The sequence below is a fragment of the Coptis chinensis genome, chromosome 6 (genome assembly GCF_015680905.1).
Source record: "Coptis chinensis isolate HL-2020 chromosome 6, ASM1568090v1, whole genome shotgun sequence".
Classification (NCBI taxonomy): Eukaryota; Viridiplantae; Streptophyta; class Magnoliopsida; order Ranunculales; family Ranunculaceae; genus Coptis; species Coptis chinensis.
In genome coordinates, this window is record NC_141461.1 from 48,054,153 (window position 1) to 48,126,241 (window position 72,089).

The following is a 72,089-nucleotide window of genomic DNA, read 5'->3' on the forward strand; positions in this document are numbered from 1 at the left end:
ATATTATACTACGATACTTACTTAAGATGATTACTAGAAATTAACTACAAATGCTATGGAAATACTATTGTTTGACTCTAGATAAAGGAATTAGAGGGAATCGAATCCACCCTCGAATCCAACTTAATGACCTAGTACAGATTGTGGTATCTCGATTCTTACGTTTTTCCGGCAAGAATTCGAGTCTAATCCCTAGTGTTCATGGCATTTCTACCAAGTACTAACTAGCATGTGAGGTTAAGCCCACCCATTCTCATGGCTAAACGCGACCTTCTTGAGTGGAATAGATGCTACAACGTTTCTATACTAAACAACTAAGGTTTCATCAAGGCTTCATCAACCCCCTCTAATGGAGGTTTAGCCTTGAGTCATCAATCTAACATTTACCATTGAATCTAAACTAAACATAATGTGAGAAATTGAGACTTACTTAATTTAGCAATAATGAATCTAATTTAATGGCTGGAATAAAACAATGACAAGAATTGAATTTAGATCTAAAATGGAAATGACAAATTCGAACTTGATAAAAATACTACTTTATTTATCTAATCTATCAAGAACAATGATTCAAGGATTTAATCTAAAACAAGAATTTAAATGGAACTAAAACTTAATTTAATTAATAAAACTAGATCTATAATTCTATATCTTAATTTAGGTCTAACTAGCTACCATTAACAAAGAGCTAAGCTTTTGTTTTTATACATCCAGATCCAAAATTCGTGCATGGGCTTGGAGCCATGGGTTGGGCCAGAGAATCAGGCCCAAAACCCAATTCTTTCAGTCCAAAAAGGCCTCTTCAGCTGCAGTTAGCTTCCACAGACTTTTCGTCCACTTCTGCTCCTCTGATTGGGTCAAGGCTTAGACCATTGCAAAGCTCTTTCCGAGCCGGTCGTTTTGACATAAGGTAGGCCTCAATCCGAGGTCTGAGTCCAAAGATATGGCATTTGGAAGTTCTCACGACTTTTGCTCCTTTATCTCGCTAAAAAGTGGCACATTTTCAAGATAATGGACTTTGAAGCCCGAAATGCATAAAAACACGTAATCAGTATTAACTCTTACTTATTATTCACATAATTGGTCTAACAGTATGATTATTAAGGGGTTAAAACTACAGTTTTGGGCTCTTATCACTAGTGTATAAATCCATTAGGTACCCATACAATTTACATTTTATCTTTAATAGTCTATATGCACATATTGTTACAAATAATATACAGAAAAGTTTTACAGCATCATAGAGAAAGACCCATTATAGATAAATAGGTATTAAATACGAAATCAAAAATTGTTGTAAATAACTAACAGCGGAAACAATGCTATCCACTACAAATAGATCAACCCTACACAAGGATTGATCCTTCTTATTAGACAAGACTTCAACACCCTCCAAGTACTATCCCAACATTTCTCAATATCAAATAACAAGCATATAAAGTAAAGAAATTAATGTAAAAGAGAGCAAACCAAAAGACACGGATATATCGTGGTTCAGCAATGTGCCTAATTCAGCTGGCGAGTTCCAAACTTTACTAGATGTACAGAGTAATAGGTTACAAGAGCTCTCAATTCACTCACAAAAAATAAACACCCACTCTCAATCTTTCTCTCTATTCTAGTATTGGTTAGTATAAGTTTTTAGAAAAAAAAATTATATTTATACTGTTTCTAAAAAAGATCGAAGTCTGAGTGAAAACGGTGGAACGCGGGCGCGCCTTGAGCTAGGCATAGTTCGTGTGCGTGAGCGCCTGACAACCTGTTTGCCAAAGAGAGAAAAAAACTCCTTTTTCTCTACATTCTCCACCTTGGTGAGGTTTTAACACATAAAACCAAGCTGAACACATTCAGCAAGAACCACTAGTTTTCAAAACATATTCGAAAACTCGCCGTCTACCCCGAAGGGCCATGCCCACAAAGGGCTCTAATCAAACATTTTGGATTTGGAGCAAGTCCAAACAGTGTTGGAACTTAACTCCTGTGACAACTTTCGTCAGCATGTCAGCAATAATGTCATGGGTGTCCACCTTCTCAAGTGCTACATCACCGTCCTCAATGACATCCCATACAAAGTGATAACGGACATCAATATCCTTGGTCCGAGCATGATGAACCTGGTTCTTTGCCAAATGAATAACACTCTGACTATCACAATACAAAGCAACATTATTCTGCTCAATACCCATATCATCTAGAAGACCTTAAAGTCATAATGCCTCTTTCACTGCCTCTGCCACTGCCATATACTCTGCCTCTGTAGTAGATAGAGCAACTGTAGCTTGTAGCATAGACCTCCAACTAACTGGTACACCATGCATCATAAACACATAACCAGTAGTTGATCGTCTTCTATCTAGATCACCAGCATAATCTGAATCCACATAACCACTGACATAACAAGTACCTCCACCATAAACTAATCCCACATCCAAGGTACCCTTCAAGTACCTCAATACCCATTTCATTGCCTCCCAATGCTGCTTCCCAGGATTTGCCATATACCTGCTTACAACACTGACTGCTAGTGAAATGTTTGGGCATGTGCACACCATAGCATATATCAAACTGCCCATTGCACTAGCATAAGGAACATGAGCCATATGCTTTGTTACTCCACCGAACTAGGAGAAAACTTAGCTGAAAGCCTAAAATGCCCAGCTAAAGGAGTAGAAACTGACTTTGCATTCTCCATACCAAATCGAGAAATTACTTTCTGAAGGTATTTCTTCTGAGATACAACTAGTCGTTGCTTCTTCCTATCTCTATCAATCTCTATGCCCAATATCTTCTTGGCTCTACCTAAGTCTTTCATTTCAAACTCAGAGCTAAGTTGAGATTTCAACTTGTTTATCTCCACCATGCTTTTGGAAGCAATAAGCATGTCATCCACATAAAGCAGGAGATGGGTGAAGTCATTACCACAAAGCCTACGAAAGTAAACACAACAGTCATACTTACTTTGGGTATACTCATGTTGCATCATGAATGTGTCAAAGTGCTTGTACCATTGCCTTGGCGATTACCATACAATGATCGATTCAACTTGCACACATGATCTTCTTTCTTAGCAATAACAAAACCTTCAGGTTGTCTCATATAAATCTTTTCCTCCAAGTCTCCATGCAGGAAAGTAGTTTTCATATCAAGTTTCTCTAACTCCAAGTCGAAGTAAGCAACTAAACTTAATAATACATGAATGGAAGTATGTTTGACCACCAGGGAAAATACCTCATTGTAGTCTACTCCTTCCTTCTCTGAGAAACCCTTTGCTACCACTTTTGTCTTGTACCCAATACTGTCAGACTCAGGAAGGACCTCTTTCTTTCTGAACACCCATTTACTACCGATAGTCATTTTGCCCTTTAGCAATAAAACAAGGTCCCATGTGTGATTTTTATCAAGAGATCTCATCTCTTCTTATATAGCAACCAACCAATCTCTGTAATGAGCATCTCTAACAGCTTCCTTGAAGCTATTTGGCTCATCCTCTTCAATATTCAATGCATATGCCACTAAATCCACCTGACCATAGTGTTTCACCGGCTTATCGTGCCCATACTTGTGCACTTCCTTAACTTGTCTCTTTGGCCTAGGGTCAGCCATTACAAGTTGCGGATACTCATGCTTTTCTTCTTGTTGTTGCGTGGTTCCATAATTAGACAACTTAAGCTCAGTAGCTTGAACTTCTATAGACTCACCATTCTGCCCAGCTTTTTCTGGTTTACTGAAAGATAACACGGAAGTCTCATCAAAGGTAACATCTCTGCTGACCAAGAACTTGTGGTTGTTTAGACACCACAATCTATATCCCTTTACCCCATTTGTGAAGCCCAAGAATAGTGCCTTCTTAGCTCTAGGATCTAGCTTGATTTCCCTCACATGGTAGTAAGTAGTCGATCCAAACACTCGCAAAATACTATAATCAGCTGGGTTATCTGACCACACCTCATAAGGCGTCTAGCAATTTATAGCTGGAACTGGTGACCTATTATACAGGTAACATGCCATGGACACTGCATCTGCCCAATACTCTTTGCCTAGACTGGTATTAGACAACAAACATCTCGCTCTTTCAAGTAAGGTTTTATTCATCCCACTATACCATAACAGGCTATTTGCAACGGCAAAAAAGCGTTGCTAATAATTTTCGCAATGCTTTTTAAGCGTTGCAAATATGGCGTCGGTAAAGTGTTGGAAATATTTGCAACGCTTTAAAAGCGTTGCAAACAGAAATTTCAAGCGGCTTAAAAGCGTTAAAACGAGAACTTTCCAACGCTTATTATAACTATTTCATTTACACATATTTAAAACCTTTGCAACGGTTTTTTATTTCACAAACGCTTTTTAAAGCGTTGGTAATTTGTTTAAAATTTTTACCAACGGGTTTGTAACCGTTACCAAAGTTGTTAGTTAATTTAAAAAAAAATAATTTAAAATTAGTTTGTAGCGGTTATAAACCGTTCTTTGCGATGGGTTGCTAATAAAAATAATAATTTCTCATATTTTGTAGCGAGACTAGCTAAACCAATTTGGTGGTATAACTAAGACTTTTATGACCGACAACACGACGACATATATCATCATACCCTATACATTTACAACTACACTTCTAGACTAACATATTACAGTAGAGTAATCGCAACTCGAGAGTAGAACAAAAGAAGGATTCAAACGGTTGTACTACTACCACAATAATCCTAAATGAACATTTTGTATGATAAAGCTAACTATCCATCCAAATTGAATTAACCATAAAGCCGGAAACACAATTATTCCTAGCATAAGGAATAGTATACTACTGGCCTATCCTACCCGAATAACACGTATTTCAAGATGACCTTTGCTAAGATACTTTATACTAACAACTAGAGTATCCCATGCAATTTTTCACTCATTCTGAAATATTCACTACATAATGTAAGAAATTTAACAGTTGTTCAAAAACAATAAAACAAAACATCCCCAAACACCAAAACCGATAACTTCACTTTACTTGCACTAAAAAAACATATTTTACCATTTAAACCAATAAAAACTCTTCATATTTCATCAAAAGACATCAAATTTCTCAAGCCCACTTGATAAAACAATCTAAAAAACAATAAAGAGTACAAAAAAAAAAAGGGTTTACCAAAGTGTGAGTAGGAATCGAAGTAGTAATCAGCACTAGTCTTATCACTACCAATAAGAGTCGATCTTTGCTCCTTCATCTGTATTAGAAGCTTCTTCAAATTCTTCATCTTCAATACTCATGTTTGTTACTTATTGTAAACCAGTGAGCATAACAAGCACGTAGTATAGACAAACAACGTGGTATTGCATGGATTTATTGTAAACGATCAATTCTAAAGCACACAGATCGTTGCTAATATTCTCATTTTAATAATATATAACAAGTTTGAAATGCTAAAACCACAAACTAATATTGGGGGAACCCTATGTACAGATAGAAATATTTTCCCAATCAATTAAAATATTTAGGATGTCATCTTTGTCGACTTTACCTAGATAAGTATTTCCTTTCCATCCCGTAGCATTGTACCTGCATATGATTACAAATGCATAGTGTAGTCAGCATCGGCGAGGACAATAATCCACTATATTACTAGAAATATTTTACTAGAAAATTGTTTTCCTCTACAAGAGCAAACAAAGTGGACTTGCATTAAATAAATTCTTGGAACAAATTACAGAAACACAAAAAAGTTTCCTTTTCCTGCAACTTCTGGCAAACCAAACACTTGTAATAGGATAACTTAGACCATGTCAAGGATTCTAACGCACCAAGAACTAGGCTCCAGCAGTTTCCAAGTTGAAATATTAACAGAACTAAAGCTGATTGGATACACTATGATTCAACAAAATGACCAAAACAGAAACTAATCTGGTCTAGCCATGTAGTTGCTAAACCTTCCCCTTGTAACAGCCACTGTCAAGGACTTAGACACAACCTAGAAACTAATCGAAAAAACTTCATGTCTATCGCCAAAAACACCCAAGTCACAAAATAATCAAAACTATTGCATCAAAAAAAAAAAATTACCGAATCGATAGTTGGAACCACCACAAGCAAGTGTAATACAATCCCAGTTTGAACAACATGAGTCAAAGCCTAAACCAAAGCAGGTTCTCGAATCTCCTTCATAGAGGCCTTAACAGCAACAACCACCTTCTCCGCCGTGACATCCGACCCCTTCTCCGCCTTCCCTCTCTCCTGTTGTATACTCATCTAAAAAAATTATGAATTACTTCTAATCATGACTTTTCCTAGAGACTGAACCAAGAATGCCCAAGATATATGTAGAATATATGAATATAACCAGTGTATTTTGAGCTCAGGAATGATGATAACTGGGATTTGATATAATTTGCTTACCGTTCCAACTCCACATCTCACATAGATGACACTCTTGTCTTGGATCTTGCCCACACGAAAACGACAGCCTGTCACAACCAAATTTATATCATGTATAATGACCAAACTGTATCTCAAATGTTTGGAATTGGCTGATACACAGAATAGTGCCTACAAGACTAGATTGAAATCTCTAATATAATACCAAAATGAAAAGTCATGGTCATAGCAAAGAGTCCTACCAGATAAATCAATGAATGGATAACTTGGGTGTGGTTGAAATGCCTTGGTAGCAAAGAATGCCTTTTCTTCAGGTGGATAAACTGTGATGAGACCAATGTATGGCCCTTCACAGTTCACCTCTCGCACCTTCCTCAATGATACCTACCTGGATACAGGAATAGCCAAGACATAACCATCAATAGTCTGACAAATCTGCCCAGTTTGATGGTCACGCTTTAACTATATATAACAGGCAAACTCACTGAGATATGAAGCAGAAAGAAAGATATGAAAAGTATATCAAGTGGAGTTCATGTAGTTGCAATAAAGGAAGTACATACTCGAGATCCTTAGAGTCGATAACTCGGGTGTTGGGACTCTTGTTTATTTCACGATGGAGTTCTTAAGAGCCCGCCGACTATCATAATCACATCATGCAAACTTCGCCGGCCTCCTTAATAAATTGAAATGAAAACAGAGGATGTTCATTAATGAGTAATCGTTAACACACAAGATTTATTTAGATCACACAATTCAGGTGTTGGATACGATCAGCTCCACCACGAAGAACAATTGTTGTTGTCCTACCGATGGACATCAACCAACGAGCATAACCGCTAACTGTCCACCACTCTCCCTCCTCCTTTATCGGGCTTGGGATTTGGCAAAGGCAAAGATTTTCATTATTTTTGCATCGGGCGGAGTTAAAAACGGGTTGTTATCTCTTCAACCTGCAAAACAAAAAACTTTCATAATATAACATTCTTATAAGCCATCTAGCCATCATACCATCATAACAAGCTATAGTGCACAAGTTCGTTATGTCATTCTTACATCTTGCAAAAGGCTCGTACCATTACTTACAAAAAACATACTCAAAAAACCAAAATAGAAAAAAGTTTGCATATCCCACACAATAGATTACTCATACTGCAACCTTGATTCAAGCCAAATCAAAGGCCCCCCTTCAACAAAATCACTAAGGTCCGAGCAGCCAAATTGAGGTCCATCATAAATAGGAGCATTGGGAACCAAGACTTCCTGGATGTAGATCTTTTTCTCCCCTCCAAGGATGACTCTGCCATGGTAAATATTAGAGGTGGTAGTCATAACATATCCCCTAGCAACCGGAACACCATCTCTACCTAATAGGATAACCTTAAGAGGTGGACTCAACGTTTCAGCAGGAGGGTTTGTCGGAGGGTTCGCTGGAGGGTTTGCAGGAGGGTTCACAGGAGGGTTCACAGGAGGGTTCCCAGATTCAAACATATTCATTAAATTCTGTTGAGATGAACGGCGAACTGAGTTGGAACCAACATCGGTTCCGGGTGTTGTATCCCCACGCGGCGGTTGACTATTCGACATTCCATTGTTGGTTACAAGCTTAAGCATATCCTGACAAAATGAAAAACAAAACTAAGATTTATATATATGATGAAAGCAATAAGTTTTATATTTAAGGGAAACTCACCATCAACACACCCTCAACTCTAGCTATGGAGGACTTCATCTCACTCATTTCACCCTTAAATTCAAAATTTGATGAAGACCTTGCTTGTGCTAACATCACCTTTGCAATACTTGTATGTTTTAATTGCTTCGTAGAGAGGTTAGAGCTGATTCCACGAGTCCTATTCCTTTTGTCCGCTCCTAAAACTTCGGTCAATTCGGCATTATCAAAATCAAGATGAGTTGCACTGCCCTCTCCACTTGAAGTTGCATTTTTTCTTTTCTTTTCTTTTGAGCAGCCTCCACCAATTGCTATAGTGTTTTCCATGGAAATTGGTTCAAAACTAACAAGTTACTACAAACTTAAGGTAAATCAGTCGAGAAAATATTGTCTATAATAACAAAGTAACGAACTAACAACATCCTGCACACTAGTCCGTGCATCATTTACAAAGGGAAATACTATGCCAAAGACTTAACAAAATTATAGTTGGAACTCAAGTGAAATGCAAACTCACATAACGGGCTTGAGCACTCTCCAAAACAGTTCCATTACGACGTTCATGTCTTGCTTTCCAACTGTCTACCCGTCCATGTATCTTGTCAGGATTTTGTTTATTCTACATGTACATTGGTAAATAATTGTTAGCATATCGTGATCAAAATTTAAAAGTTTATGGAAAGACACCTACCATTTTATGCAACATGTTGGCATCACATTATCCCCCAAGTGTATGTCGAGAATCATTCAGTTTTATATTCTCACCATTCTTCGCTTTTCTTGCCATCACTTCAGGAGTGTTCTCATATAGTACAAACTGTTCCCAATGATTTGGATCAATGCCATCTGGGCATGCGGCGATTTGTTCTTCCAAGGTCTCACCACTGAACATAAGAAAACTTCAAACAACAGTAGCTATCAATACTCAGTCAACGTCAAATTGTGTACCGATGAAAAACTTAAAGAGTCCGTAAACCTAGCATGCTTCATTTTCTAACAACAATGCTACATATATAATTACTTCACCTGTTTCTAACTTGTTATGTAGATAATCTGAAAATAAATTTTCTTCCCCTACATGACTACATGACACTTTTATTGAAAAAAGAGACCCTGATGCATCAAATAGCTTTCAATGAAAATATATACTCTCTACACAAACCATATACACATTTCCCAGTATGTAAATTCCAAACAAAGTAATCACGGCATACTGCAGTCAGTACTATTTAACTTAACCATCCTAATCAAGCTCTATGAAATGCAATTTTATCTTATCAATTTCAATGAAAAGTTTATCAAATCAAACAATAACCCATATGCATATATAATATTTATAAATCGAGGACATAATAACCCTTAAACAACAAAACATACCGCTTGGATTCTCTTTCTAGTAACAGGGCACTAGGCTAGTAGGCTAGTAGGTAGATATAGTGGCGAGGCTGAGACATACTATACACATGCTAAATGGAGCAAGCCTCGTATTATAAATAAATTGAAAGGTCTTGTAATAAATGCAGTAGCCTGGAACAGGCAACAAATAACAGAAGGTAGCAATGGATTATTATTCTTCACCGCTTCACTTGTTACGCGTTCTCTTAGAGTGTACATTGATATCTTCTTTCTCTTATTTGAACCAACTCTAGCTGCTACACGGGAAATTATTCTTGGCACTGATAGTGGCCAACTCTATGAGATTGCTGTTGACGAGAAGGATAAGAAAGAGAAGTATGTCAAGTTTTTATTTGAGCTAACTGAACTCCCGGAAGCATTCATGGATTTGCAGGTATATTCAAGTATTCAAAATGTTTTTATTTTCATCCATATGGTTCATTAATCTTCTATTTTTTCAGATGGAAACAGCAGCTATTGGTAATTCGACGCGGTATTATGTCATGGTTGTTACTCCTACTCGCCTTTATTCCTTCACTGGCATTGGGGCGTTAGATGTATGTACATATCTTATCTTGAATGTTCTTAGTCTCTTTAGGCATAAAAAAAGATTATGCCTTATCTAGTAGGCTAGTAGAGATTTATTGAAGAAGAATGGGTATTGAAAGCCTTATCATTTGTGGTTCAAGTGTGATACTTGCTCAGTCTTATATAGAGTGAAATATCGAAGATAATATTCATTTAAGTGAGCGGACCACATTGTAATTCAAGTAAAGCAATGTAATGCCAACACCGACTGATCAAATCCTTTCTTCTTGGCAGATTCTAGAAAAGTGAGCGTAAACTGTTAAGAGAGACAGGTTATCGGGGAGAGAAGCCTAGCAAGTCAAAGGTATATACTGATTTCCGCTAGTATTCTAAATAACATACTAGAATAAATGCCAACAAATCAAACCTAATCTACATATTCGAAAGCACCACGAGAGAAATTATCATATCAAAACCGGAAGGCCACAACTAGTAGCCGGGATAACCTTTGAAAAACTCTTAACTAGTTTACTATTTTTCACAATCGCATTTCGATCCATCGATTGAATTTTCAGATTTAGATTTAGATTTAGAATTTTCAAATTACTATCGGCCATAGTTTGCCTCAAAATTCTCAAAATTTTGATATAGTGATATAGTAAAGTTTGAATATAATTCTCAAAATTAGAATATCTCGTGAAATAGCATAAGAGAAACTCAAACCTTGGATTTTGATAGTGTCTTAATATGCTTGATTGTTTGTCCTAATTAATGGCCAGATGATCCAACAAATCGGACTCGAAGGTGTGGCCTCAACATAACAACACATTACATAAGTCATTAAGACAAAAATGCATTCAATTTGTAAACAAACTAAATTTTAAAATGAAATTCTAACCTAAAAGCTTTCCGCTAGTTCCTCCTGCATGCGGACTTTCCCTCTATCTCTCGGATTCTTCTTTACAAAATGGAGACAAAGCAAGGTAATAAAGATTGTCCCGGACGGCTTGTTTGTAAGCAGACCTAAAGAAGCCTAAAGATATTTGGTATCAAAATTTAGTATATGTTTTTGATAATACTGATATTTGGTATTATCAAAGATTATTACCTCAAACTGCAAGAAATGGATTGTGTCAAAACGGACTTCCAAACTCCTTGTTTTCTTCTTCTTCTTCTTCTTTTTCTTCTTTCTTTGATTGACTGTTTACTGAATCTGAAAATTAGGTTTTGAGGAGTGCGAAAATAATGCGGTGGTGAGAGAGAGAGAGGAGAGAAAAAAAAAGTTATGTTTTACATTTCGATTTTTTTCGTTTCGCAAAATTTTTAAGTTTGTAACACTTCTCCAATGCTTTTTAAACGTTAGCAATTAATTCCAGAAATTCACCCAAATAAAGCAACGCTTTACAACATTGCCAACGCTTATTTAACGTTGGAAACTTACTAACGCTAAATAAGCGTTGCAAATCAAAAAAGGTGCGTGTTGCAAATATCCTATTATGGTGTAGTGCGATCCTCTCTGCCATTCCATTCTGCTGAGGCGTGCCTCAAACTGTCTAGTGTCTGGCAATTCCATGTTACGTACAAAACTCTTGGAAAGGCCCATAGGTATACTGAGTACCATTGTCAGACCTGAGTGTCTTTACCTTCCTATCTGTGTAATTTTCAACCATTGCCTTCCACTTCTTAAATATCTCAAATACTTTATCTTTCATTTTTATCATATACACCCACATATAGCGAGTATGATCATCAATGAATGAGACATAGTAACGATTACCTCCTTTTGAAGCCACTCTGGAGGGTCCCCAAACATCCGTATGCACATAATCAAGGATGCATGTTATCGTGTGCTTGCTTGAACTGAACTTGACTCTGCACTGCTTCCCATAGACACAATGCTCACAGAACCCCATACTTGGCTTTTTCAAGTCTTTTAAGAACCCTCGCTTGCACTACTCAGACAAACTATTTTCACTCATATGCCCTAAATGCATATGCCACATTTTAGTGCACTCAGAATCATCACTACATGCACCCATTGCTACCTCGCCTAGCACCGTACTACCCATCAAAGTATACAAGGTTCCATATCTTTGACCCTTCATAACAACTAAAAAGCCACTAACAATCTTTAGGACTCCACCTTCCCCCACACACTTGTGGCCTTTGGAATCCAAGGTACCAAGAGAAATAAGGTTCTTCTTTAGCTCAGGAACATGCCTCACATCGGTTAAAATCCTCACTACACCATCATGCATCTTGACCCGTATAGTTCCAATTCCTACCGTCTTACAAGCAACGTCATTACCCATCAAAATGGAACCACCATCAATGCTCTTATAAAAAGTAAACCACTTTCTATTCGGGCATATATGGTAGGAACACCCAGTATCAAGAATCCACCTTTCGGCCATATAGTCTTGTGTGGACACACAGAGACTTACATCGTCCCTTTCAGAGCCTGAAGCAAAACTTGCCTCAACTTTAGTCTTACATTTCTTCTTACCATTGTTCTTGTTATCTTTCTTCGGGTGAGGACAATTACTTGCATAATGTCCCTTTTCTTCATAATGGTAGCACTTCACATATTTTAATGACTTCTTTGATTTGAACCTAGACCTCTCATTACTTGTAGAGGCCCTTTCATACGACCTTCCTCTTGCCACTAGCCCCTAACCTGCATCAATATTATTTTCAACTTGTGTCTTCTTCATCAACTCATAAGAAAGAAGAACACTTTGAACTTCGTCAAGATCAACATCTTCTCTGTTCATAAAAGTAGTCATTAGGTGTTCATAGCTCTCGGGCAAAGAGAATATTAAACATGCCGCTTGATCCTCATCATCCATCTCCATGCCAACATTCAAATAATCCACTAAGCGTCGATGGAACTCACTAACATGCTCTTGCATTGTTGAACCATCCACCATCATGTACCAATAAAGACACTTATTAAGGTACATCTTGTTCGTCATGCTCTTGGTCATATACATAGATTCTAGCTTGAGCCAAATACCGGCAGCGGTATTTTCTCCCATCACATTATATATAACCTCATTTGCAAGACACAACTAGATTGATGAACAAGCATGTAGATCGAACTCTGCCCAATCATCATCACTTACATTCGCCGCCTTTGATTTAATCCCCTTTAAAGCCTTGTACAAACCTTGTTGGATGAGGATGTCCTTTACTTGGACTTGCCAAATCCCAAAGTTATTCTTCCCATTAAATTTTTCTACTTCAAACCTAGCAGTTGATATCTTGGGAGCCAATTTTCAAGTAACACACAACAACCCAAAAAAAAAAAAAATCACTTGGGAATTTTATCAAACACCTTGTCTACACAAATTTTGAGCACTATGGTTCTTCACCAAAACTCAAAATCCTAGGTTGTAAACCTGGCTCTGATACCAATCGTTGTAAATAACTAACAGCCAATACAATGTTATCCACTACAAATAGATCAACCCTACACAATGATTGATCTTTCTTACTAGACAAGACTTCAACGCCCTCCAACTACTATCCCAACACTTCTCAATATCAAATAACAAGCATATAAAGTAAAGAAATTAATATAAAAGAGAACAAACCACAAGACATGTATATAACGTGGTTCGACAATGTGCCTAATCCACACGGTGAGTTCCAAGTTTTACTAGATGTACAGAGTAATAGGTTACAAGAGCTCTCAATTCACTCACAAAGAATAAACACTCACTCTCAATCTTTCTCTCTATTCTAGTATTGGTTCGGTTAAGTTTTTAGAAAAAAAAATGTCAATTGTTGTGAATAACTAACAGCGGAAACAATGCTATCCACTACAAATAGATCAACCCTACACAACGATTGATCCTTCTTACTAGACAAGACTTCAACACCCTCTAAGTACTATCCCAACATTTCTCAATATCAAATAACAAACATATAAAGTAAAGAAATTAATGTAAAAGAGAATAAACCACAAGACATGGATATAACGTGGTTCGATAATGTGCCTAATCCACACGGCGAGTTCCAAACTTTACTAGATGCATAGAGTAACAGATTACAAAAGCTCTCAATTCACTCACAAAGAATAAACACATACTCTCAATCTTTCTCTCTATTCTAGTATTGGTTAGGTTAAGTTTTTAGAAAAAAAAACTTATATTTATACTATTTTCGAAAAAGATGGAAGTCTAAGTGAAAACGGTGGAGCGCGGGCGCGCAGCCAGGCATAGTTCAAGCGTGTGCGCGCCTAACAACCTGTTTGCCAAAGTGAGAAAAAAAAACTTCTTTTTCTCTACAAAAATTAAATTTTGGAACTAGATCTACTCAACAATATCACAAAACTAGAGATCGTATCTATTAAAGAAAACTGAAAAATGATGTCGCGCCGATACTCCTTAGCTTCTTCATTCTTCCTCCAACCTTTATCTATGTCTCTCTTACTCAAGCACTTTCAAGCAGTAAACACTCCTTCTCTTTTCCCTATTTTTGTTTCTTTCTATTTCATTTTGGTTATCCCCCACCCATTTTTTTAAAGTAAATAATAGGGTTCGACAAAATCCAAAACACCTGAAACCCACCCATCCCTTATTTCTAGCAACTACTCATCCCACTTCCCACATTTTTATGTTTCTATCTTTATCTTTATCTTTATCATTTCTTTTTATTATTATTTAACTTTATATATATTTAAAAAAAAAAAATGAGAATAAAAAATAGGGTTGTTATAGGAAACGTGTGCCCACTGCACACTGGAGTGAGCTAACTTGAGTGGAAAATCAAAGTATTTTTGTCTTAACAAATTTTGAGGACCTACTCAAGGGCGATATTCCAGAAGTTTCAGAAACGGACATGCCATTGCATTTCATAACATAGTTCATAGCATGCATGTATATTTTTAGATGATTTGATTATTATGCGTGTATTAGCTTAGATTTCAAAAACATTGTTCTTATTATATTGTTATAAAGATGTATAGATATCTGAGATTAATTAGGAAATTTTATTTTTATCTCTTAGTCTGTTGTATAAATGAAGTTTGTGAATACCTTATCTAGACAACTCTCACGAGGCTATAACTCGTCCGCTAGGAAATTCCTAGTGGTTTAAGGCCTTATTACATATGGTCAATGCAATCGCGTGTTTCTATATATAATATGCACTTGTTTTCTAGTAAAAAATTAAACAATATAAAAAAAAATAAGTATTTATACTATTCACTTAGGAATATTGGTATTATTTATTTCTCCATGACGATATTAGTCTAAAAGTTTCACGTTAGCTCTTAAACTAGAATAGTTTTTAGAAATTTAGGCTAATATGTAGGTAATACTCATTGCATATTTCCATAAATATATTGCATGAGCATCTATATTTGTATTGGAAGTAAGTTTCTGAAATCTAGGCTAGAGTACTTATTCTACAAATCCTGTGAGAATATAGCCTAAAAGCCTTATGAGTGAAATATTTGAGTAATAACACAAGGGAGAAGTAAATTCCGAATAGAGAAATCACGCATCCACTTGCTTGATCACTATATCATATCCTAAGCGAGAATTTAGGCCCTTTTTGGATCGATATAGCCAGAAATTCAAACATATATGAAATTATTTTCCACTAGTCGCCCCTCTGCGCCTTTCTTTAGCCTTTTCATAAACCACAAATCCTTGACCCTTTTATAAAAAACAAAACAAAAATAAAAATCAGCCTACCCATTTTTGAATGAGTCTGAGAAGTAGGATGAAATGAAGAAAAGAAAAGAGAAATACATGTGGAAAACCAAGAATTTGTTAGTTGCTTCAAATAAGAAAAGAAAAGAAAATTTCCATCCAAAGAAAAGAAAAAAAACAAATAAATAAAATAAAAAGTTAGAACTCCAAAAAAAAAAACATAATCAAATGAGTCAAAAGCCAAAAGAAAAAGAAAAAGAAAAAATGGCTAAGGATGGAAACAAAGTGTAGAAGCAAAGTAAGAACAAGGTTTTCTCTAGTTACATATTTTGAAGACTCTATTATCTCAGACTTGTTCTTTTTTAATATCCATTTTCTTCATTCTTAAACCATCACCTAATCCCCGCAACACCTAATAAAGACCTCTAGCTCAATTAGGAATATGTTAGTGTGATAGTAAGTGGCAGATGTGTTTGATCGACTTTGGCTTCCTTGTACGTCATTGAGTTTGTAAGGTAAAGTGTGCCCACTGCGCACTGGAGCGAGCAAAACTTGAGTGGAAAAATCAGAGTGTTTTTGTCTTGACATATTTGTGAGGACCTACTTAAGGACGTTATTCCAAAGTTTTAGAAATAGACCTGTTATTGCATTTCATAGTATAGTTCATTATATATATGTTTATCCGTAGATGATTGATTATTATGCACGTATTAGCTTAGATTTCGAATTGATTATTCTGTATTCATTGCTAATGAGATGTATAGATATCTGAGAATAAATAAGGAAATAGTAATTTTATTTCTCAAGTCGTTATAGTATAAATGAAGTTTGTGAGTACCTTCTCTAGAAAACTCTCACGAGGCTATAACTTGTCAAATAGGGATTTCTTAGTGGTTTTAAGCCTTATTGCATATGGTCAATGCAATCGCACTCAGCGAAACGAGATTAGTTGAAACTCTATTTTTGGTCACTTATTTTAATTTTTCATATTTGCTTGAGGACAAGCAAAATGCTGTTTGGGGGTGGTTTGATAAGAGCCCAAAACTGTAGTTTTAACCCCTTAATAATATTACATTTAGACCAATTATGTGTATAATAATTAAGAGTTAGTACTATTTACTTGCTTTTGTATATTTCAGGTATTGGAGTTAAATATGTGAAGAAATATGTCACTTTTGCAAGAGAAAGGAGCAAAGGTTGGTAGCTAAGAAGTTCTATGATTAAAGCCCAAGTTTCAAGGACAAAAAGCCATTTTAAAGCCTAGTCAAAGCTGAAAAGTCAAAGTCAACGCGGGCAGAAATAGAGTATAAAAGTCAACAGAATTTTCAGGCTGTATCTTTGGACTCAGACCTTGGAATTGGGCCTACTATATGTCAAAACGACCGGCTCAGAAAGCGCTTCCTAATGGTCTAGGCTTTGATCTAATAAGAGGAGTGAAGTGAACAAAAATGTTGTTGGAGTAATTTCCAACAGTGAAACCCTTTTTGGACTTAAGTAATTAAGATTTGGGCTTGATTTAATGGCCCAAAATATAGCTCCAAAACTCATGCACAAAATTGTAAACCTATCCCTCTCATATATAAAGAGTACTAAGGCAAAACTCTAAACTCTCTCCCTATTACTTAGAATAAGAACCCCTTAGTTAATTAAGCTTTCTATCATTAGTTTTCTTTAGTTTTAAACCATAGTTATTGTTTTATTAGCCTAGCCACCATTAATTCAATTCAAGTTATCTTTAATAAAGTAGTTCTTCACTATGTCTTATTCTTATTCTTTTAATTATGATAGTCTAATGAATCATAGCTAAACCTCCATTAGAGGGGTTTGATTGAAGCTTTGATGAAGACTTGATGTGTTAGTGTAGAATAGTTATAGTAATCTAGTCCACTTTAGAAGGTAGTTAATTCACTATGAGAATGGGTTTAAATTGCCTCACATGCTAATTATTAGTTGGTAGAGATTATCATGAATAATTAGGGATTAAAAATACCTAACCTTTATGTGAAAACATAAAGATTAGGATTACAACAAATCTATGCTAGCATATTAAGAAATAATCAAGGTTGAATCAAATCCCCTTAATTTATTCTTATTCACAACTTAGTATTAAATTATCATAGTATAAGTTAGAATATCTAAATTAGTAAATTTAATCATATTAGTATAATTAAATTATTGCTCTCATTGATATTGTAGGATTGTTTAATTTAGAGAAATTATTACGTCTAAGAAATTAGGAGTGGAACAAATTCTGACTCCTGTTATTGCATGATAATTGAGAGTAGAACTTTGATAAACAACTAGAGCAAATTCATGATTTTACTTATTCCTAGCATAATTAGTTAAGATTAGGTAAAAATCTTGTTTTTACTATTATCAGCTTGTACGCCCTAATCCATTCCTATAAAAACAAGGAAGACAAAGGAAGAAAGGGGCCCTCCATAATGTATAACATAAAAGTAAGAAAGAGAAAAAGAGAGAAACAGTAGAGAGAGCTCGAGAGTGAGAGAAGGAGAGAACTGGAGAGAGACCGCATGCTTGAACAGGTTATATCTTAGGGGGTTGAAATAGTGGAACAACGCAGGAGCAAAAGAAGAAGACAGAAACTAGAAGAAAGGAAGAACCGAACCCACTATTTACATGAGTCCATCTATCCCTTCTTCTAGTTTATGTTTACTTAGGATTATGTTTAGCTAAGTTCCAAGCTAGGGCTTAGATGAAGCCCTAGACTCGCATAGGCTTTTACTGTTTAAAGAGTTTATTGTTCTCCAACTTAATGAATAATTGATTGATTTCTCTAATATTAGTATAATACTTTAATTGATTATATCTTGCATGTTAAAATTTCATGACTTGACTAGTTAATCGTTAGATAAATATTCCATTCTTATCAAAGCATTAATTTTATCGTTTACGTAAACTTGTGAGCAGTCGTGTTGTAAGAAGACGATTTTTGCTAGGAGTTTATATTCTCGTTTGCTGAAATTCAATCAAATCAATATCTAGATTTATTTAAGAGCTCAACGTTCACATCTTTGAGAAAGCTAGGGTTACATTTCCCTCGTGCTACTCGTAATTAAAAGAGAACTTTAAATTAGTTGAACTAAGATAATCTACAATGGTCTAGGGTGGATCCGAGTGCCTTAGTATTTTGTCCATTAATAGTTTTAATATAAGTTTTATTATTTCCATAGTTTAACTAGCTTTAGTTAATAATTACTATTTCTACAAACTAATAAAGTTCGGATTAGGTTAAGTAGCATTTTAATAATCAATTTTACCCAACACGCATTCTCTGTGGGATCGACATCATATTTGCACACCTACTACAATAGACCTCGTGTGCTTGCGAGTATTAGTATTATAAAATAGGATTAAATTAGCCTATTAATTTAGGTTGGTTAAATCTCTATCAAGTTTTTGGCGCCGCTGCAGGGGATTGCAGTGGTATAATTGAGTTTTAAAGTCTTACTTTACGTAATTCGTTATTTTTCGTTTTTTATTTAGCCGTAGTTTTTGTTAATTTATAGTTCAAGTGTCTATTTAATTTTTTTCTACATACGACCACATTAATAAGTTCATGACATTTGTAGGAACCTCTCTAAAAAAATTAGGTCTACCTGTGAGAAACTTAGAGCGCGCTTGCGCCCTATTTTGCCTTGCAAAGAGCGCACACACGCTCTATTCCAGTGTTTTATGAGTGCGCCCTCGCCTTGACTTTTATAATGAGGAATCTAATTGTTTGTAAGCTACTTCCAATTGCTGTGTAGAACCCAGAAATTTTCTCGTACATTGTTCCAGTGCTACAGGCCATAGTGAAAAAGGGAGGTACACTTCAGACTTGTGAGGTTGAATTGGTTTGCATCTTGTGTTTTGTTTTCGTTTTGTTTTTCTTGTATTTAGGAAGGATAGTTCACCTTGACCAGCCCTAAGCATTTTGCATTAGGACAGGTTAAGCCCGCTCATTAGGAAAACCTTTTTAACACGTGGATCGAGTGACGGTGCTTTTGCACAAGAACTGGGAATCTTGTTATTTGGGTTTAGGAACAACAATATTAAAACATATTATTTTTAAATTGGAATTGATATATTTGTTTGATATTTTTTGTGTGGATTGTCGTATTTAGATTCTTTAAAAAAAAATTTAAAAAAAAACATATGGAGTTATAACACATACAGTCCTTCTACACAACCATCTTCTTTAGCACACTTTCTTGCTCAAATGTAGCAAAATACATTGAGCATGCAAAGTTTATTGAAAATGCAAGAGGACCAGAGAGAGGCACTAGCTACCTATGAGGCAACCCAACTACTTACTCATGTCGATCAGTTAGTAAAATCTATAGAGGAAAATAATAAGAGAGAACTCCAAAACCAGGTAGAGCCCAATGTTTTTAACATAAGCGACCAACCTGGGAGTCGGACAATTTACATGAGCTTAATTTGGTTAAGACTAATAATCAACTCTTAAGTAATAGTGATGACGCTGATGATGGTTTTTGGTCTGATTCTGCTGCGTATTTAAATGTTCGTCCAAACCACTTTAATGATAGTGATGATGAGGAACTAAGAGAGGTAGTGAATCCAATATCTCAGGACTTTTTTTTAGGGATACTCTTGATGTTATTTCTTCATGTCCTATTTCTAATGATCATCTTTCTAATAATTGCACTCTTAGTCTAAGTAATAGCAATAATAGTTTGTTGAGTGATTCAAATGATAATTTTCAAGAGATGTATCTTGTACTTTTAAGGAAAAATCAAGAATTACTTGAGGAAAATGACAAGTTGTATGATAGGATAATCACTCTTGAAAGTGAAAATATTGTTTTGAGTTCTCACGCTAATGAGACTATGTGTATTGCTAACAAGTTACATGCAAAGAATGAATCTCTTTGGGATAAGAATTATTCTTTGAAATGTGAGTTTGGTATTATTAAGGAAACTCAAAATGATATTGAAACTGTGAGTATTGAGGAGTGTCTAAGTGTTTGTGATAATCTTGTTATGTGCTCTAAGTCAGTTTCATCTTCTTTAGAACAGGGTGCATACCAACTAATACCCCTTCCACCTCCTATGTTGACCACCCTAGACAACCTATTATTTGTAATTATTGTGGAGGTGTAGGTCATATTAAGCATCATTGTCATGTTCGGAAAAACAATGTTCAGGTTTGGCGTAAATCTACTAGTCATGACATCCCGGTATCATTTTAAAACCAGGTTCCATAATCATGTGCTCCATCTTATAACCATGCTAATGATGTTGTTATATCTAGTCTATCTAATAGATCTATGAGATATGATTATAATTTGCCTAGAAATCATGATAAGAAAATGGGAGTTAAATATAAACATACACAACCTAGATACCATTTAGCTAAGGTCCATGCTGTTTAGGGGTAAGAAAAGATGATTTGAAAGTGTTATCTAAATTGCAAAAATCTGATGACATTATAACCATTTGTTAGATGCATTGTCTCATGTTCACTTACTGTTTATTGCATTTGCATATCTTTTTAGGTGATACATGGTATGTGTAAGTGTTGTTTTGCGTAAGTTTAGGGGTGACAATGTTTAGATTGAACTTCATATGATCTTTTGCTTAAGATTGGAATATTTGATTATCTACAAGGCATTGCATGCATTCATATGATAATGCTAATTCACAAATTGGATATATGACGCATTCGTCTGCTAGAGACATTAACTATAGCGCTTGTGGGAGGCAACCCATGTTTTTATTTTTGTTGAGTCTTATGTACACATATCTCATGCATTCCACTTTAGCACATTTTCTCTGTCTTTTTGAAGACGTGTAACTCTATGGAATGAGATATGTGACACATATTAGTCGTTGTAGTAATTTGGTTCCTTATATATATTATCATTGTTATATCTTTGGTAAGGTACTAATTTCTACAGGTGACTTGAGCTTTATTTTTCGTTCATAGAGCTATTCGTAATCTCTTTCCTTTATCTTTACTTGTCCATGTTGTTATCTTTTTCATTTGCACATCTATGTCAACATTGAGGACAATGTCTAAAATAAGTTTGGGGATGGGAACAAAATATTTTGTTTAGCGAAAAATAATAAATGTGTATACTATACACTTAGGGATAGTGGTATTGTTTCCTTTTGGGTGATGATTATAGTCTAGAAGTCTCAATTTAGCATTAGAATTAAGAGTAGTTATTAGAAACTTACGTTAATATGTAGATAGTAGTCATTGCATCTTTTCATAAATGTCTTGCATGAACATCATGATTGTATTTTGGCAGTATTTTTTTGAGACCTAGGCTAGAGTGCTTAATTTTACATATCTAGTGAGAATCTAACCTAAGAGCCTCATATGAGTTGATATCTAAGTGCTGACACAAAGGAGTAGTAAATTCCGAGTAGAGAAATCACACGTTCACTTGCTTGATCACCATACTATATCCTAAGTGAGAATTTAGGCCCTCTTTGGATCGATATAACCAGAAATTCTAACCTAAAGAATATTTTTTCCGCTAGTCGCTCTACTGAGTCTTTCTTTAACCTTTTCATAAACCACAAATTCCTTACCCTATATAAATAAATAAATAAATAAAAGAACAAAAATTAGCCTACCCATCTTGAATGAGTCTGAGAAATAGGATGAAATGAAGAAAGAAAAGAGAAAGACCTGTGGAAAATTAAGAATTTGTTAGTTGCTTCAAAAGAAAAATAAGAAAAAGAAAAGAAAGTTTCCATCCAAATAAAAGAAAAAAAAATAAATAGAAAAAAAAAAGTTTATAACTCTAAAAACATAATCGAATGAGTCAAAAGTTAAAACAAAAGGGCCAAAGATAGAAACAAAGTGTAGAAGCAAAGAATGAACAAGGCTTTCTCTAGTGACATATTTTGAAGACCTTATTTTCTCAGACTTGTCTATTTTGTTTATCCATTCCATTTATTCTTAAACCATCACCTAAGCCATACATAACACCTAATAAAGACCTCTAGCTTAATTAGGAATAGGTTGGTGTGATAGTAAGTGGCAGATGTGTTTGATCGACCTCGACTCCCTTTGATGTCATTGAGATTGTGAGGAAACATGTGCCCACTTCACATTGGAGTTAGCAAACTTGAGTGGAAAAATCAGAGTGTTATGTGTCTTGACACATTCCTTGTGATAACCTACTTAAGGACGTTATTCCAAAAGTTTCAGAAACGGATCTGCCTTTGCATTTCATAGTATAGTTCATTGCATATATGTTTATTTTTAGATGATTTAATTATTATGCATGTATTAATTTAGGTTTTAAAAGGGTTGTTCTTTATTCATGGCTAATGAGATGTATGGATACCTGAGATTACATTAAGGAGACACTACTTTTATTTCTTAGTTGATGTAGTATAGATGAAGTTTGTGAGTATCTTCTCTGAAAACTCTCACGAGACTAAACTCGTCCACTAGGGTAAACCTAGGGGTTTAAAAGACTTGTTACACATGCTAAATGTAACCGTGATTCCTACGAAAGTGAGTTAGGATTTTTGTTTTTGTTATTAGTTTGGATTTAGTTTTGCTGGAGGACTAGCAAAAGGTAAACTTGGGGATATTTGATAAGAACATAAATGCTTCACATTTATGCCCACATGTATATTATATTATCTAGTTAATTTTTATATATTCCTTTGATTAGTCTATTTCATTGGTTTTACAGAAATCAACACGAAGATGACGAAACGGGCTTAGACTGGGGACTTTATAAGGTTGTAAGATCCCCACTTATTCATTACAGAGAGAATACACAAAACAAGATATGAAATAACATGTGTATGACATTCTAAAGTTGTTGTAAGAAGCCAAAAGTATTGGTGTCAAGAGATCAGAGCGTGCACGCCCCCTAAATGGCCTGTTCGAGAGCGCGCACGCCCCCTCTTGTAGATTTCGCAGAACTATAGTGTTTTTCCAGACCCTTCGCAGAACTTACTGCTTGAACTCGATTTGGATAATTCCAAAAGTGATTAAAACCCAAAAAGGAAGCTTTCTAAAGCAATCCCAAGGCTTGTACGCCCTAATCCATCCCTATATAAACAAGGAAGACAAAGGAAGAAAGGAGCTCTCCAGAACGCAGAACATAAAACTAAGAAAGAAAAAAAGAGAGAAACAGTAGAGAGAGCTCGAGAGTAAGAGAACTGGAGAGAGATCACATGCTTGAACATGTTATATCTTAGGGGGTCGAAATAGTGGAACAGCGCAAGAGTAAGAGAAGAAGATAGAAATTGGAAGAAAGGAAGAACCGAACCCACTATTTACATGAGTCCATCTATCCCTTCCTCTAGTTTATGTTTACTTATGATTATGTTTAGCTAAGTTCCAAGCTAGGGCTTAGATGAAGCCCTAGACTTGCGTAGGTTTTTACTGTTTAAAGAGTTTATTGTTCTCCAACTTAATGAATAATTGATTGATTTCTCTGATATTAGTAGAATACTTTCATTGATTATATCTTGCATGTTAAAAGTTCACGACTTGACTACTTAATCGTTCGATAAATATTCTGTTCTTATCAAAGCATTGATTTTATTGTTTACGTAAACTTGTGAGAAGTCGTGCTGTAAGAAGACAATTTTTGCTAGGAGTTTATATTCTTGTTTTCTGGAATTTAATCAAACCAATATCTATATTTATTTAAGAGCTCAACGTTCACATCTTCGAGAAAGTTAAGGTTACCTTTCCCTTGTGCTACTCGTAATTAAAAGAGAACTTTAAATTAGTTGAACTAAGATAATCTACAATGGTCAAGGGTGGATCCGAGTGCCTTAGTATTCTCTCCATTAATAGTTTTAATATAAGTTTTATTATTTCCATAGTTTAACTAGCTTTAGTTAATAATTACTATTCCTACAAACCAATATAGTTCGGATTAGGTTAAGTAATATTTTAATATTCAATTGTACCCAACACGCATTCTCTGTGGGATTGACCTCGTATTTGCACACCTACTATAATAGACCTCGTGCGCTTGCAAGTATTAGAATTATAAAATAGGATTAAATTAGCCTGTTAATTTAGGTTGGTTAAATCTCTATCAACACTTCATATATTTTTTTCCCTTAGTTAATAATTAGTTTAGTTTAGTTCTTAATTAGTTTTACTTTCTTTAAGGTTAGAATAATGTTAGGTTGTAGCTACCATTAATTCCCATCAATAAAAACTTTAGTTCTTCAATTAATTTGTCTTTTCAATTATGTCTTTAGTTTATTTATTTAATATGATTCCAATGGTACAAGGCTAAACCTCCATTAGAGGAGATTTATGAAGCCATGTGAGGATGATTAACCATTAGTATTATTGTTTTGCAAATAAGAACTTCAAGTTCTTCGTTATGAGTAACTAGAGATAGAACTCATAATGGGGATCTAGAGTTTAGAACCACCACCAAAGAGATTTGTGGTGGAACTAAACTCTCATGCTAGTGAAGCCTTGATCCGAGGGAATTTGGTGTTCACTAGGGACCAAAACAAGCGATTTGATACTAACTAATAGTCAATCGAATCGCATGGTGGATTAAACCCCTTATAATATCTTCTCTTGTCAATTTAAATTCGCTGTTTTCATATCATATCTAATGTTTTGACTCTCATTAGTGAAGCGTACTTCTAATCTAAACTCGCATCCAAGTAGTGTACAACTAGAGTTTGGTGAACACGACTACTCCTCTTTATTTCTACGATATTGAAAGTATATTATATATTGTTTTGAGAAGCTTTATTTACTATTCAAGCATCTCTAATCTACTGTTCATCAATCAATTTAAATTATATCTTATCAACACCCCAAGCGTTAAAAAAACTCTATCCAATGGGGGTGCTAAACCGTAGGTAATAATAGCCTATCAGTTGATAGAGGGGGTGGGGAATTCCCCATCCTGCTATTATTCCCCACCCCCTCTATTAGTTGATAAAATAGCCTGGGCGACACTCCAACACACATCCCAAAGAAAAAAAATTCGGACGGCACTTGAAATCACATCACAAGATTATTTAATAGTTTTGCCACAGATCTGGTCCGTCGCTATGGGTTTAAGTGAAAATGGAAGTCACAGGCGTCACTTAAACACATGTTTCAACAATTATTTAATAGCATTGTGATAGGCCAAGTTTGTTACTCTTCTTTATTTTTAATAAACAACAACAATTTAAGTCCGTCACTATCTGTTTTTACACATTTTCTTCCACCTACCATTGGAAGAGCCACAAGGTGTAAATATAGACCTTATTTACTTGGGAGGTAGATAGAGTGTATAATCTTAATGGCACCTATGTGGAGGTGGATTTTTACACTCTCCATTGGAGATGCCCTAAGAAAGATATCATAACCTACTTTAGAATAGTTTAGAATAGTTTTAGTTAATTAGTTTTGTAGTGCAGCCTCCATTAAACCCATCAATAAAGTTTAGTTTATTCAATTCTTCTCTTCTCTTTACTTTTAAAGTATTTAGTTTATTATTCTAGTTTAATTAATCCGATGACACAAGACTAAACTTCTAATAGAGGGGGTTTTATGAAGCCATGTGAAGATGATTGCTAGTTAATTAGTTGTTATTTAAATATGCGTTTTAAGTTCATTGTTGTGTGGTTTAGAGATAAACCTCATAATGATGAACTAGAGATTAGAAACCCCATCAAAAGGATTTGTGGGGGTGCTAATCTATCATGCTAGTGAAGCCATGATTAGAGATAACTTGGTGTTCACTAGGGATCAAACAACCAATTCGATGACTAAACTAATAGTCAATCGAATCGCATGGTGGATTACCTCTCTCTATATATTTTTCTCATCATTAAATCACTGTTTTAATATCTTTAATTTATTTTTTTTATCATACAATATTACTCTCATCATTAGTGAATAGTTTAGTTTAGTCTAGATTCGTATTTAAGTACGTAAGAAACAAGAGTGGATCGAACACGATTACTCTCTAGCTATCAACATGTTTAGAGAGTATGAACATTGATAATAGCATGAATAAAATATTACCTCACACAATCAAATTCAATTCTTATCAAATGGCGCCGCTGGCCATCTTATTCGCTTCCGTATCGCATGTTTAGAATACACAAAACTATTCACTGTTTTTCAAAACAAAACACTGTTTTTATTGTTCATATTTTTTCGAAATTTTTTTGTTATTGTCTGAGTGCATACGAGTTGAGAATCCAACTCCTTGCACCATAGTGACCTTACTGGAAAAAATTCACACTTCTCTACTTACTTGAGAGCACGCCAAGGCCTCTCATTTTGCTCAGATGGCGTGCTCCCGTGCTCCTCATGCCTATCTGTCCCCTAGTTCCAGTAGAATAATTTCAATTTTTTACATTAAGTGCAATATTACCTCACGAATAGAATACTAGTATGCCCACCAACTACACTATTATATAATAAATTTTTCATACTATACGGTGTCTAGAAAACTTAAAAAATCAGGGTTATCTAATTAAGGAACATGCACGCACGAATAACCTCCCTCAATTCTTAAGTGGCCTGCCCGTTAGTTTGAAAAGTTTTTAGTAGTAAAATTAGTAAGCCCACCCACTACCAAAGCCCATTTCACCATCCGACCATAGGCCTGACATCCAAGCCTATAGTAAAAAGACATACCCTCATACGAATAGTACACAGCACGCCCCACGCCATTTTAGCCTATTTCAGAGCGCGCCCGCCCTCTAGGTAATACTGATCAAGTTGAACTTTTTAGAGGACTTCACAATCCACCCCGTGGACCTAGACCAGTACTCGTATAAGTGTTATAGCAACAATAGACGTGCTTCAAGGTTATTGAAGGCGTTATTTATACGCGTAGCAAGGTCGCTCCAGGTAACACCTCTTTACATCCTCAAATCTACTGGGGGATTATATTTCTAGTAATAATCAAGCTATTTTTTCATGCTTATTAGGTTTATTGCATATTAGACTTAAATTTTGTATGAGATTAAGATCTGGTGCGCATAAACCTGCCGTATTAGTTTATCCTAGACGCAAAAACAATCGCCTATCTAGAAATTCACAAAACAACACACCCACCACCACTACATTTGTAGCAATGGGTGAAAAAATAGCATAGAGGACCCTCTCTGACTTTTACAAGGCTTTGAACGATGGACCTAAGTCTTGCATCATTCTTACAAATACAACGGGAGATTTTAGAATCCCCCCTAATATATTTAATCTACTACCAGTTTTCCATGGTTTAGACCATGAGAAGTCTTATCAACACTTACGTAGGAAACAACAAGTTCTTACTACATTTCATCATCCTAACATAAGACATGAACAAATAAAGCTTAGTGTGTTTCCTTTCACCCTTGCTGACAAAGCGGCAATTTGGCTAACAACACAAAAGCCGAACCTTGTCGACATATGGGAAAAACTAGTTGAATTATTTATGGAACAATTCTCGCCAAAAGCCTCATGAATCTTTTTCTGAGGCTTGGAATCATTTCACCGATCTTCTAGTAGAGTGTCCCTATCATAACCTTGGAAAAGACACTAGTTCGTGCCTTTTTCAAAGGGCTATCTCAACAACATAAGGAGACTTTAAATATCATGAATTGAGGTAATTTCCAAAGTAAATTAGCCACATATGCTTATAACTTCTAAGATAATCAATCCAAGAAAAGCCACAACTGGGGAGGTAACGATTACTCTTGCTCCACCCCTTCTTCATCTATAGCTAAGGTAGCCAGTATGTTTGAGGTTAAACCAGATCCTAAACTTAGAACTTTAATTTAATCCCTCACTTGAAAGGTCGATGCCCTCTCTGTACATAAACAAGAAGCAAAACCCACTCCAGTCATGAACATCAACTCTCCTCGTTGTAATTTCTGTTTTAGTCTTGAGCATTCCAATTTTTATTATCCCATTGCCTATGAACATCCACCACCACAACCAGAAGATATCTACGCTTTTAATATCCCTAACGTACCTTGGAGACAAAATCCCAATTTTAGTTGACGAAATAATCACCACCAAGCTGCACCTCTAGGTTTTAGTAATCAAAATGTTAGACCCACCAATAGCTACAACCAATTTCAACCAAGGCAAAGACAAGGGCAAGGTAACTATAATACTAATAGAAGTATCATCCCAGTAAATAACAATTATCATAATCCACCAATTAATAATCAATGTGAAATAGTTCCAGTTACACAACCCGTGGCCGCTCAACTTTCCTAACCTGATAGATTTGATGCCTACATGCAAGCTCAACAATAGATATTACTATCCATTCAACAATCCATCCAACAGTTAGCCCAAGAAAAGACCTAACAAAAAGGCGTGTTTCCAGGTTAACCCGTACCTAATCCAAAATCAACAAACACAACCTACGAACTAACCGGTAATCCTAGTAATGAAAATCCAATCCAGGGTGAATTAAAGGTCGTAACTACTCTTCGTTCAGGGAAAATGGTTGACAACAAAGTGATTATGCCTTATGATTCACCACAAACTGAAAAAGATAATCGAACCTTACTAGATACCATAGTTGAAACTAAAGATCTTACAACTGTAGAAGTACCAGTTAAACCTTAACCTTAGAGAAAATCAGCAAAAGTAAAAGAAAAGGGCAATACTCCTATTGACCCTTATGCTAAATATAGGGAAAAACCCCCGTTTCCCCAGAGACTAGCCATGATAAAGAAAGACGATAATATATTTTGGTGAGACTAGGGAGGTTTTCAAAACACGCTAAGTTTCTTAAAGATTTGTGCACCACAAAGAGGAAAACAAACATACCTAAGGAAGCCTTTTTAACCAAACAGTTAACGGAATCATTAAGTACAAAGACCCTGGTCGTCCTACTATACAATGCACCTTAGGCGATACTTTCACTACAACTGCTCTTCTGGACCTGGTGGCGAATGTTAACTTACTCCCATTTTACCTTTATAAACAATTAGGTATACATGAACTAAAACCAACCAAAATGACTTTGCAGTTAGCCAATTGCTCTATTAAGTATCCCAAGGGCGGTAGTTGAAAACATTATTGTTAAAGTACAAAACTTCTATTATCCAGCCGACTTCGTGATTCTCAACACAGAAGTCGCTCATGACTCTGTTCCTATCATCTTAGGGCGACCCTTCTTGGCAACTGCCAACACCCTATTTAATTGTCGTGATGGTTCGATGTCCATTTCCTTTGGAAACCTTACTATTGAGGTAAATATTTTTAAGATGATGCAATAGACACCAGGCTCGACTATCGATGGAGAAGTTAGCATGATGGAGAGGCTTTCTCAAGACTATTTTAACAAAATGTTTCTAGAAAACCAAATGCACCAATTCCTTTCTTTTGGCAGTACTGACTCCAGTGATGATTCCTACATCCAGGAAGTACATGCCCTTTTAGAGTATACTCCTATCCATGATCCCTTAGTAGATCTAGCTCCTGAGTTTGAAGAACTCATTCCTGAACAAATTTGCATTGTTGAGGAGGAATAACCTCCAGAGACACACCTACCCACTCCTGAGCTTAAACCTCTTCCTACTGAGTTAAAGTACCATGGGGGTTCTAGCAGTTAGGCTCGGTGAAGTTACCTCTTTTCAAGCTGAGTGCACAGCTATTGTCTACGCAGCAGAGAAAGCTAAAGATATGAACTGGAATAGAATATGGATAGAGGCGGACTCACAGGCGGCGGTCACAACATTCTCAGGGAATGACATACCATGGTCACTTAGAGCCCGTTGGAAGCATGCAACCAGGAACTTACAAGAGCAAAAAGTCTCACATATCTGGAGAGAGGGTAATTTTGGAGCTGACTCAGCAGCCAAGAAGGGCTCTTCAATGCCTTTAGGAACCATTTCATGGGGTTTGAGTAGGCCTGACTTTGTAACCAGTATAGAAAGTCCTTTTAGGACTTATTATAGGTTTGAGTAACTTCGGTGTAAAGGGATGTACCTCATTTTCTCTTCTTTCTAATAAAATTCCTTATTTGCGTGCAAAAAAAAATACTGAGTTAAAGTACATTCATCTTGATCCGGATGGCACTTATCCGATTATCATATCATCTCAGTTATCTACTACTGAAGAGGCAAGTTTAATTAGGGTAATTCGTGAACATCGTTCTACAATTGGTTGGTCCCTAAATGACATAAAAGGGATTGACCCTAGTGTATGCCAACATCACATACATTTGGAGGATAATACGAAAACCTCCCGCGAACCACAAATCGTTTGAACCCTGCCATGAAAGAGGTAGTTAGGGCAGAAGTTTTGAAATTACTCGATGCTTGCAATATATACCCCATCTCCGATAGTGAATGAGTGAGCCCAGTTCATGTTGTCCCTAAGAAGTCGGGTATTACAGTCATTCGTAATGCAGATGGTGAGTTAATTTCGACCCGAGTTCCTATAAAGTGGCGGATTTGTATTGATTATAGGAAGCTAAATGTCATGACACGTAAGGATCACTTTTCTTTATCCTTTATACACCAAATGCTAGAACATCTAGCCGACCATGCTTACTACTATTTTTTAGATGGCTACTCTGCCTATTTTCAAATTGTTATTAACCCTGATGACCAAGAGAAGACTACATTCACATGTCCCTTTGGTACGTAAGAATGCCATTTGGCCTTTGTAATGCACCTGGTACCTTCCAGCATTGTATGCTTTATATTTTTAGCAACATGGTGGAGAAATTCATGGAAGTGTTCATGGATGAATTTTCCATTCATGGTCATTTCTTTGAAGATTGTCTGTCAAACCTCTCTAAGGGTTTGAAACGGTGTCAGGAAAAGAACCTAGTCTTAAATTAGTAAAAATGTCATTTTATGGTACAAGAGGTATAGTATTAGGTTATATTATATCTAAAGATGGAATAGAAGTAGACAATGCTAAATTAGATAAGACAACGTCTCTGCCTATACCACGAACTGTCTGTGACATTAGAGCCTTTTTAGGCCATGCAGGTTTTTATAGATGTTTCATAAAAGATTTTTCAAAAATATCTAGGCCGTTAACTAAATTGCTGCTAAAAGATACCGTTTTTTATTTCAATCATGATTGTAAACAAGCTTTTGAGACTTTGAAAGCCGCCTTAACCTCTGCACCTATAATACAACCACCAAATTGGTCTAAGCCATTCGAACTTATATGTGATGCTAGTGATTACGTCATTGGTGTTGTGCTAGGACAGAAGTTAGATGATAAGTCCACCATCATTTTTTTATGTTAATAAAACATTAAATGATACTCAACGTAATTACAATATTACTGAAAAGGAATTTCTAGCTGTTATCTATGCATTAGAAAAGTTTCATCCCTACTTGGTTGGTTCCACGATCATCGTCTATATAGACCATACAGCGCTTAGGTACCTGATCAGCTCCCAAATGTGCGTTTTATTATCCTTATATTACTGCATTACAGTCTTTCTTACGCTTAATGAAAAGATAACTCATAACTTTTATTGTATTTTTCAGGTTACAACGAAATTCAGACCATTTATCATGAAAGTTGCGTCTTAGCACAAAAAAGAGCATTAATTACGCTTATTATGAAGATCCAAAGCTGCCATGAAAAAGTGTTCAAAAAGTCAAAGTCAAAGGTCAAAGGTCAAAGGTCAAAGGTTAAAGGTTAAGGACTCAGAACCAAGGAGCTGAAATTCAAGTCCTCAACTCTGAAAACCAAAGATGGATGTCCTTAACTCAAAAGTTGGCCTTCTCCAAAAACCTATCTTGATCAAGAAGAAATAAAAAAGCAAAAGCAAAAAGTGAAGTGTGAAGTGTGAGGTGTCTCAATTATAATGGAGAAGGGGAAATCAGTAAAAGGCAAAAGTTCAGGTATATAATCTAAAAGTTAGGGAGAGGGAAAGCACCTAGACTTAATCTAGTATCATGTAGGATTTATTTTCTTGTCTAGTTTTTCAATTAAGTCATTTACTTTCTTGTTTTTCAATTCAATCTTGTTCTTGTTTTTACATTTTCAATCAATCAATCTTCTTTATTTTGTTGTTCTTTATTTCAATCTTCATTTTAATACTTTCTTTCATTGTTTTGAATCATTTCTATCTTAAACAACTTGAGTTTCAATATTTTTCATTCATAAACTAAACTAGATCTAAACTAAGAGTCTACCTTCTTCCTTCAAACTCCTATCATTCAAACTCTAAACAATCTAGGATGAACCACATCAAAAACAAACTTTGAGATATTCTAAACTAGTCTACTTCAAATGGCGCTGCCATCATGGATTGAAGGAGCAAGAGTGATTGGTTGAGCATCTAAGGAGGAAGCAACATTCTCACCTTTCCATTTCTATTTTTTTTTTCATTGTTTTATTTCGCTGTTTTTTCATTATTGACTTACTTTTTTTTCATATCAGGGTTCGAGATCAACAAGCTGGAGAGGAGCTGAAGCTGGAGAAAAAAACCGATAGAAGTTCACCATAACTGGATGGGCGACCGCGCAGGCACCTCCACACACGCGTGTCCAGTCGTTTGCCAATTTAGTTGTTCTTTGATGGATAGTTGAAAACCAGACCAGGATTTTGTAATAAAATAGGATAAACCAGTGGAGTTTGTTTGTAATAGTTAGGAATAAAAAGAAAAAACAATAAAAAATTAGGAAAAATGTTTTTTTGATTGATTTTTGTGGATGAACATGAGTTGACACTACAACAAATATGACATATGGCATCACTAATTTTACATCACTTTCAATGAAATGATTTCATATGAAAGCTATGACATCACTTTTTATCACAATTTTTTTTTAACATCACTTATTTCAAAAGCTGATATAGTAGAGTTATACAACATCATTTTAATAAGTGATGTCGTGATAGTGATGTAGTAACACTTTTTTATGTCACTCTGTGTCACTTATAAAGTGATATAATATCTATGTATTCAACATCACTTTAAAGGTGTTGCCACTCAGCGTGTCACTTATAAAGTGATGTAATATCTATGTATTCAACATCACTTTAAAAGTGACTTTGCCAAGTTTTTGAAATCACTTATAATTTGATTTCCATAAGTGTTATTATTAATATAGCTCCTTTTAATTTTAATTAAGTTAATTAGTTAGAAAAATATCGTGAAAAATAGAAATGAAATAGGGTGCGCGATTGGTTTGCTAAACTAACCACCCTTAAACAAAAATTAGAAAATAAAAAACATCTGGACTCTTTTCTTGCACCAAAAATAGCCCAACCAAAAACAAACGGAGAAAACTAGTTATCCTCTTCATCCATCTCCTATTTCAATCTAGCCTCCAACTTCTGAAAACATTTTGGGTTCCTCTTGTCATCTTCTCCAATTTGCGGTGTGACATCACTAATGAATTAGGTAAGGTCACTCTCGATCTATTTACTTTGATTTTGGTTTCCTCTCAGTCTTACTTTAGAATATTCTTGATTAAAAAAGGTTGGTTTTGCTTTTCTACCGATTGAAAATTAGATGGTATTGGTTGTTTTCAGAGTGATTCTCATATATTTCTTTAATAAAGATCTCAATCTTACTAGTTCTCGCCCATAAGTTTCCATGCCTCTCACCTGTCTCTGTCGCTATTGCTTTTGCAAAAGGGAGTCCTTCAGCAATCTTAGAAGCAATTGCAAAGTCAAGTTTTACTGTAGCATTCACATTGATTTTTGTTTATGAAATCGGGGACAAGACATTTTTTATTGCCGCACTATTAGCTATGCAGTATGAGAAAAGGCTGGTCTTGTAGGGGTCTATAGGCGCTCTCTCGCTTATGACTGTCTTGTTCGTGGTAATTGGAAGAATATTTCAAACTAGATAAATATACCATCTTCTGAAATGCGACGACATACGATAAATTCTTGAACCCAGCCATGTATATTGTCCTCGCCCTATTGCATCACCTAAAACCTCAATCAATATATGTGTTCCCTCTAGAAGTATGTTATTTAGTTAAGACTTAAGAATGGTACGGTTCCCTAGTTAGTCTGCAAATGTTCTTCTGGTGAATCTTTTAGTATGATTAATATTCACTTGAAACCTACATGGCGGGACCTCATCATCAAACCACTTCATGAATTGGATTCAAATGCCTTGCACAATCTTTTGGATGAGATTCCTCAATGGATAAAAAATCCGGATTATGATAGAGTGAATATTGAAGTTAATGGAGATTTTTTCATTTCTTGTTATGCACTTACTGATATTTTGGACTTACGGTCTTTTCTTTCCACACAGTGACTGATTTCCTTTTTGTGATCTTTTTAGGTGGACTGGTTGAATAAGTTTCTATCTGATATGTGGCCCTACCTCGATAAGGTGCTTTTAAGTTCAGATAATCAATTAATAAGTATATGCACAATTGTACCTCATGCCTTGTACTGGAAACTGAGATATGGATTACATGTTGTTTTGGTTGGTTATTCTTCCTCTCTTATTACTTGTTGTTCAATCTTGTTGCATGGGCTATATGTGGTATGAGAAAGAGCACGGTAGAACCAATATTTGCAGATTACATTGGAAAGTACCAAATACAATCTATTGAGTTTGAAAGCCTAACTCTGGGAACTCTTCCTCCGATAATCTATGGTGAGTTTTCCTTCTTGTATCATTGACTGAATAACAGTCGCGTCACTACGCCACCATTAGCTTTCTTAAAAGAGAAGATCATAGCTTTTAGTTTAGTGTATTGATTTGAGCTAAGTATTTTAGAAGAAACCGAACTCACACAATGTACTTGATAATTTTTAGGAATTAGTTTGATAATTACAGTTTGCATTATTTGATTCTTCATTTGTATTTGTGCTTAATAGGGAGCTGAAGTTGTCAGGATGTACAAAACTTTGCTTGGGAGTCAAGGTTTTCGAAAAGTATGAACATGGATTTTCCTTAACCTGAAATGTTTATCTTGTCGCATTATAGCTATATGTACATTTACACAAATGTGGATTCTGTGCTACTTCCGAATGATGTTATTGTACTAACTATTTTTTATGGAGTGATGACGTACACTCTATGTGTTCCAGGGAATGGATCTCTACTTTAAGAGGCATGATGGATAGGCTGCTACTTATGAAGATTTTTTTACTTCCATACAGGATTCAAATGATGCGAACTTCCAGAATTTTTTATTATGGTATGTCTGTGCCCCTTCTTGTTATGTTCAGTCTCTACTTGTTAACATTATTGTTGGTGCTTTTGGTTTTGTAATGTAATCATAAATTATAGGTACTCTCAAGCGGGCACGCCTATTGTGAAGGTTACATCATCTTTTTGTCCCGAAGCCAACACTTATTCCTTGAGATTTAGGTACACATAATGTCGTTATATACAGTAGGAATGTTTGTAGTTTCAATTATGTTTATGATTTATCTTTTTCCAGTCAAGAGGTTCCTCCAACCCCTGGCCAGCAAGTGAAAGTACCCATGTTCATACCTTTGGCAGTTGGTCTCCTCGACTCCAATGGAAAGGACATTCCTCTCATGTCTGTGTACCATGAAGGGTTGCTTGAGTCACTTAAACCAAATGCCCATCCAGTTGACATTGTAGTTCTTCAAGTAAAGAAGGTCAGTTCTAATTGTTTATCGATGAGAAATTATGTCAGAATTCAATCTTATGTTTAGGTGGGAAGGCATTACCCAAGAGGTACCTTGATGTAATTAGGGATTACCAGGCAAAATATAAAATATATTGTAGTTTTGCACTTTTGCTGACTTTAAAATCTTTTCCATGTGTTTTTTATGGATGAAATATGATTTATCTTGCAGCCAACTGGAATTAAATTGGGGACTTTGATGGGTCTATTTGTACCATGCTTGCAAAATATAATGGGAATCATCTATTTTATCCGATTTTCTTGGTAAATAACATCTACCCTATGCTATTAATTATTATCCGTATTAGTTCATAATGGTAGACTTTGCATGTATAAGTTAGTAGATCAGTTGGTGTGTCCAATTCTATTTTCAGAAATTAAGAAAGAATGTTAAGGGTTGTAATATATGGTCAGTTAGGATTCTGATCATTGTATAGGAACCTTCTTGTGGATATGATACAACTAATCATGTCGAATGATTCACCTGTTTGAAGAAAGATTAGTATGTATGCTATGAAAGAGACAATGACGGGAAAGGAATTTAACCTTGGATAAGGTATTAAAAATGATTTGAAGAAGTAGAACAAAATAGGTGGTATGACATACAATATAAAGGGTTGTAAAGTGAGAACTCTTGTGGCTGACGTCATTCAGAAGGGATCAAGGCAAGAATGGTGAGGAGAACAAACAACCGAGGTTAAATCTTTAGATAATGATCTTTTTGCTTTTCTTTGTTGTTGTTTTTTTCATTTTTTAAACGTACTCTCTAGTAGTGTTAATGGAAAAATACTACCCTCTTCCTTTTTCAGGATAGTTGGTATGGCTAGCATACTGACTCATTATTGTTAGTCTCCTTTTGTAGCTTGTGCACTTTCTTGACTACATTATCGTTAAGTGCTATTGCTACTAATGGTGCAATAAAGGTATGTGATACACGAAATATGCCTTTTATCATTTTATTGATTATTGCTTGTCCACCTTTTTTTTTTGAATAAGTTATTATTGCTCAAGTTATCTTTTCTTTTAGTTTATGCACTAGAATTTACTGATAAATGGTTCCAATCTTTGCACAGCTGGAATCACGGGGTTGAGCTCAACGACATTTACAGACAATTTGAGTTCAGAATTTCAACACACCAACAATGCAGGGGTACCTGATCCTGATGGATCAATTGACTGGAATTTTAAGTAAGCAACACAAATGCTTAATGGTTTTCGTGTAGGTATACCTATTCTGTTTTGTTATGGTGAATATGTGACTTATTTGGGATCTTATGGGCTCCCTTTAATTAGTGCCACTATTGTTTGATAGATTCAGAGCTTCCTTCTTCACACTTTTGGATATGCTTTTTATGTCTACACACATTGACATTACCATGTAGTATCTAGTATTGAAGTGGGTATTTAGTGGTAAAGTTGATTTTGTGATGGCTGATTTTACTTGTTTCTTCAGATTCATAAATTCATTATACGTACAACCAAGGGAATCAACTCATAAACCTGGGTGTCAAACATTTTTTTTCTTTCTTCTTTTCATTTTTTTCACTCGTTTATCTCGAAGAGAAATAGATCTTCTACCCAAGTTCAATCCAGGGAAAAACTACCTTTCTGTTACTTTATAATCTTGTTCCAAGTGGCCACTGAGTTTTTATAAATGTTCATTCCATATATGTTTTTGTGCAACTGTTGAATCTTGCTGGATTCTCTCAGAAGCAAACTAACCTCCTATTCTAGATGACTTCTAAGTTTTCTAATAAAATTGTTCACCATTCCAGTGCATTGGTGAGTCTTTTTTCCCCTGCTGTTATTGGAATTATGGCTGGTTCAAATCGCTCGCCCTCGTTGAAAGATATTGAACGTTCGATACCAGCTGGAACCCTGGCTACTTCTCTTACGACAACTGCTTTATATTTAATCTCTGTACTGTTATTTGGAGCTCTCACAACCAAAGAATAGCTCTTGAAAGACAGGTACTCATTTCTTTTCAAATTTATTATTGACTTTAGATGGATTGTGTCTCTTACATTCATTTCTTGGGATTCAGGATCCCTTACTGAATTTCACCTAGTTGCCCTGTGTGTGTGTGTTTCCCCCCTTTGATTGAGTGAGAAATATTAAGAATATGATTGAAAAAAAAACTTATAAGCATATAATTAGCATTCATCAAAAGAAGAGAAAGGCTCATCAATTATTAATAATATAGTTTACTTCTCACATTGACAATCTCTCAATTATGCTCAATCCTGCATAGCTCCACAATGGCATGAATCTTGTTTGAAATGGATACCAGTCATTTGATCTTCCAAACCACGTTGAAACTGTTTGCAAAGATATAAAATAGTTAGTTGAAAAAAAAAACGTAGTCAGCGTGGTCGAAAAAGGTTTTTGTTTCTTATAACATATTTTCTATGGTGTATCATGTATGTAGTCGAAATCAGTTCCATCACTTGAGGTAAACTGCCCTTTCAGTTCCATATTTGCAACATTCTTACTGTACTCCTTATATTCTTTAAGCATGCTCCCTTACCAGAGTATCTTTTTGATGCTCATCAGTTTCTTTGCTACTGAATTATAATTTAGCAAAAAGTTGTATTTTTAATATCCTATTTTAACCTTGGAACATAACAATGGAGTGTCGACATTGTTTGTTCATGTCCATATTTTCCTCATTCCATTGATTAAAACCTTCTTCCAAGTTATAAATTCTTGTCATATACAGGCAGACTATGGATCTGATATTTTTCCTTGCACTCTCCTCTTTTTGCCTAAAATATAATTTATGTATTACTACCTTTGACATATAGCCAAGCTGGACGTGCAGGACTGTTCGACGCGACAGCACTGGTTCGCCCTCTCTTGCAGCTAGTCGTCTGTTGCATCATATCAGGATGCACTACATCTATTATTTATAAGATGTTATGGCATCTGTCTTCTGCAGTCTCATTTATAAGGTTCTTTCTTTTCTTTGCCAACAAACACTTTTTGTTCCATTTAATAAATGTTTCACTCAATTGAGTATGTCTCTGCAAATTCAGTAGCCTAGCAGAGCTCCTCTATCTTTTTCTTGTTGGTTCACTAGGGATATGTTGCTTCTTTCTATTTGCAGTACTTTGTTTTCAAGGGTTAATGCTCGAAGGCCTTTATGATACATTCAAATGTAGGTAGATCCATATTGATTTCTTATCAATACAAAGTACATCATTGTTAGTCTTACAAGCTAGAATAAGTTTGCGTCGGAAGAAACCTAGATGCATCATTTATGGGAACAAGTAAGCAGCTAATGAGACAAAGTCTCCCGGAAAACAATGATATATTAATAAAAGTGGGACTTATTCTAAATTTAGTGAGGGAAATGTTTCTAAATTAAGTAAATAAGGAGATCTTAAATTGCCTACTCGATATTGGGAGGGTATTCCGGAAGACCCGGCTATCATATAGTGTAGATGTCAGAACCAAATAATGTTACTCATTAGTTCTAACTACTACTTGATAATTTTTAGGAATTCATCACAAAGGTGCTTATTCTTCCTAGAGATGGGGAGATCATGGATATGATGGAGGTTGCAGATCCCGATGTTGTTCATGATGTCAGCTCCTTCATCAGAAAACTTCTCGCTTCAGAAATAAAAGCTGAATTTCTTAGCACAGTATGACATCTTCAAATATAAATATTTGTTAAATCAAAATAGTATTTGCTTTGATTGTTCTTATTCTCTATTCATTTGGTCTTCCTCGTTTCATTTAACGCATCACATGTTCTAGGTTGAAAATAATAGGAGTATTGAGCTTTACATCTTTGACCATGCTAATATCTCCAGACGTGCTTTGAAGAATATTTCTCTTGGTGAGTCTCCAAGGGTTTGTTTGTGTAAGATGGATGTAAGAAAACTTGTTATGCTATCAAGTACATTATCTGACTGCCTGGTTTTGTTCTTGTATAGCCTATCTTGCTTCTCTTGAAGATCCAGACATTGTCAAACTATTCTTGCATGAGTACAAGTCTGCATTGATTTTCTTGTACAATGTTTCATACTGCAGAAAAAAAGAAAACAGATTGATTTGTTAGGCTGTGATAGGTTCTTGGATTAAATTGATTGCATCAAGCCAGGCTGTGATAGGTTCTTAGTTGGGTGATTGTGGTTCTCTTCGACTCATTTCGGTACTACAAATTAGATTTTGTTGGTTTATGTTGGCTCGTTACAATTTTTTGTATATAGTGTAATATTTTTAATTGGAGATGATATTTGTGTGATGAATGTGATTTTAAGATACGTTTCATCTTTATTTGATGATAAAATCTTTATTTGATGATAAATGACCAGGAAAATGGTATTATATTGGGATGACATTGGCAATTTTATTTATTTTTTTATTATTTTGATAAATGGGATATCACTTTTAAAGTGATTTATAGAGTTATTTCACATCACTTTACAAGTAATTTGGAATTTGAATGAAACATCACTTCTTAAGTGATGTTAATTGACCTTATTGATTTCACTTACAAAGTGATGTTAAACGTTATAACATCACTTGTGGACATTGATTAAAAAGTGATGCAACGTTTTAACATCACTTGTGGACATCGATTAAAAAGTGATGCAAAGTTATAACATCACTTGTGGACATCAATTAAAAAGTGATGTGAAATAACCATTGTCACCAAGTACGGTACGGGTTTAAAACGGTGTATTTGAAAAAAACTTAGTTCGTGTTTTAAACGGAACGTTTCAGGAAAAAAAAAAAAACGGAAAAAAAAGCGTAAAAAAACGTGGGGCATAAAAAACGGGTTTAAAACGGTAAAACGGGTTTAAAACATATAATACGTAAAAGAAACGGTAAAAACCGATGATAAAGAATATAATAGATAAAGAATTTGATTTTTTTTATAAGAGTGGAAAAAAGAATTGACACATAAAATAAAAATAAAAATAATACAAATGAATGAAAATTCAAATACATGAAAGTATCAAATTATCATTACTCATCCAAATACTAGAAGTTTTAGATTCAGTACCAAAACACAACTCTAAATAAGATACTACTAATTACCAACCATAATGGCATAATCAAGTTCTACAAATAAGTTAATAACTTTAAAATTTATAATTAATTATTAATAGTCTAAAACAAAATAAAACTGTCTCAATAAGTCAATCTAACGCCCACTCTTCAAAAAGGTAAACTCCAAAATCCCTTTTTCTTCTTCGTGTTTTCTTTTAGAAAAAAAAAAAAAAAAAAAAAAAAAAATTAAACGGGAGATTTTCAAAATCTCGGGTTTTAAACTGGAACCAGACGCCTTGCCAATATCTCGGGTTTTAAACGTACGCCGAACTTGGTGACAATGGAAGTAACATCACTTGTGGACATTATTTAAAAAGTGATGTTGAAATCCCTGACTTTTAACGTCGCCACCAGTTACATCACTTGCAAAAGTGACGTCGTATATTTTTGACATCACTTATGGAGTGATTTTAAATGTCTTTTCTGTTGTAGTGCGAACTTGGTTGAAGTTGTATACTTACCAAAGGATTAGAGTTTTCATTGCCTTGGGAAGTTCGAGTGTGTGAGGCAAGTCGTGAATCATCACTCGCACATTTTGAATCAACTTGGTAATCAACACTTTAAATCTATTTAACTCTAGTTAATCTAGATAATCAATCTAAACTAGTTAATCTATTAGATTAGTTTAGTATTAGTTAGTTTTAAGTTTGGGCCCAAGAAGGCAAAGTTGTTTAATTGTTGAAGTTTTTGTTTTGGTGGAAGTATATGATAAACGATAAAATGATAGTTTACCTACAAAATGAACGATGAACTCAAAACGTAAGTAAACTAAAACTTTAACGAGTCTATATTTATCAAGTTTTCTACTCTCAAATCTATCGAAATAGAGTGGAGTAACAAATTCGTTCCACTCCTAGTTCTCTAGCATGGAATGATTTCATAGTTAACTAATCGGTCTTAAGTTTAATGAGAGTTTTACGAGGGGGAATTATACTACGATGCAACTACTCACAAGATACAAACTATAATTGATTCAACTACGGAAATACTACGTTGATTCTATAATAAGGAATTAGGGGGGATTGATTCCACCTTAACTCAACTTAACTCACTAACGAATTTAATCGTCAGAATCCGAATTGATCGCTACGCAGAACAATTGGTTCTTCCTAATCCCTAATTACACATGACATTTCTACCAATTCATAACTAGCATGTGAACGATTAAACCCATTCTCATGGTGAATTAATCGTTTCTAGAGTGGAATAAATTTACGGCGACTCTACGATAATCGAATCAAGCTTTCATCAAGGCTTCTCAACCCCCTCTAATGGAGGTTTAGCCGAGAATCATTCATAATCATTTCCATATGAATCTAAACTAAACATAATATCAAGATTCGAAATTTACTAATCTAAATTAAACAATAATTAAAATCTAATTAACAACTAAGAAATGGTAACCAAGAATAATTAAAACTAGATCTAATAGATTGAAATAACAAAAATCGAAATGACAAGAATAATAACTATTTTATTTATCTAATGAATGATATTCAATGATTCAAGAAATTAATCTAAAACAAGAAATGAAATTCTAAAACTAAGTTCTAAAACTCATTAATGGAGGCTAACTATCCTAATTCTAATCTAGGTCTAACTACCTACCATTAACAAAGAGCTAAGCTTTTGTTTTTATACTTTCAGATCCAAAAATCGTGCATGGGCTTGGAGCCATGTTTTGGGCCAGAGAATCAGGCCCAAAACCCAATTTCTTTAGTCCAAAATGGGCTCTTCAGCTGCAGTTGGCTTCGACAGATGTCTTGTCCACTTTTGCTCCTCTGATTGGGTCAAGACTTGGACCATTGGAAATCTCTTTCCGAGCCGGTCGTTTTGACATAAGGTAGGCCGAATTCCGAGGTCTGAGTCCAAAGATATGGTATTCGGAAGTTCTACTGACTTTGTGTGCTATTTCTGCCCGCGTTGACTTTGACTTTTCAGCTTTGACCGGGCTTTAGAAAGGCTTTGTCTTCTTGAATCTTGGCCTTTAATCACAGAACTCCTTAGCAACCAACCATTGCTCCTTTATCTCGCTAAAGTGGCACATTTCTGCACATAATGGACTTTGAAGCTTGGAATGCATAAAAACACGTAATCAGTATTAACTCTTACTTATTATTCACATAATTGGTCTAAAAGTATGATTATTAAGGGGTTAAAACTACAGTTTTGGGCTCTTATCAACCACCCCCAAACAGCATTTTGCTTGTCCTCAAGCAAATATGAGAAATTAGCATAAGTGACCAAAAATGGAGTTCTATCTACTCTCATTTCATTTGAGTGCGATTACATTGACCATATATGCAACAAGGCCTTAAACCACTAGGAATTCCCTAGTGGACGAAGTTATAGCCTCGTGAGAGTTTTCAGGTGAAGGTACTCACAAACTTCATCTATACTACAACGACTAAGAAAGAAAACTATCGTTTCCTTATTCATGCTCCAAATTATCTATACATCTCACTAGCTATGAACAAGAATAACCAAGTCAAAACCTAAGCTAATATATGCATAATAATCAATCATCTACAATAAACATATATACAATGAGTAATACTATGAAATGCAATAGCAGGTCCGTTTCTAAAACTCGGAATAGCGTCCTTAAGTAGGTTCTCACAATAATAGTCAAGATACAACACTCTGATTTTTCCACTCAAGTTTTGCTACTCTAGTGCGCAGTGGGCACACTTTACCTTACAATCTCAATGACACACAAGGAAGCCGGAGTCGATCAAACACATTTGCCACTTACTATCACACTAACCTATTCCTAATTGAGCTAGAGGTCTTTATTAGGTGTTTCGGGGATTAGGAGATGGTTTAAGAAGGAAGGAAATAGATATTCAAAAAGGGCAAGTCTGAGATAATAGAGTCTTCATATTATGTAACTAGAGAAAACCTTGTTATTTACTTTTGCTTCTACACCTTGTTTCCATCCTTAGCCATATTTTTTTTTTCTTTTTCTTTGGCTTTTGACTCCTTTTATTCTATTTTTTGGAGTTTTTATTTTTTTTTTTTTTTTATTTTTTTTTTCTTTGGATGGAAACTTCTTTTCTTTATTTTCTGAAGCAACTAACTAATTTTTTGTTTACAGGTTTTTTCTTCTTCTTTCTTCCTCATTCTATTCTCGGACTTATTCTAAATTGGGTAGGTTGATTTTTTTTATTTTATTTTGTTTTTGTAACAGGGTAAAAGGATTTGTGGTTTATGAAAGGCTAAAAAGCTCGTGAGGGCTTACTTAGCGGAAAATAATTTATAGGTTTGAATTTCTGGCTATATCGATCCAAAAAAGGCCTAAATTCTCGCTTAGGATATGGTTTAGTGATCAAGCAAGTGGACGTGTGATTTCTCTATCCGGATTTTACTTCTCCCTTGTATCATTTCTCAAATGTTTCACTCTTATAAGGTTTTAGGCTATATTCTCACGGGATTTGTAGAATAAGTACTCTAGCCTAGATTTCATAAACTTACTGCTAACAATCATAGATACTCATGTAATATATTTATAGATAGATGAAAAGATTATTACCTACATATTAACCTAAGTTTCTAAAAATTATTCTAATGCAAAAGCTACGTGAGACTTCTAGATTGTTAAGAGCATAGAGAAAGAAAACAATACAAATATTCCTAAGTGTATAACATAACTTATTTACTTATATTTTTGAATTTTTGAAATTTTAAGTAGAAAACAAGTGCATATTATACATATCTATATCTTAACAGATGCCTTAATTACACGTGTTTCTATGCCCACCCCCAAACAAGAAACATGCTTTGTCCTCAAAGCATTTAAATAAAGAGGGTAGAAAAATACCATGGAAACGCGTGAAATTCTATAACATCTGCAAAACAAAGTTAAAACATACTAATATAAAAACTGATGCAACTCTATAAGAGTTCCACCCATTATGGGGTTAACAGAATTAAATTGCTTAGGACATAAGCAGACACTAAATGGAATTAAAAACTTACCTTATCTCCCGGACATGCATATTATCTACCCAATAGCACCATGGGTCTTGTATTTCAGCGGGCATGGCAAGTCCAAGAACAAATCCTAGCAAGAACCATAAGCGGTTCCCAGACTACGTGTGTGATCACCTCGCGAGACCAAGCACCATAAGTAGTGCTTTGGAACAAATCTTTGAAAGACTGTTCCGGTATTATTATAGGAGATGTCATCTCGAAACTACGCTCTGGAACAGCTGCAAATGACCCGGGAACAACCCGTAGAAAACTGGAAATTTTCTTGTCTACGGAAGTCGGGCACAAAGTAGCTCCACTTGGGCAGGCGCTCGGTGCTAAATTTCAGAGAAAAATTTGTAGGGCCTTGAGTGCGCTCTACTTAAGAAGCGCGCCCGAGGTCTTGATGGTTGAAAATTTAGGCGAACAACGGAAACGCGGGAGTGAAAGGTGAGTGATGGAAGTTAGGTGTAGTGTGGGTTGTGAGTGTAGAATGAATGAAGTTTATATAGGTTTTAAGTTGCTAAAACGAATCGGGGAAGTTGCCAAAAAGCTTTTCCGGCAATTTCGAAATACTAAAATTTCGAACCGAAAATGGAAATAACTCATATTCTTGATTCTAAAACAACCCTAATATCTTTTAGGTTGAATTTATGATAGAACCTACCTATTTTATCGAGATTTCATCCTACCATGATATTTATTCATAGATATGCCTATTCGGCAATATTCTCACCACGACTCAAATAACTTCTAAAAAAAAAGGAGGTCATATAAAAATCATCTTTGGACTACATAATACCACCCCAAACAATTTGGGAAAGTGGGATCAACATTAAACAACCACACACAACGAAAATAACCACATTATATTAATATTGTCATTCAAACAACATTTCACTACAAAAGTCAAAATTAACTACGGAATTTAACAACGTAACATCCTATCTATTAAATATAATAAATCTAGCTACTCTTCAAGGGAGCGAGGTGGGGGTAAGAATAGGAATTTGAGTTATCAAGAATGGAAAAACCAACACCCCACCCCCAAACAAATTTTTGAAAACAGGTTTGTAAAAATTTGTTTTAAAAACGGGGGTCTTTTAAAGTCGATTCGAGACTTGCTAGATTACTATTTTTATAGCTTTAAACTTTTTACTTTTTATGAATTAGGTTTAATATAAAGGAAAATAATAAGCAATAAAAAGACATAATTCACACCATAGAGAAACATGACTCAAAACCAAGAAAACATGCAAGAGTGGAAAACGTGAATTATGTGAAGCGTGGACTTAGGATCCGTACTTACAACCACACACTCCATAGGGAGGGCCGGTTATCTGAATGGTGCATTCACCAATATATGGAAATGAAAGGAAATGCACCAAACACAAAAATTGAGTCGTTTATAGTCAGATACTCGAGACTTTATCTAAACATATGTATGAATATGCAGTTTATCATATATCAACAACCGAAATAGTTGTGGATCGTTCCATAAATAAATATCACAGAAAACATATCCAAACACAATCAAGCACCAAGATTTCCTACGACGCAGCCTAGTGGAATGAAAGCGAAGTCGGATAGACCTATAATATAACCGAGCATGCACCTTATGTTTCATCTTTTGAGCGAGAGGGTGTCCTAGTGAATAAGTGTGGAAAAGTGAATGGTTGTGGAAGATATGGTGGATTGGGATAAGTTTTAGAGGGAAAACATGGAAAAATGAGGATGTGGGTTTAGCACAAAACTCATTCATGGTGTAGTTAGGGGATTTGTCTCAAGTCTGAAAATGAAGGTGTCAAGTGGTTTATCCTTGGGAAGTATTTGTTTACTAGGTGGATTTAAAAATCATGAAGCATGGGAGAAACTAAAGGATCGAAAGTGCAAACTTCGAGGTTCCTTTGAAAAGGTGGAGGTGGGGAATATTGGTGATGGAAGGTGAATGATTCTCGGCTAGAGCTCTTAAGTCCATATCATCAGAAATCTTGATATATGCAAGACATTCCTCAATAGGTGGGTCAAAAGGATCACTGGGATAGAGATTGAAAAATTCATCTTCCGTCATAGCATCAAGGGATGAATGGTTGTTGGCAAGGGGGACTCGCGAAGTGGTAAAGAAGCGGTGCAAAAGAGTTGAGGGAATTCTTCTTCGATTTCGTCTACTACCAGGGAGTCATTGTTAAAGTCGGAATTTCCGAAGGAAAGGAATTTGTTAGTCTGTTTCTCTGGAAACATGTTTTTAAAGTAATCTTGAGCTAAGCTCTCGATCATGCTAACCTCTCCATTTGTAGATGAATCGGGATACTGTGTCCTCATTTTGAAAACATTTACCTCAACAGAAAGATGGCCAAAGGACAAGGACATCGAACCATCGCGGCAGTTTATGAGCGTGTTGGTAGTAGCCAAGAAGGGACGCCCTAAAATGATAGGTACAGAGTCGTTAGTGACTTCTGTGTCGAGGATAACGAAATTTGGGTAGTAAAAATTTTGGACTTTAACCAAAGACGTTTTCAACCACACCCTTAGGATACTTAATAGACCGATCAGCTAATTGCAATGTCATTTTAGTAGGTTGCATCTCCTCTAGACCTATTTGTTTATACAAATAAAATGGGAGTAAGTTAACACTAGCCCCCAGGTCTAGTAGTGCGGTCGTCGTGTGAGAATCTCCTAAGGTGCATTGTACAGTAGGACGACCAGGGTCCTTGTACTTAACAATTCCATTATTTTCGGATAAAGTTGGGAACTGTTCAGTTAGAAAGGCGTCTTTAGGTATGTTGGTCTTACGCCTAGTAGTGCACAACTTCTTAAGAAACTTAGCGTGGTTAGGTAGCTTTTTTATAGCTTCGAGAAGAGGAAGGTTTATCGTTAGATTTTTGAAAACGTTCCTAATCTCCTCAAAGTTAGTATCCCTGGTTAGGATGGCTAATTTCTGAGGGAACGGTGGTTTCGCTCTATATTTAGCGTATGGCTCGACTTGATGTGTAACCTTGGCTTTTCGTTTCTTAGGTTGTGGTTTAACCGGGTACCTCTACGGTGGTAGGTTCTTCAATTTCTATTTCGATTATCTAGTTCAATATCCGGTGTAGGAGTATCGATGGGGTAACTATAGGCATAGTTAATTTGTTATCAACCACTCTTCGAAGCGGAGAGTGGTGATGGCATTTAGCTCACCTACGGTTGTAGTTTCGTACTAGTATTATTAAGTTTACCTCAAAAAGTGTGTTTTGTTCTAGGGTTGGGTATATCGCTTGGCTGGAAACACGCCTTTTGGTTGGGCTTTCTCTTGGGCTAACTGTTGGTTTAAATTATTAACGGATTGTAGAATGTGTTGGTTAGATTGAGCCATGGTTTGGAAAAGTTGTTGGCTCACTTGTATGAAGGTTTTAAGACGATCCGGTTGTGTGGGTGTAGTAGTCACGGGTGGTGTGACTGGAACTATCTCGCGTTGATTATTTATTGGCGGATTGTGATAGTTATTATTTATCGGAACGATACCTCTATTAGCATTATAATTATTATAACTACATTGACCTTGTGCTTGACCTTGTCGAGGTTGCGCTTGGTTGTTATAATTATTATAATTACCTTGATCCTGTCCTTGTTGTGGTGGAGCTTGGTTATAACTGTGCGTTGGCCTAACATATTGATTATTGTACCCTGTAGGTGTGACTTATTGGTTATTTCTCCAACCGAAGTTGGGATTTTGTCTCCAAGGGGCGTTAGGTTCACTATTAATGGAACAAGAATGTTCATAGGCTATAGGACAGTGGGAGTCGGGATGCTCAGGACTCCAACTGAAACTACATGGATTTGAATTTACATTCATGATGGGGATAGGCTTTTGTTGTACGTAAATGGCCTCTACCTTTTTGTGAAGGATTCAATTAGAGTTTTAAGCTCGGGATCTGATTTAACCTCAAACATACTTGGTAGCCTTTAACTGTTGAAGAAGAACTAGCGGAGCGGGAGTAATCGTCACTACCCCCAATTATTATTACGCTTTAGTCCGATCGCCAAAATTTATATGCCTCGAGGCTCTTTTTACTTAGGAAACTACCCCCATTCATTATGTCTAGGACTTCTTTATGGTGGTGTAGAAGTCCTTTGAAAAAGGCACCGAACTAACGTGTCTTTTGCTAGGTGATAATTGTGTGTGGACACTCTATAAGGAGATCGGTGAAACGATTCCAAGCCTCGAAAATGATTCATGAGGATTACGAAAAAAGAAGTGAATCTTGGAAAGCATTTCATCCGTCTTTAGGGGTGGGTAAAAATGTTCCATAAACATTTGAACAAGTTTGGCCCACGAAGTCCACAGAATTAGGCTTGGGCAGTTAACCAAAGCGCGCCTTATCGCCTAAGGTGAAAAGGAATACCCTCAATTTAATTTGTTCCGCACCAACCGTAGGATGGTGGAATGTTGTAAGGACTTGTTCAATCCTACGCATGTGCTAATAAGGTTTTTCATGGTCTAAACCATGAAAAACGGGTAACAAATTAAATATATTTGGGGGGATGCGGAAATCCCCCACTGGGTCTGCTAGAACGATGCAAGATTTAGGGCTATCGCTCAAGGCTTTATAAAAGTCAGAGAGAGGAGTCTCTCTTTCTTCAGCCATAATATCAGGTGGTGTGTGTGAAATAGTAGTTAGAGGTGTAGTGGGTGGGAAACTAGATAGACTTGTTTGTTGATGTTACCGTGTAATTACGTTAGTTGTTTTTCTTCGACCAGACCTTAATCTCATGCAAGACTTAGTCTAAACACGAAAACCCTCCAAACAATCTTGATATATTAGTATAAACCTCTAACTGGAGATGTGAGGTATGGAAGAAAGGAATACCTGATTGCGTCCTTGCTTCGCTTATGAATAGCGTCTTGTTTACGCGTGTTCAGTGTATATAACAAGTTAGAACACAGAAAAACTTAAAAAATCGAAGTTCGAAACAAACCTGTAGAAATCCGGAAAAATTTAGCTTAGGGCGCGGGTGCGCTCGCTTTGGGCACGGTCGCGCTCCGTGTAACTTCAAGTTACAGTGTTTTAGGGTGGGTCGCGCTCGATATGGGGCTGGTCGCTCAAGGTTCAGCGTTTGGTAAAAAGCGCGCTTTGAAAGCGTGTCGCTCCGTGTAATTTTTTGCGGAACTTTTCAATGCTGAAACGGACAACCACAGTATGAATCAAACAAGGGTGGGTGGGTGAAATGGGACTTAAAAATGACTAATTATAATATGAAAACAATGCTAAAGTGAAACTAAGATGGCAGCGGCGCCATTTGATAAACGATAAAATGATAGTTTACCTACGAAATGAACGATGAACTCAAAACGTAAGTAAACTAAAACTTTAACGAGTCTATATTTATCAAGTTTTCTACTCTCAAATCTATCAAAATAGAGTGGAGTAACAAATTCGTTCCACTCCTAGTTCTCTAGCATGGAATGATTTCATAGTTAACTAATCGGTCTTAAGTCTAATGAGAGTTTTATGAGGGGGAATTATACTACGATGTAACTACCCACAAGATACAAACTATAATTGATTCAACTACGGAAATACTACGTTGATTCTATAATAAGGAATTAGGGGGGATTGATTCCACTTTAACTCAACTTAACTCACTAATTAATTTAATCGTAAGTAATCCGAATTGAATGCTGCCTTGAGAACAATTGGTTCTTCCTAATCCCTAATTACACATGACATTTCTACCAATTCATAACTAGCATGTGAACGATTAAACCCATTCTCATGGCTTAATTAATCGTTTCTAGAGTGGAATAGAAATTACTTACGACGACTCACGATAATCGAATCAAGCTTTCATCAAGGCTTCTCACCCCCTCTAATGGAGGTTTAGCCGAGAATCATTCATAATCATTTCCATATGAATCTAAACTAAACATAATATCAAGATTCGAAATTTACTAATCTAAATTAAACAATAATTAAAATATAATTAACAACTAAGAAATGGTAACCAACAATAATTAAAACTAGATCTAATAGATTGAAATAACAAAAATCGAAATGACAAGAATAATAACTATTTTATTTATCTAATGAATGATATTCAATGATTCAAGAAATTAATCTAAAACAAGAAATGAAATTCTAAAACTAAGTTCTAAAACTCATTAATGGAGGCTAACTAATATAATTCTAATCTAGGTCTAACTACCTACCATTAACAAAGAGCTAAGCTTTTGTTTTTATACTTTCAGATCCAAAAATCGTGCATGGGCTTAGAGCCATGTTTTGGGCCAGAGAATCAAGCCCAAAACCTAATTTCTTTAATCCAAAATGGGCTCTTCAGCTACAGTTGGCTTCGACAGATGTTTCGTCCACGTTTGCTCCTCTGATTGGGTCAAGGCTTAGACCATTGGAAAACTTTTTCCGAGACGGTCGTTTTGACATAAGGTAGGCCGAATTCCGAGGTCTGAGTCCAAAGGTATGGTATTCGGAAGTTCTGCTGACTTTGTGTGCTGTTTCTGCCAGCGTTGACTTTGACTTTTCAGCTTTGACCGGGCTTTAGAAAGCCTTTGTCTTCTTGAATCTTGGCCTTTAATCACAGAACTCCTTAGCAACCAACCATTGCTCCTTTATCTCGCTAAAGTGGTACATTTCTGCACATAATAGACTTTGAAGCCTGGAATGCATAAAAACACGTAATCAGTATTAACTCTTACTTATTATTCACATAATTGGTCTAAAAGTATGATTATTAAGGGGTTAAAACTACAGTTTTGGGCTCTTATCAATATACTTCAAAAGAGTTTAAAAGTTGAGGTTCATCCTAAATTGTTTAGAGTTTGAGTGAAGGAGATAGAAGAAGAAAGGTAGACTCTTGAATCTTAGAATGGTTCTAATTAAGCTAATGAACTTGAAAGCTTTGATTGTAGATTAAAATGACTTGAAAACATGAAAGGAAGATTGATTAAAATATTGAAATGAATATTGATTAAAACATTGAAATGAATATTGATTAAAACATTAAAATGAAACAAGCAAACAAGATTAAGATTGAAGCAAAGAACAAGTAACAAGTTGATTGAAATAAAAGAATGAAATAACAAGTTGATTGAAATAAAGGAAATGAAAATAACAAGTTGATTGAAATAAAGGAAATAAAATAACATGAAATTAAAAACAAGACAAGAAAATAAACAAATCAAATGGTTTGGATCCTAAGACAATGGATGAGTTCTCTCTCCTTTACTTTTTGTTTATATACCCATACTTTTACCATTTACAGATTTGCCCTCATCCATTCTAAATAAGACACCTCATCCCTTTCACTTTTACTTTTGCTTTTCCTTTATGGGTTCCTTCTTGACCAAGATAAGGTTAGGGATAAGTCTTCATAATTTGAAATAAGGGCCTCCATCTTTGGTCTTTTGATTTGAGTCCTTTGACTGTTGACTATAACCATTCACTTTGACTTTTTCAGCACTTTTCCACAGTAGCTACTGGTCTTCATAATAAGTGTGATTAAGGCTCCTTTTGTTGCTAAGACACAACTTTTATGATAAGTGGTCTGAAATACCCATTAACCTGAAAAGGGCAGTAAAAGCTATGAGTTATCTTTTCGTTAAGCGTAAGAGGGACTATAATGTAGCAATATACGGGTAATAAAATGCACATTTGGGAGCTGATCAATTGTTAAAAAGCCAACAAGACTTTTATTGTAACTTAAAACAGGGTGAAGCTCGAAAGGTTGGGCCTAATTCTCAGATCACGCACCAACATCGCCTTCTCCTCAAGCAACGTGTAAGCACGGCTTGAGAGGTAAATTCTAAATCTCCTCAAAGCTCATGTAAGAGGATTACTTGGTTGTTCAAGCATTCTTACGTGATTGTTTGAAATTTAATTTTTGCACTGCAATTTACATTTATGCATAATGCTAAACCCGAGCCACATAACAACCACTGGGAAGTCATTACCTAACGTAGATAAAATCGGACGTTGCTTGATTCTTGAAGCCCTAGACCAAAAAAATGAATTAAAATCAATCAACTAAATCCCAAGTAGTCACGCTCCTCCAAAAAAAGACAAAAATATAGCCACGAGGATTTAGAGTAATCAGTTACCAGATTATGGTGGACCAACTACCTTCCTCACTCCCCTTCCCCAGATTCATCGTGAGTAAGATTCTTGGTAGCACACCACTTGGGGAAGTGACTGCCTACTCTTCTAAGATGTGCAGTAGAGCCATCCTAGTCTCGTGCCCAATTGTTCCCTTGAACAGGGCATAATAATTTATAGACCAAGCAATGTTTTCAAAACTCCATACTTGCAAATACGAATTTCGATTACTTAAGCATACCTTGCATCGTTTGTGCATGTTAGGATAGTTGGTTGTCTTGCTAAAAGTGCATGATACTGCGTTCAGACACTACAGGTATTAGCAAGAATAAAACTTACATACTCACGTAGGAGAGTACGTAATCCTAGTAAATCTCCTATTTCTTGTCTTCCATTTACTGAGATGGCCGACGAAGTAGTGCAAGCTGAAGAGCCTCTCTCCAACTTCTACACATCGTTGCAAGATGGACCTCCATATTGTATACGACTCACACCGCTCACGAGCTACTTTCACATTCCACCGAACGTGTTCAATCTTCTACCCATCTTTCACGGGTTTGAACATGAGTTACCGTACGAACATCTACGCCGGATTCATGAAGTATGTAATACTTTCCACCATCCGGGTGTCACGGATGATCAAGTGAAGCTACGAGTGTTTCCTTTCACCTCTAACTGGTAAGAGCCACGTTTGGCTTCTCTCTCAGAAGCCCGATTCCTTTGTTACATGGGAAAATGATGTGTTATCCTTCATGAAGAAATACTTTCCGCCGAAGAAAACAGAGGAGATAAGAAGTAAGATACAGTTCTTAAGACAGAGTCCGAGTGAGACATTTTCCGAAGCATGGGTTAGATTCTCTAACCTAATCCATTCATGTCCTCACCATTAACTAGAAAAATCCACTCTTGTCCAATGTTTCTTCAAGGGTTTTCTCTAAAAACACAAAGTAACCCTTGACATCATGAGTAATGGTAATTTTTTGGATAGAAGATTAGAGGTGCAACCGAAGCTTTAACCTTTCTTGAAAACCAAGCTGAAAAGAGTACCCATTGGGAAGACATAAACAATTTCAGAGAAGCCCAACCCAGTACATCTAAGGCTAGTGGTATTTTTTAGGTGAAATCCGATTCTAAAATTAAAACCTTAACCGAAACCCTCACAAGAAATATAGATGCCCTCACAACCAAACAAAAAGACCAAACTCCTCATCCTGTCATGAATATAAATACCACACCATGTAATTTCTGTTTAAGCTTAAATCATGTAGATGCCACTTGTCCCTTGATCACAAAACTATCATCACTTCAACCAGAAGAAGTGTGTGCTTTCAATGTACCAAATGCACCATAGAGACAACACCCAAACTTCGCATGGACGAATAATCCACAAACTCATCCACCTCCAGGTTTCAACAAACCACCAAATGCATTAAGACAAGGACAAGGTACCTATAACAATCAGAACAGAGCATTGGTTCCATCCCAGTTTAACCAGAACTACCAAAACCAACCTATCAACAACCAAAGAGACCTAGTTCTAGTTACACCATCAACTAGCATCCAAACAAATAAGCCCACCAAAATAATGCTATCTATCATACAACAACAAACCCAAATCCTAGCATTCATGCAACAGTTTCTAAACTTGTTAGCCCAAGACAAATCCCAGAAAGGTGTATGAGTTCCCAAGTCAACCCATTCCAAACCCTAAATCAACAAACACAACCTTTGAAGCAACAAGTGATGTGAACGAAATTGGAGCACTAAAAACTCTTTCTTAATCATCCCATCTACGAAGATTAAAATTCTCTTTTCCCCGATGTATTCCTTTCCCATTTCATTCCATCTTCTAGTTTAAAGGGAATACATCAATAAGGTAACCGGACCTCTCAATTTGGAGGGTGTGGTTGTAAGTGCTGGAGCCTAAGTCCATGTATACCTCGTATATTCTTTGTAAAACATTTTTTACTCGTCGTTTGAGTAAGTGTGAACCTGTGGAGAGAGTATACAATTTTTTCTTTCTTTATTTTTTACTTCTTTTCAAAAACAGTTGTTTCTCTGTTCTTTTAATGCAAGATTCTCGATATATCAATAGTTACGTGATATTTTCAAAACCAAAAATGGGCAATGAATTTTACAGATACCAACCTCTAGAACAACGTAATCTAGGGGCGGTTTAAGATCAACATTGCTTACTAAGGGTCGCCTATATCACCGAGCTATTCGCCGGGTCAGGACATTCCATGTCTTGCACAATAAATCTCTTAACTCGCATAGCTGAAGCTCTATCTATCTAGATTGGATTCGCCACAGAGCCGACATAAAAGTTGCCTAAGATTACTGTCATGGTTTGTTTTTTAAAAAGAACATTAGAGTTAGAATCACAACTTTTGAAATATAAGTTTCTTAAAACATTTCACTATAGTTTTCAAAACTAGAGGATATAAAAATAAAAATTATACGCCCGAAGTAACCAAAATAATACTGGAATCATGTATAATTTTTATCTTCTTATCAAAACCTCTATATGGTTAGAGACATCTTTGCTTGAGAAAATCAACTAAAAAAAATGAGGCGTCTCCAAACGATAATTAAACAAATAGAGTAACCCAAAGTGATACTATCATCTATTTAATTCTATCTTTTTGCCTTCACCTCTCTATTTGTCTCGAGAATCTGACGTTAAAAAACTCAAACTTGTACAAAATTTTATTTTCTTTCAAAAATTCTTCTCAAAATCTTTCCCCTTCTCAATCTTCCTTTCTAAAAGCTGCTAAAAACTTTCAAAAATGTCTTCTGTTAAAAACAAAAAACATCCATCTAGCAAGACTAAATGGATAAGCTTCAATGACCGTGTGCAAGCACTTTCCAGAAAATTGCAGCTGAAGATATGGATACTTATACCAAAAACCATTCCTGGTTTGGGTAAGAGTTCATACGCACTTAAGAGAGACGCTGGCTATAAGAGAAGGCTGATGCTTGAATTGTCAAGCACCAACTTGCCCTGGTCTTCAACCTCATAACAATTCTGTTTATAAAGTCTACACGTGTTTTCCTCCAGTGCATTACGCTTAGTCTAGGAGAGTAATCCAACCATCTGTTTGGGATTAACTTAGGTCATGAAAATTCTTCGAATCTGACTTAAAACAACCCACTTTTTAATTTTAGTCAAACTTATTTAAAACCCAAAAAAATTAATTAAAATTTTCCTTCTTTTGTTTGTACATATTTCTCTATAGTTTCTTTCCATTTCTTTCCTTCATCTGTTTATTTTCCACCATTAGATATGAGTGTACCCTATACCGGTGCGTGGCATTTTTTATGCTGATCATTTTGGTACATCATGGGTTAAGATCAGACACGTAACAAAGCGTGGATCGGCTCTTGAAGTTGGCAAGGCACTGACGACAAGATTGGAATTTCCTGATTTCTTTTGGGCATGGTCAAAATTTCGATTCAACTTAAAAAGGCACGTGCCATCAATTCTTATAAATAACTCGCGTCCGCCTGACCCATTTTGTCTTCACCAAATTGCTGAAACCTTAACCACCCAATTCAGCTCGCGCCCGCCCCTGTTCGACTCGAGACCGCGACCTCACCCAAAACACCACCACTCCAAATTTTTTCAGCCTCCTCCATTTTCTGCCCTCATTCCATCTAAAACCCATATTTCACCAATTCCTACTCCAAATGGCTCGAGTTCTTAAAATCGTGCCGGAGCAAAATTTTGAACCCATCTTCAATTCCAATATGTTTGAAGTGCACTTCAAGGCTGAGATTATGGAAAGAGGATGGGAAGCTTTGGTTTTGTTGGGAGGTGCTGCTTATTCTCCTTCTCTCACTCTTTTGTTCTACAATGGTATGGTTAGAAGGGAGGAGGACAACATTGTGGTTGTCAAAGATGGTAGAATGCTTGAGTTCACCAAGGAGGTGGTGAGTGATATTCTGGGGATTCCTCTGAACTCTATACTTAGACGGAACAGTCCCCAGACGATATGACCGTTGACATGTTGATGGCTGAGACTTTTCTCGATGGGGTAAAAAACCCCAAGTCTCACTGTGCATTTTAGAGTTCGCTACAAAGGAACCAGCTGGCAGTATCTCAGTGGACAACCTACAACCTGCTAGGCTCAGCCAAGCCTTCAGACATAGGAAAGGAGATGCTTCACATTTTATGGATTCTTCAAGAACAGAAGAATAGCTTCTGCATCGTTTCCTTTCTTTTTTAGCAACTCTGAAAACCCAAGAAGTCAATTGCCCCTCTACCAGTGCTGGTCACAAGGATCATGCATCACTGGGGGTCGAGGCTATAGATGCCCTAGTGGAGGTCAGGGACGCTACCACAGGTCCCATCTATGCCCACTGCGTCTAGAAGTTTTGGTATCCTCCTGCCGCTAGAACCGCCGAGCAAGCACAGCCTACAGAGCAAGTGGATTACTTCACTGAATATGCCACTAGACAGTTCACTTAGCCCATGGATGGAATTCACTTCCTCCATGAAGCCCAGAGGATTCTGCATCAGCTCGTCTACCAGCTCAAGCACACAACAAGTCATCATGGCAGCTCAGCAAGACCTCAGAGAGGAGTAGCAGTCTTTCCAGCAGGAGTAGCGATGCTTTCAGCACAGTGTCACTAGAACACTGCAGAGCATTAGAGATGCACTCCATAGTAGTGAGAGACATGCTAGGACCCGACATCAAGGAGAAGGATCTTCTCGACGCCGCAACGAGTCATGGACGGATTCTGACTAGGAAATCTCCCTAGTATCTATATAGTTGGACATATGTATTTTTATTTTTCTTTTCACATGTATGACGTAGTATAAGTTCAGTTATATGTTATATATTATATGCTTGTTTTTCTTTTGAGGAATTTGGTATATTAGTAAAAGGTAATACATATACATCATACCAAAATTTTCCATTTTTTCCTGCATTTGCATATGTTTTCAAAAAATACAAAAACCCAAAAATTTCATAGTAGAATAATTACATAACTCCTTAGTATAATAAACTATGTATTTCTTGTTCTATATCAAACAACCCATGCCCCAAATTTCTTTGGGGGTGGTATATTTTCATCATGAAGAACATAATACAGGGGTATCACCGTTTTTGCTCATGTTTTTATGATAATCTCTTTCCTTATCTCTTCATACTTTGAGGACAAAGCATATTTCTCTTTGTGGGTGGTATAGTAATATTTTGCAAAAACTAAGCATTTCTTATAATAGTAGTATATTTTCTTATATATATTAGTATAATTCTTCCTTTCTAAAAAAAAATTCGAATAAGACCAAAAATATTTTTCTGTTTAGTATTAAAAAGTTTTGTTTCCCTTTTCTATGATGAATAAAAAGTTTATAAGTCTCATTATAGCAATAGAGTAAGGACTTGTTTTTCGAACTTAAACTAATATACGCACAATAGTTTCTACATCTTTTCATGAATGAAATGCATAAGTATTTGATTGTATATAGCAGTGAGTTTCTGAGACCAAGGTTAGAACAATTAAGTTTCATATCCTATGAGAATCTAGCCAAAAGCTTCATCTAAATGATTATTAAGTGATGACACAAAGAATGTCCGGATAGAAAAACTACACGTCCACTTGCTTGATCACCACACCATATCCTAGGAGAGAATTTAGGCCTTTTTTGGATCGATATAGCCAAATAAACGCTAAAAACCTAAAAAGATAGATTTTTCCTCTAGTTACCCTTTTTGAGTCTTCACTATTTTCTAAAAGTCTTTTTATTCTTTGCCATAAATTCCTGACCCATTACAACACCCAATAAAAAAAGCTTACATAGCTGACGAGTTGAGAATTAGATGGATATCAGAAAAAGAGAAGAGAAGACCTTGTACAAAAACAAATCAGTTAATTGCTTCAAAAAGAAAATGAAGAAAGAAAAGAAAGACTACCAAAAACCAAACTCCAAAAAAAATCAAAGGAGTCAAAAGGAGACGATACCAAAAACAAAAGCAAAAAGAAACAAAATCAAGTTAGAACTCCCAAAATTCAAAATCATATGGAGTCACAAAGCCAAAGGGCTAAAAAAAATGAACCACAATTCGGAAGCAAAGAACAAAACGAGGTTCTTCTCTGGTTACAAGTATCTTGAAGACCCAGTTTTTCAACTTATTAGATTTTGTTTTTCTCTTCTTTTTTCTTTCTAAACCATCACCCTAGCCCCCATAACTCCTAATAAAGGACATCTAGCTCAATTAGGAATAGGATGGTGTGATATTAAGTGACAAGCGTGATCAATCGACCCCGGTTTCTTTGGACATCATTTGAGTATGTGAGGAATATAAGTGCCCGCTGCACTTGAGAAAATGACACTTGAATGAAGTTATTAGAGAGTTGTGATTACAACACACCCCTGTGAGAACTCACCTTAAGGATGCTCTCCGAAAGTCTCAGAAATGACTCTGCTTTTGTATTTCACCGCTAATGTTTTGTGCATTTATCTTTAGATGAATAAATTACTATACATATGTTATTCTAAGTTTAAATGAGTTTGTCCTTATTCCCCGCTAATTAGATGTATAGACTTCTAAGAATAAATAAGAAAACAAGACTCTTTATACTAGATAGAATAAGTTTGTGAATACCTTCACTGGAAAACTCTCATAAGGCTTAAAGCTCGTCCACTAGGAAATTCCTAGTGGTTTAAGGTCTTGTTGTATATGGTCAATGCAATCGCATTCTACGAAATGAGATTAGTATAACTTATAATAAATCACTCATTTGTGAGCTTAGTCTTTTTCTCTCATCCTTGCTTGAGGACAAGTAAGATGCTATTTGGGAGTGGTGATCAACTCCCAAATGTGCGTTTTATTACCATTATATTACTGCATTACATTCACTCTTACGCTTAATGAAAAGACAACTCATAGCTTTTATTATATTTTTCAGGTTACAAAGAAATTCAAATCACTTATCATGAAAGATGCGTCTTAGTACAAAAATGAGCATTAATTATGCTTATTATGAAGATCCAAAGCTGCCATGAAAAAGTGCTGAAAAAGTCAAATTCAAAGTCAAAGGTCAAGGACTCATAACCAAGAAACTGAAAGTCAAGTCCTCAACTCTGAAGACCAAAGATGGATGTCCTTAACTCGAAAGTTGGACTTCTCCAAAAACTTATATTGATCAAGAAGAAATCAAAAAGCAAAAGCAAAAGCAAAAAGTGAAGTGTGAGGTGTCTCAATTATAATGGAGAAAGAAAAATCAATTAAAGATAAAAGTAAGGGCATATAATCTAAAAGTCAGGGAGAGAGAAGACACCTAAACTTAATATATTGTCATGTAGCAGGATTTATTTTCTTGTCTAGTTTTTCAATTCAATTTTGTTCTTGTTTTTCAATTCAATCTTGTTCTTGTTTTTACATTTTCAATCAATCAATCTTCTTTATTTTGTTGTCCTTTGTTTCAATCTTCATTTCAATAGTTTCTTTCATTGTTTTGAATCATTTTCATCTTAAACAACTTGAGTTTCAATGTTTTTCACTCATAAACTAAACCAGATCTAAATTAAGAGTCTACCTTCATCCTTCAAACTCTAAACAATCTAAGATGAACCACATCAAAAACAAACTTTGAGATACTCTAAACTAGTCTACTTCAGTACCTTCTCGCGAAGAAGGATGCTAAACAGAGATTGATCCATTGGATTCTTCTCCTGCAAGAGTTTACTTTAGAAATTAAGGATAAGAAAGGGGTAGAAAATATAGTTGCAAATCATTTATCTAGGTTGACTAATGAGGATGACAGTGATTCTGAATCAATATATGACTCTTTTCCGGATGAGCATCTTTATTTGATTTTTTTTGCACTATGGTATGCGGACATTGTTAATTTTTTAGTGTTTGAGATCATTCCTGATACATGGTCCAAAAGTGAACGCAAGATATTTTTGGGCAAAGTTAAGTTTTACTACTGGGATGAACCCTACCTTTTTAAATATTGTGCGGATAAGATAATTTGTTGTTGTATTCCCCAGTGGGAGCACAATGAAGTCTTATCCTTCTGCCATGAATAATCACGTAGGGGTCATTTTAGTGGAAAAAAAATTGCCGCCAAAGTTCTCCAGCGTGGTTTTTATTGGCCGACCTTTTTTCAAGATGCCCATGCACACTACAAAACGTATATTAGATGTCAACAACTTAGGCGTATTACTCAACATAATATGATGCCCGTAAATTCCATTCTCGTAGTATAGATTTTTTTATGTCTGGGGTATTGATTTTATGGGTTCGTTTCCCGTCTCGCATGATTATATTTATATCTTCGTAGTTGTCGACTACGTTTCTAAATTGATTGAAGTCATGGCTTGTCGTAGCAACGACCATAAAACTGTAGTACTTTTTATGAAGAAATATATTTTCTCCCGTTTCGGCGTCCCTAAGGCCATCATTAGTGATGGGGGAAAACATTTTTGTAACAGAGTTGTTGAAGCTTTAGTCAAGAAATATGGAGTTACCCATAAGGTGACGACTCCGTATCATCTGCAAACTAGTGGTCAAGTTGAGGTGTTTAATAGAGAAATCAAAAAGATTTTAAAGACGACTGTTAATCCTGATAGAAAAGACTGGTCTAGAGGCCTAACAGATGTTTTATGGGCATATATAACGGCTTTTAAGACACATATTGGCATGTCACCCTACCGTTTGGTTTTTGGAAAACTTTGTCACTTGCCTGTTGAATTGGAATACTGTGCCCTGTGAGCTATTAAGAGTCTAAATTTCAACATTAATGCTACTAGTGTCAAGCGCAAATTGCAATTGAATGAGCTTGAAGAAATTCGGAGTGATTCTTATGATCTCGCGAAGGATTATAAAGCTAACATAAAACATATTCATGATAAACACATTTTGCGTAAAAAGTTTGACCTTGGCCAAAAAGTTTTGCTCTACAACTCTCGTTTGCATATTTTTTTTGGGAAATTAAAAATATGTTGGTCAGGTCCTTTTCTGGTTACTGATATCACCCCTCATAGAGCAATCACCTTGGTAAATCCCAAAGACAACACTACCTTCCAAGTAAATGGACGCGCTTAAAACATTTCCACGAGTTACTATCGCCAGGTGAAGCCCGTAAAAAAACGCATCGAAGGCCCACCAATCCTCAAACTCGAAGCACTCTTAAACCCTCCCTTTAGAGCATTTGCAATGCATGTGATAGTTTCCCCTCTATCACCGCCACCTCATCACTTTTCACCCCCCCCCCTTTTCACCAACCCAGTGAAAAACAAGGTGAAGTTGTGCAATGCAAAGGTGATAAAAAATATTTCGGACGGGATGTTAGATTCCGTCTGGAGGTTTTTGATATGAGACGGAATGTAACATCCCGTCTGATATTTTATAACGAGACGGGATGTAACATCCCGTCTGATGGCTCAATATGAACAGACGCGAATAGGCTCCATTTTCACTTCCTTTCCAGCCAAAATTCCGATTTTGTAGCCTCCATTAACAACCTTTTGACACAAATTTCCATTCATAATGACTTCTCCACCCCCCAACCCATCCCCACCAACCTCACCACATGAAAAGCATTCCCGATGGTTTGGAAATGTTAAAATTTCCAAAAAAAAAGGGGCAAAAAGGATCGTCATCGAGAACGCGTAATGTGAGCGAGGAGGACAAAATTGAACTTTGGTTCAATTTTCCACCACGTTGTGAAATCGAGGAACACCCACCATTAGCATCAACATCGGTCCGACATGTAGCAAATCGAGTGGCAGAGTCTCAAGTAAGTTTTTTATTTTATTTTTTTATGTTAATTATTATTATTTATGTTAGTTTATATCAAGTTTGTTGTTGTGTAATTAGTTTGAATTTGTCGCATTGTTTTAAAAAAAATAGTTGTAATTATATCGTATTGCGTGTTTGTTGAATGTAGGAAGTACACTTATGGAAACTGCGTTGTGCACTTTCAAATGTTGTGTCGTGGTGGCGTTGTATGAAATAAAAAACGGATCCTAATTTTGTCACGGTTACCGATATTATATCCGCCACACCATTTGGGAGTTTTTTGAATTCTAATTTGGGACAAAATGATCAGCGTTGTTGTTTGGGATAGTTGGCGGTGGTGGCAAACTACCCACACATTCCATTTCCCATGGGGTGAGCTTGGGATTACCCTCTTGATTTCACAATGCTCACGGGTATCCCAATTGGTTATGGAGATGCCGTTCCTTTTGATGAAACTTTAGAGTTTTTTACTACGGATGATGAGTTTCTTTGAAGGTTTTGATTTGGTTGAAGATGATGAGCAAGACGAGTTTTGAGATTATCGGTGAAGCGGTTTAAGGGAGGAGCTATAAATATGAGTTGGTTTACTTGAGATATTTGAATAGACTCAAGGAGAAGCCGAAAGACTATCATATTGGTGAGGAGTCGATCCACGAGTATATACGTGCCTTCCTCTTCTACTTTGTTGGTGCGGTATTATTTGGATATGCTGATAGTTATTTACGTATCGGGTGGATGGCCGCTGTCTCAGACATTAGAGAGGATGTGGGATTATGACTGGGGTCAATCCATCTTGGCATACCTTTACCGCTGGCTAGACCTCACAGTTGAGACGAAAGCCGCTAAAGGCAATTTGTCGCGCTTTGTTTTTGGATTATACGGTAAGTCTTATTTATTAAGTTATTGTTTCATTTCATTTATTTATCTAATTATTAATGTTGACATGTTTATATATATATTGATATTGTATTTTATCTAATGATGGCGGTATTGGTGAATACGAACATTTTCGTGTGATGCATCCTGTGTTGAAGAGGTTGGAAGAGGATGAGACTCATGACCGATTCCACGTATTCAAGCATGGGGGCTTCATCGAGGAGAGGGGGTATGGGGACCTATCGTGATAATATTCATAACACTTTCGTCGGCCAGATTGAGCTTTTAGGAGCTAGTCGAATTGAGTTGCAACCACGGGCGAGTCCTTCATCTTTCGGACCCCTTATGCGGATATTTCGGATGTTCCGAGAACAACGAAGTACCGTAGACTATCATATATGTGTCATAGAGCAAGGTTTCTTTCTCGTGAATGATACTTATAGGGTCGATCAACGCGATGGTACCTTGGGGACAGATGTTGGCGGCAAGTATCTAGAGAGATTGTTATACCTTACCCACCACCTATAGATATGACAGACCTATGATATTCTTCCTGCTGTTCTTTCACACTATAGAGCAAACCCAAATGAGTGGCCAGACGCATCAGCTTTCAGTTTTACGGGCGACTATGACTTATATTGGAAGAGGGTTGGTCGAGGTCTCTTGCTAGGTGCGTTATACCGGGGCACCAATTTTAAAGGGGTTACTTCTGGAGCATTGAGGCCCAACATTCATTTCCCAGGAGGAGTGGAGTTGCCACAGTCACAGCCCAGGGTGTTTCATGATATTCAGATGCATAAAGAACTCCACAGATATTTGATGATGATGACCTTTGGCATTGGAGCATGATTACTTCTCGGGGGCAAGATATGAGAATACCTATTCCACCGGTAGATGCCGCATGATGGTAGCATTTTGTCGATCTGATTCGAAGTAGTTAGCGAGGTTAGTATGATTTGAATTTATTCATGATTTGTTATTATTAGTATTCACTATAACCCCTAACATGCATTTGTTTTGTTAAACAGGATGAAGTAAGGTCGGAGCTCCTTAACTACAGCTCTCTCAGTTATGCCATGCGTGAGTCCTTCATGGAGTCCTCTCGTCGCAGTTTTGAGTACTGATAAAAGTTATTTTACGTATTCTAACTATCTATACGTAAATACAAATAATCAATTTATGTAAATACGTGTTTATATCAATATTCCTACTCTCAATAACGAAGTAATATAAGAGAGTCAGGATTCGTTCCACTCTTAAACCTCAAGACTTAAATAGAATTCAACTACTCAACACAAGGAACAATGGTGAACAATGAGAGTAGTGTGTGATGTGAAATTTCTAATATCATTATACTATCATTTCTATATGAAATTGAATACAACATAATCTAAAGATTCTAACTTTATGAAATTTAACTAAACAATAATCCAACCCAACATCAATAACTACGAAATGACTAACAACCAAAAAATGAAATTAGATCTAAGCAATAGATAAATGACAAAATCGAATTTGATAAATAATAAACTACTTTATTTATCTAATGAAGCAATAACAATATTTTAATACTTTAAATTAAAACAAGGGAAATGAAAACTAATTAAAATGGAGATTTAATTCTAGATCTAAAAATTATTCTAGATCTATCTTTTTCTAACCCTAAACTCCATTAACATTAGCTTCCTAACCTAACTTATTTTCTAACCTAACTATCTACCATTAACAAAGAGCTAAGCTTTTGTTTTTATATGTTCAGATCCAAAAATCGTGCATGGGCTTGGAGCCATGTTTTGGGCCAGAGAATCAGGCCCAAAACCCAATACTTTCAGTCCAAAAAGGCCTCTTCAGCTGCAGTTGACTTCAATAGACTTTTTGTCCACTTATGCTCCTCTGATTAGGCCAAGGCTTGGACTATTGGAAAGCTCATTCCGAGCCGGTCGTTTTGACGTAAGGTAGGCCCAATTCTGAGGTCTGAGTCCAAAGATATGGTCTTCAGAAGTTCTGTTGACTTTGTGCACTATTTCTGGCCGCGTGGACTTTGACTTTTCATCTTTTGGACCGGGGCTTTACAGAGGCTTTGTCTTCTTGGAAATTGGCCTTTAATCACAGAACTCCTTAGCAACCGACCTTTGCTCCTTTATCTCGCTAAAGTGGCACATTTCTGCACATAATGAACTTTGAAGCCTGAAATGCATAAAAACACGTAATCAGTATTAACTCTTACTTATTATTCACATAATTGGTCTAAAAGTACGATTGTTAAGGGGTTAAAACTACAGTTTTGGGCTCTTATCAAACCACCCCCAAACAGCATTTTGCTTGTCCTCAAGCAAATATGAGAAATTAGAATAAGTGACCAAAAATAGAGTTCTAACTACTCTCGTTTCACTGAGTGCGATTGCATTGACCATATGCAACAAGGCCTTAAACCACTAAGAATTCCCTAGTGGACGAGTTATAGCCTCATGAGAGTTTTCCAATGAAGGTACTCACAAACTTCATCTATACTACAACGACTAAGAAATAAAACTATTGTTTCCTCATTCATGTCTCAACTATCTATACATCTCACTAGCAATTGAATAAGAATAACCAAGTCAAAAACCTAAACTAATATATGCATAATAATCAATCATCTATGATACAAATATATATACTATGAGTAATACTATGAAATGCCTAGCGGGTTCGTTTTGAAAACTTCGAATAGCGTCCTTAAGTAGGTCCTCACATAAATGTCAAGACAAAACCACTCGATTTTTCCACCTCAAGTTTCACTACTCCGATTAATGCGGTGGGCACACTTTACCTTACAATCTCAATGACAAACAAGGAAAGCGGAGTCGATCAAAAACACATCGCCACTTACTATCACACTAACCTATTCCTAATTGAGCTAGAGGTCTTTATTAGGTGTTGCGGGGATTAGGAGATGGTTTAAGAAGGAAGGAAATGGATATTCAAAAGGACAAGTCTGAGATAATAGAGTCTTCATATTATGTAACTTAGAGAAAACCTTGTTATTTTCTTTTGCTTCTATACTTTGTTTCCATCCTTAGCCATATTTTTGTTTTTCTTTTCTTTGGCTTTTGACTCCCTTTTATTCTATTTTTGGAGTTTTTATTTATTTCTATATTTTTTTTTCTTTTCCTTGGATGGAAACTTCTTTTCTTTTTCTGAAGCAACTAACTAATTTTTGTTTACACAGGTTTTTATCTTCTTCTTTTCTTCACTCATTCTATTCTCGGACTTATTCTAGATTGGGTAAGTTGAATTTTTTATTTTATTTTGTTTTGTAAAGGGGTAAAGGAATTGTGGTTTATGGAAGGCTAAAGAAAGGCTCGAGGGGGCGACTAGCGGAAAATAATTCATATGTTTGAATTTTCTGGCTATATCGATCCAAAGAGGGCCTAAATTCTCGCTTAGGATATGGCATAGTGATCAAGCAAGTGGACGTGTGATTTCTCTATCCGGATTTTACTTCTCCCTTGTGTCATTTCTCAAATGTTTCGCTCATATAAGGCTTTAGGCTATATTCTCACAGGATTTGTAGAATAAGTACTCTAGCCTAGATTTCAGAAACTTACTGCTAACAATCATAGATACTCATGTAATATATGCAAAGATTATTACCTACATATTAACCTAAGTTTCTAACAATTATTCTGATGCAAAAGCTATGTGAGACTTCTAGATTGTTAAGAGCATAGAGAAAGAAAACAATACCAATATTCCTAAGTGTATAGCATAAACTTATTTATTTATATTTTTGAAATTTTTAACTTTGAAACAAATGCATATTATACATATCTATATCCTAACAGATGCCTTAATTACACGTGTTTCTATGCCCCCCCCCCCCCAAACAAGAAGCATGTTTTGTCCTCAATGCATTTAAATAAAGAGGGTAGAAAAATACCATGGAAATGCGTGAAATTCTAGAACATCTGCAAAACAAGGTTAGAACATACTAATATAGGAAATAAAAAAAACTGACACAACTCTATAAGAGTTCCACCCATTATGGGGTTAACAGAATTAAATTGCTTGGGACATAAGCAGACACTAACTAAAACTAAAACTTACCTCCACTCCCGGCGTTTACTTTCGTCCATCCTCCTCTTCTATAAAGAAGTGAGGTTCCTTCGCGATCCCCGCCATGCCATTATAATTTGCCAAGCTTGCCGCCTTTTATCATCTACGGATGCTAACTGTTAAAAGCCGCCACTTGGTCGGATGGGGTGTAAGGTGCAACCTGATGAGGTTGTATCCTCCACCCTTGCCAAGTCATTGCACGGAAAGATCGGATAATACAATTGGTGGGTCTCACAATTTCGACCCCAACCCAATCCGTGAAATGGGCACAAAAAATAGGGAAGAAACATAGCATAATACGGCAAACTAAAACAGGCATAAGAAGATACTTATGCCTCATGCTATGGGCTCGTGCTAAACTAGACATCAAGGTTCTGGGAAGGTCATGGCACATACGTCCCGTGGCTAAAGCAAGGAAGACGCTGCAAGTGGCATCATTCACAGAAGAAAAAACGCCATTCCCATAAAATGTTTAGTATGATCCAAAACATAACAGTTCCTATGTTCATGGATAGGCTACCAAGGGCGACGTTATATTCGCCTTGGTCCTCGATACGGAAAATGCCTGCCCCATAAGCCTCATGCAAAAAGTCATAAGTGTAGACATGCATATTATCTACCCAATAGAATCATGGGTCTTGTATTTCAGCGGGCATGGCAAGTCCAAGAACAAATGCTAGCAAGAACCATAAGCGGTTCCCACTACGTGTGTGATCACTCTCAAAAACCAAGCACCATAAGTAGTGCTTTGAAACAAATCTTTGAAAGACTGTTCCGGTATTATTGTAGGAGATGTCATCTCAAAACTACGCTCTGGAACAGCTGCAAATCACCCGGGAACAACCCGCAGAAAACTGGAATTTTTCGTGTTCACAGAAAGCAGGGCGCGGGTGCGCTCCACTTGGGTGCGGGTCGCGCTCTGATTATTTTGGAATTCCAGTGTTTGAGCGAAGTCGCTTCACCTTGACCAAATGCGCCTGTACAAAAAATTCGACAAATGTGTAAAGCTGAGTGCGCTCCTCACAAAAAGGCCCGAGGTGCGCTCGAGGTCTTGATTTGTGAAAATGGTGAAGAACAACGGGAAACGTGTGAGTGAAAGGTGAGAAATGGAAGTTAGGTGTAGTGTGGGTTGTGAGTGTAGAATGAATGAAGTTTTTATAGGTTTTGAATTGTTAAAACGAATCGGTAGGTTGCCAAAAGCTTTAAGGCAATTTAGGAAACAATAAAATTTCGAACCCAAAACGGAAACAACTCATATTCTTGATTCTATAACAACCCTAATATCTTTTATACTGGATTTAGACTAGTAACTTCTAAACTCTCTTAGATTTCATCCTACCACCACATCTAATCATAGGTATGCCAATTACGACAATATTCTCAACCTTCACTCCAAAACAAACTCTAAAATGGAGGATCTTCTACAAATCATGATAAAATAAATAATACCACCCCCAAACAATTCGAGAAGGTGGGATTAACAATAAAATCCATGCACAATTTGAAAAGAACAACATTATATTAAAATTGAATTTCAAACAACATTTAACTACCAAATTGAAAGTTAACTACGGAATTTAACAACGTAACATCCTATCTACTAAAAATAATAAAAAACAACATCAAAACAACAAACAAGGAGAAATCTAGCTACTCTTAAAGGGAGCGAGGTGGGGATAAGAATAAGAAGTTTAGTGATCAAGCATGGAAAAACCAAACACTTATTCCCCAAACAAATTTTTGAAAACAGGTTTGTAAAAATTTGTTTTAAAAAACGGGTCTTTTAAAGTCGATTCCCTAGACTTAAAGTGATATATATATATATATTTACATGCAGTTTCCCATATATCAATAATCTAAACAATTGTGGATCTTTCCATAAATAGTTAACATGGAATGCACCACCAAACAGAATCAAGCTCCAAAACTTTCTCTGACTTAAACTTAGTTGAATAAGAAGGTGTCCAAGTGAATGATCGTGGAGTAAATGAATGGTTTTGGAAAATACTTGGAATGTGGATAAGTGTTAGAAGAAAAGGGTGGGAAGAATGATTGGATTTTATGAGGGATTAACTCAGGTGGATGGTGGTAGGGTGGTGCTCTAGGTAGTGCTTGAGAAGGTGGATCATCACAGCTCTTTAAAACTCGTCAATTCCTTATCTAGGTTGTTCGCATCCATATAATTATGGTATTCATCTCCATCTTTGAGGAATTCATCTATCTCGCCTATTGTGAGGTTTAGTCCATCTCTTCTATGGTGGTCGAAGGCGGGGTTGAAAATTCTTTCTCTAGTTCGGTTATGTTCAAAGAGTCAAAATTGTGATCTTTGTCTTCTTCCATAAGAGGGATATGTACTAGTGTGTAGGGACGACATCATCGCCGGAAGCACTAATGTGATATACAAAACTCTCAATAGACTTAACTTCACCTTCTACAGAAAATCTAGTTGTTCATGCGTGTTTTTCCCTATACCTAATATGAGGGGAACATATTTGTTAACCGTTGCTTTATCTTTTATCACTTTCCAACTAGGTTTCCATATTGGAACCTCTACAGTGTAGGGTCTTCAATTGCTATGACAAGTATTTGGTATGGTATCATTTATAGTTCATGGGTGATCTTTAGGCATAGTCACTTGGTTATCAACTACTTTCCCCGAACGAAAAGGTAGTGACTGCCTGTAGGTCCCCTTTGGTTTATATTACCATTACATCAATACTTTCTATTTCGGCGGTGTTTGTTAACTTAGGATTAGGTAATCGCTTGACTTGGAAACACGCCCGGTTTGGTTATTATTTTGGTTAGAAGACATGTCAATAACCTTTTGGCACAAAGACTGCATCATTTGCATCGTTTGTTTCATCATATTAGAGTTTTGATCATACCTTGATCTTTCATCAAGTTGGAGTTTTGTTGCATAATTTGATTTTGTTTCTCCAACAAGGTCACTACTACTTTGTCCGTAGATGGTTGTATTGGAATTAAAGCTTGTTGGCGTTCATGTCTTGATGTTGATAGTTCGGGTTATGGGTACTAAACCTCTATTCTGGTCACCTAAGTTCCCTTGTCCTTGATGTTGAGTTAATTGGTTGAAGTGTGATGGTTGTGGTGGTGTTTGTGCATAGACAAGAGGACAATAGAAGTCGGAATGCTCAAGACTACAACAGACATTACAACGAGTAGAGTTAATGTTCATGACTGGAGTGGGTTGTTGTTGAACAGAGATGGCATCTACCTTTTTAGTGAGGGCATCGATAAGAGTTTTAAGCTCGGGATCATGTTTAACCTCAAGAGAAGAAGGAGAGGAGCGGGAGGAATCGTTTCCTCCCCAATTGTTATTCTTCTTAGATTGATCTTCTAAGAATTTATAAGCCTCCAAGGCTCCTTTACTAAGAAAACTACCCCCAGTCATGATATCTAGAACCTCCTTATGATAATGTGAAAGCCCCTTGAAGAAAGCACGAACAAGCGTGTCTTTCGCGAAGATTATGATGCGGCATTCAATGAGAAGATCGATGAACGATTCCGTGCCTCTCGAAAAGGATTCATGAGGATTAAATTTGAAGAAATGAATCTTGTGAAGCATTTCATCTGTCTTTAGTGGTGGGTAAAATTGTTCCATGAACAATTGAACAAGTTGAGCCCATGAGTCCACAGAGTTTGGCGTTTGGGCAGTTAACCAAGACGCCGCCTTGTCGGCTAGGGTGAAAGGAAACACCCTTAGTTTAATTTGTTCCGCACCAACCGTAGGATGATGGAATGTTGTTATGACTTGTTCAATCCTACGCATGTGCTGATAAGGTTTTGTCATGGTCTAAACCATGAAAAACGGGTAAAATATTAAAAATATTTGGGGGGATTCGGAAATCCCCCACTAGGTCTGCAAGAACGATGCACCGACTTAGGGCCATCGTTTAGGGCTTTATAAAAATCGAGAGAGGAGTCTCTTTGTTCTTTAGCCATTGATGCAAGTGTAGTGTGTGAAATTCTAGATAGGCGTGTTGTATTTATTTCTACGAAAAACAAGCCTGATTATACTAGAATTAAAACTCCTCCTCACGTAAGAGGG

General features: G+C 36.0%; 1 protein-coding gene and 1 long non-coding RNA gene across 2 annotated transcripts; both read left to right on the forward strand.

Moving 5' to 3' along the window:
- The first annotated feature begins 8,879 nt into the window (after positions 1 to 8,879).
- On the forward strand, positions 8,880 to 30,084 carry LOC147493329 (vacuolar sorting protein 18-like). Its single transcript, XM_086567828.1, has 5 exons — positions 8,880 to 8,902; positions 9,447 to 9,580; positions 9,677 to 9,816; positions 9,884 to 9,979; positions 29,974 to 30,084. Exons 1-5 carry the CDS (start codon positions 8,880 to 8,882, stop codon positions 30,082 to 30,084), a joined length of 504 nt encoding a protein of 167 aa, XP_086423954.1.
- A 9,715-nt stretch (positions 30,085 to 39,799) lies between these two features.
- Positions 39,800 to 40,501, forward strand: LOC147493330 (uncharacterized). Its single transcript, XR_015197350.1, has 2 exons — positions 39,800 to 40,006; positions 40,104 to 40,501. It is a non-coding gene; the product is annotated as an uncharacterized LOC147493330 (long non-coding RNA).
- Positions 40,502 to 72,089: the final 31,588 nt, after the last annotated feature.

Bases quoted from the DNA above. Each gene is read 5' to 3' on its own strand.
- LOC147493329 (XM_086567828.1), top strand. From the start codon at position 8,880: ATGCGGCGATTTGTTCTTCCAAG. The intron at 9,817-9,883 runs GTATATTCAAGT...CTATTTTTTCAG, and splicing joins AAGCATTCATGGATTTGCAG to ATGGAAACAGCAGCTATTGG. The intron at 9,980-29,973 runs GTATGTACATAT...TCCTACATCCAG, and splicing joins CTGGCATTGGGGCGTTAGAT to GAAGTACATGCCCTTTTAGA.